This window comes from Homarus americanus, unplaced genomic scaffold (assembly GCF_018991925.1).
Source record: "Homarus americanus isolate GMGI-L3 unplaced genomic scaffold, GMGI_Hamer_2.0 scaffold39647, whole genome shotgun sequence".
In the NCBI taxonomy this organism is placed as follows: domain Eukaryota; kingdom Metazoa; phylum Arthropoda; class Malacostraca; order Decapoda; family Nephropidae; genus Homarus; species Homarus americanus.
Window position 1 is genome coordinate 17,859 of NW_024715917.1, and position 72,089 is coordinate 89,947.

The 72,089-nt window shown below is 39.8% G+C and overlaps 5 protein-coding genes across 8 annotated transcripts in view; 4 read left to right on the forward strand and 1 right to left on the reverse strand.

The window, feature by feature from the left end:
- Nucleotides 1-2,131, forward strand: part of LOC121857982 — a 16,614-nt gene extending 14,483 nt beyond the window's left edge. Inside the window, exon 13 of the mRNA XM_042354220.1 lies at nucleotides 1,571-2,131. The gene's annotated coding sequence lies outside the window, so the exon portion shown is untranslated. The remainder of the gene's footprint in view (nucleotides 1-1,570) is intronic.
- Nucleotides 2,132-6,989: 4,858 nt separating this feature from the next.
- On the forward strand, nucleotides 6,990-12,770 carry LOC121857976 (60S ribosomal protein L9-like). Its single transcript, XM_042354212.1, has 5 exons — nucleotides 6,990-7,105; nucleotides 9,518-9,663; nucleotides 9,905-10,027; nucleotides 10,993-11,206; nucleotides 12,648-12,770. The coding sequence occupies exons 2-5, from the start codon at nucleotides 9,526-9,528 to the stop codon at nucleotides 12,749-12,751; spliced, it is 579 nt and encodes a 192-aa protein (XP_042210146.1). The 5' UTR covers nucleotides 6,990-7,105; nucleotides 9,518-9,525; the 3' UTR covers nucleotides 12,752-12,770.
- A 4,463-nt stretch (nucleotides 12,771-17,233) lies between these two features.
- On the forward strand, nucleotides 17,234-37,106 carry LOC121857977 (zinc finger FYVE domain-containing protein 1-like). Of its 4 annotated transcripts, XR_006087310.1 has the most exons (17): nucleotides 17,234-17,372; nucleotides 21,371-21,504; nucleotides 22,195-22,308; nucleotides 22,853-22,959; nucleotides 23,373-23,521; nucleotides 24,146-24,284; nucleotides 25,089-25,189; nucleotides 25,847-25,959; nucleotides 26,569-26,780; nucleotides 27,107-27,304; nucleotides 28,247-28,359; nucleotides 29,060-29,213; nucleotides 31,089-31,217; nucleotides 31,343-31,526; nucleotides 33,064-33,159; nucleotides 35,131-35,890; nucleotides 35,941-37,106. XR_006087310.1 is itself a non-coding variant. In XM_042354213.1 (16 exons), exons 2-16 carry the CDS (start codon nucleotides 21,408-21,410, stop codon nucleotides 35,346-35,348), a joined length of 2,124 nt encoding a protein of 707 aa, XP_042210147.1. In that variant the 5' UTR covers nucleotides 17,234-17,372; nucleotides 21,371-21,407; the 3' UTR covers nucleotides 35,349-37,106. The 4 variants fall into 4 exon arrangements, 3 of the variants coding, with proteins under 3 accessions (XP_042210147.1, XP_042210150.1, XP_042210148.1); XM_042354213.1 differs by having other exon boundaries at nucleotides 35,131-37,106; XM_042354214.1 differs by lacking the exon at nucleotides 17,234-17,372 and adding an exon at nucleotides 17,497-17,657 and having other exon boundaries at nucleotides 35,131-37,106.
- A 15,698-nt stretch (nucleotides 37,107-52,804) lies between these two features.
- LOC121857978 (RNA-binding motif protein, X-linked 2-like) lies at nucleotides 52,805-63,875 on the reverse strand. The gene is made up of 5 exons (XM_042354217.1): nucleotides 63,726-63,875; nucleotides 62,346-62,514; nucleotides 55,985-56,104; nucleotides 55,616-55,781; nucleotides 52,805-54,471 (listed from the first exon to the last, which is right to left on the reverse strand). The coding sequence occupies exons 1-5, from the start codon at nucleotides 63,737-63,739 to the stop codon at nucleotides 53,687-53,689; spliced, it is 1,254 nt and encodes a 417-aa protein (XP_042210151.1). The 5' UTR covers nucleotides 63,740-63,875; the 3' UTR covers nucleotides 52,805-53,686.
- A 1,170-nt stretch (nucleotides 63,876-65,045) lies between these two features.
- The window catches only part of LOC121857979 (NEDD8), a 7,726-nt gene continuing 682 nt past the window's right edge, over nucleotides 65,046-72,089 (forward strand). Inside the window, exons 1-4 of the mRNA XM_042354218.1 lie at nucleotides 65,046-65,153; nucleotides 68,568-68,585; nucleotides 70,034-70,146; nucleotides 71,812-72,089. The exon at nucleotides 71,812-72,089 is cut by the window's right edge and continues 682 nt beyond it. Coding sequence (XP_042210152.1) covers nucleotides 65,136-65,153; nucleotides 68,568-68,585; nucleotides 70,034-70,146; nucleotides 71,812-71,905 — 243 coding nt within the window. The 5' untranslated portion in view covers nucleotides 65,046-65,135 and the 3' untranslated portion in view covers nucleotides 71,906-72,089. The remainder of the gene's footprint in view (nucleotides 65,154-68,567; nucleotides 68,586-70,033; nucleotides 70,147-71,811) is intronic.

Here is a 72,089-nt window from a genome sequence, read left to right on the forward strand (position 1 = left end):
GAGTAAATATCAAGAAAGTTTTGCTCTTGATTATTTTTGCATTTTTTATTTTAAAATTATCGGTCATTCTGAAATTTAGTTAACATATTGATAATATATACAGTACAGGGAACAGTTTTTGTGGGCCCATCAGCTGCTCAAATCACCCAACAACGCTTCTCACTTTAACTTTGTTTACAGTGGAATGAACATCCAGTTTGTTGGTCTCGTGAATATTTTGGCATTTTTACATTAAAATTATTGGTTATTATGAAATTTAGTTAACATATTGATAATATATAGCGCAGAAATTATTATGAAACATGAAGAAGGCCTTAGAACCAATGCACTCTGTAAAGAATATGGCATGTCATCATCACTGCCTCTTCAATCAGCCGTTTGATATGTACACAAAGCTGCCAGTAATACGACATACACACCTCAGAGTAAGTTAAAATACAGTCTTCTATTGGGGTTTTTTTATTGTACAGTATACTGTATTGTATAGTACAGTACTGTATTTAGTTTATATTTAATGTTTTGTTAATTCTATTACCGGTATACAGTACTTTGTATGTACTGTACTGTCTACTTTTTCTGTGAGTTGGAACCAATTCCCCAATATCCCTTGAAATAATAGATTCAGTTAACAAAAATTTTTGGTTAACAACCGACTCTGGAACCAATTGTGATTCGTTAATAGAGGGACCACTGTATTCAGTAAAACTTTTGCCACAAATATACTGTACAGGGTGTCTCATAGATCATGAACAATACTGTACAGGGTGTCTCATAGATCATGAACAATACTGTACAGGGTGTCTCATAGATCATGAACAATACTGTACAGGGTGTCTCATAGATCATGAACAATACTGTACAGGGTGTCTCATAGATCATGAACAATACTGTACAGGGTGTCTCATAGATCATGAACAATACTGTACAGGGTGTCTCATAGATCATGAACAATACTGTACAGGGTGTCTCATAGATCATGAACAATACTGTACAGGGTGTCTCATAGATCATGAACAATACTGTACAGGGTGTCTCATATATCATGAACAATACAGTGGGTGTCTCACATATAATCAGTTGTCTCATAAGTTGTGGACAATAATCTTGTCAAGTTAAGAAGACATCATTGTGTATGAAATTGTTTTCATGAATATATTTAGTATTTAATGAAGGGATGTGTGTGACAGACCTGTACTGTACTGTACTATTCTGTACTGTACTGTACTGTACTGTATTGTACTATACTGTACTGTACTATACTATGCTGTACTGTACTATACTGTATTATACTGTACTGTACTGTACTGTACTATACTGTAATATACTGTACAGTACTGCAGCATGTCCAAGATCTTGTCGGTTTATACTTGTACACAATGAGTCTCAAGGTTCTGTTTGTTCACAAGGTACAGTACCAGGATGGACACCTGAAGAGATAAATGAACTCCCAGGTCTGTCCCCAACCAGAGGCAGTTAGGGAAAAAAAATCTCGGTTGATTGACACAAGTTTAAGAAAGCACCAAAATGTGGCAATTTGCTGCTATCAACTCGAATATTCTCTTGTTTTTAGTTAGGAACCTGACAAGAGAGACTACAAGAGATCGTGCAACTTGGAGAGTCGTCATTGCGTAACTGCAGCTGACTCGCACAAGTGTGGACAATGGCAGTAAAATGATGATGATAAAACTCTTCCTCTTGATGAGTCGGATCCTTTAGCCTCGAGGGATCAGCTGATAGGCTCCCATCCTCAAGTGATCACAAGGCCAGGGGCACAGTCCTAATGACTCCAGTTATAATGTGTACTATAACCATTCACTTTTGTGTTTATGAAGTCTTTCGTTTCATTAATATTGACAGATTCTTGTGAGAGGCTGACACTTTTTAATTTTAAATTCATAAAATTTAGTTTGTTTATCATTCAGGATAATTCATCATCCTATTACAGTATAACTAAATCAGTTTGAACATCTTAGATAACACTTAAACACCTGTCATTTGGCATCACTTAACAAATGTGCACAGATGTATAGTAACTGAATTGCATAGGAGAGGAAATTGCTGTGTGTACTGACCTGCCCTGAATGTAGGAAATGCCTTACTGTAAATATATTTAAATAAACTGACATGTATGTATCTTTGATTGTTTGCACATGAATGAAGAAAGTAGAATAACATGTCACCTTTCTGCACCTCACACTAGGGTTCCTTATGCTGAAGGTGTCCTGTGTGGTCCATCTATTACTGATTACTGAACTACTGTAGTCTAGGTAATGATATTTTATCTCAAAAAGTTCAGAACATAAGAAAATAAGGAGTCTGCAATAGGCCGGTTGGCCTGTGCATGGCATCTCCTGTCGAGAGTTACTACCACTCTCTATCATCCATGAATCTATCCAGCGTTCCAGCACTTACTACAAAGTTGCTAAGCTTGTTCCACTCGTCCACCACCCTATTTGTGAACCAGTTCCTTCCTATCTCCCTCCTAAACCTAAACTTATCCAACTTAAATCCATTGCTCCGAGTCCTATCCTGCTCGGATATTATAAGAACTTTATCTATATCTCCTTTATTGATTCCTTTCACCCACTTAAATACTTCTATCATATCTCCCCGCACTCTTCGCCTTTCTAGGGAATGTAAGTTTAGTTTCTTTAATCTATCTTCATATGGAAGGTTTCTAAGTCCCGGAATAATTTTCGTCATTCTTCTCTGCACCGACTCCAGTGAATTGATATCCATTCTATAATAAGGGCACCAAAACTGAACCGCATAATGGAGGTTTTCTGCCTGACTAGCGCAAGATATAGTTGCAATAAGACTTCTGCACTCTTATTACTTACACTTCTAGATATAAAACCTTATACTCTATTTGCCTTATTTCGAACATTAACGAACTGTTTTCTAGGCCGTAGGTCTGGGCTTACAAGTGCTCCTAAGTTTCTTTCACAAGTCGACTTCTCTAGGTTGACAGCATTTGTTCTTCCAATATTAAGTATGCTGCACGTGATGAGATTGCAGCAATAATTAGATGGAATAGAGTTGCCACATAGTTACAATACCAGTACAGCATGTGAAGTATAATGTGAGTACAGTATACTTGTGGCAGCCCTCGTTGTAGTTGAGTTGCAAATTCATTAATATAATTTCTTCATTATTTAAGTAAATATACGAACATTTGGAAACTTCTCATGATCATAATAACAATTAATAGTTTATTATTATAAAAATAATACCTTTGAAATGTTTAATATTTACCCTGACAGTGATACAGCCAAAAACAGATCCACCAATCACAATCACCATTACATACAGCCTTGCTTTACGAAGTACTGCCACGTAAAATTGCCAGTATGAGACCAAGGATGGGGTCGGTGCATCTTTGGTTGACTGTACAGTACCTAGACAGTGTAGGTATACAAACAATGTACCTAGACAGTGCATGTATACAATGTACCTAGACAGTGGAGGTATACAAACAATGTACCTAGACAGTGCAGGTACACAACCAATGTACCTAGACAGTGTAGGTATACAATGTACCTAGACAGTGTAGGTATACAATGTACCTAGACAGTGTAGGTATACAATGTACCTAGACAGTGTAGGTATACAATGTACCTAGACAGTGTAGGTATACTGTAGTACATTATACAAACAATGGTAAACAGTAAGGCAATTTTTGACGAAGGATTACCGACAAAGTTTACTGAATAAAAGTCAACTAAAAAGGTGCTCAACACACTGACCCTCTCGGCTCTCACTGACCATCACCACGACCTCATCTGCAAATTTGGTGAGTGGCTTCTGCACCATCCTCGACACCGGTTCCTACTACCACCCGAGATCCCTCGTCCATGAATTGCTGTTTGACACCACAACTGCATCCAGCCCATACGAGCACAAACTGATCGCTATAAGAACAGCCCAGTCCCAACCATTATAAAAATTATCAACAACTCGTAATCAACCAGTATATTCACTCCCAGTCAATCTTACCTTTTTGCACTGTCACTATGTTAAATTGACCTGTACAGTAGTATGACCTTCTCCCCACCTAGTTATCATATATCATATTTGTATCACTTATGTTACTTGTATATTATTTGTTAATCAAGAGAACCATTCACCAATAATGCAACTATATTTTCAGCCTTCTGGCTGCAATGTTTTTCAATAACCCATTCATTTTTTTTATTATTATTATTATTATTATTATTATTATTATTATTATTACACACACACTGTTTATATGAATGGATGTAAGAACACATTGAGGAAAGAATGGAAAATGTTTTGAGAAGATTACAATAAATGGATTTTGACTGTTGTGGGGATGAACTGTAGCTCGAGGTAAATAGTACAGAGGTGAATGATGGAATTTAACCCCTTGAGTATGATCATTTAACCCATTGAGGGGTTTTGTCATGGGTTTTTCTTACAATTGCATTCCACTTGGACTGTAGGGTTATGAGATGTTTGGTTCACACTCAGGATCGGTTGGAGAAAGGAAACTCACAATGTGCTCTCTGTATACATGTTGTATTGGATGTACACTGCAGCTTGGTGCTGGGAAGGCAGCGTGGTTACAAGCGTGATGTAGAGAGAGCTGGTTGGTGAGGGCGCTCAGAGGAGGACCAGCTTGTGGATTGCCATGGTCGCTGGCGGGAGCGAGGGCCGCCAGGCAGGAGCGGAGGAGGAGGTGTAGCTGGTGGCTGTAGGTAGAAAGAGATAGGTCACCACGAGGTCAGGTCTTATATAGCGGAGGTAGGCGTGGCTTAATAGTTGACCTCAGTCATGTAAGGCGGTGCTGGTTGACCTAGACCACAGGCATACATTGGGGAATTCAGGGGTCGGCTAGTCAGTGACAAAGCGTTTGTAGGGGAGGAATCCACTACAGGACAACCGTCTGTTTTATGCTATTTAACATAACCTAATCTAACTTAACTTAACCTGATCATTTAACTAAGATGGTAAAAATTACATAAAACTAACGATCGTCCAAATGGAATGTAATTGTAGGAAAAGCTGTATATTACATTGTAGTGATTGTAGCTTGTAGATAAATTCTCTTTTAGACATACTTTTACGTTTTACTTTTATCCTCTTCGCCACTGATCGGCTTGTTCGCCGCTTGGGCGATCGGTCACGTCTCTGTCACGCACTGTTGGCAAGTACTGGGCATGCACTGGCTCCTGAATGTACCTGAACCCGCTCCAGTGTTGGTCAAGTCTTGTCTTGAAAGAGCTCACACTCGGTGCTGTCACAACACTCTCTGGTAGATTGTTCCAAGAGTTCACAACCCTCACTCCAAAAAAGTTTGCCCTCACAGTTTTCTGGACTTGCGGCTTCTTCAATCTTGAGCTGTGACCCCTTGTGGGGCGAGCGTCCGCCAGCTCCAAGTAAGGACACTCAACTGAGTAGTGCCCCCTGAGATGCTTATACACCTCAACTAGGTCCCCCCTTGCCCGTCTGTAGTATAAGCTAGGCAAGCTCAGGCGCTCCAATCTCTCAGAGTAGCTGAGGTGCCGAAGTGCAGGCACCAGTTTGGTGGCCCTCCTTTGAACATTTTCAACCAACTGACAGTCCCTAGCATATCTCGGGGACCAGATGGGGTGACAGTACTCCAGCTGGGGAAGCACTTCACTCCTGAAGATCGTTACGAGGGATGGACTGTCTAGATATCTGAACGACCTTCTTATAAGACCCAATAATTTATTTGCCTGATTTACCTTCTCGCAATGGCCCGAGAACTTCAGCTCATTGTCAACATACACACCTAGGTCCTTCTCACATACAGTCTCAACTAGTGCAGTTTCTTCATCCCGTTGGGACATATGATACGCCTCCTTACCGTTGGTACGCCGCAGGTGCATCCTCTTACACTTCGTGACATTGAATCTCAGCAGCCATTTCTTCGACCATTCCTGGAGCCCACAGAGGTCCTTCTGCAGCTCTTCACAGTCCGCTTGGTTCTTAATTTCCCGAAATAACTTGGCGTCATCGGCAAACATTTGTGTGGAGGAGTGTACAACGTCAGGCATGTAATTTTTGAAACAAACAAACAACAGCGGGCCCAATACACTGCCCTGTGGTACCCCACTTGTGACAGGTACAGGTGACGATTTTGTGCCATAAATTACCACACAGTGCTTGCGGTCATGTAAAAGTCTTCTATCCATGCTAGGACATTTCCCCGAATTCCGTACCCTTCCAGTTTGATTTTCAGCCTTTCATGGGGTACACTGTCGAAAGCCTTGGCAAAATCTAGGTAAATATAGTCGATAATACCAGCCCTTTCCAGAATATGGGTCCAAATATCCAATACCTTGAGCAATTGTGTTAAGCAGGAGCGCCCCGGCATAAAACCGTGTTGGTAATCTTTTACAAGGTTGTTTCGTATTAGATGTTCCATTGCGGCATCTCTGATAATATTCTCAAGTACTTTACATACTATGCTGGTCAGGCTCACCGGTCTATGGTTGTGGAGTGAAGACATGAATCAATTATCACTTCTAAACACTCACTACCCATGTCAGAACTGTATATGGTGTGATTATATGTCATGCATAAATCATCAAGCCAATAATACCTTTTGGTTGATTCCTTAATGCAAGGTCATACTAACAGCTCCTTAACAATTATGAACTTGACCTGACCTAGTTTGCACTTTAATTGGGGAGGGGGGGGGGTACTGGGGCTTTGGTCAGGACCTTCCTTAACTCAGGCTGTGGATATTATATGTATATTTATATGTATATATATATATTTATTATTATGTTAAAAATTACAATATCTTGGTCAATTTAGCCTAGAGAAGCATTTGGTAAAAGTACAACAATTATTTATACTTTTTTATTTATAAATACTTCTTACAGCATGTTCAGTTTAAAGATATAATAAAATTTTAAATATAATAAAATATCTGTGTTATTTTATTGCCATATATGAGAAATAATGATGAAAAGATAAATGATAACAGTTAGCAAACACTGCAGAGGTCTTTCCCGAGGTGTTGGTCTGCCAGGCGGTGAGGAGCTGTGCTGGCCTGTGAACTATATCCTTGTTTATTAATATCATCCGAGAGCCTTAGTGAGAAATAAACACCGTAAGTTAATCTCGGATGTGTGAGTATTATCTGTAGTATAATATGGCGGCTGTGAAGGAGATAATATAACTAATGGTGGAGTGGTAAACAAAACTCTCTTGAGGGAATGATTCACCAGTGACTTTAAATAAGAATGGAGGAAACTACATCGGGCCTATTACCCCATAATGGCCAGTCCCGTTTACACCCAACCTCTATCACTCATACATCCATCCAACCTTTGTGTGAAGCTAACCAGCGTGTTAGAGTTAATGATGATGTTTGGTAACTTGTTCCACTCATCCACTACTCTATTGCCAAACCAGTGTTTACCTATCTCGTGCCTAAATCTAAATTTGTCTAATTTGAAACCAGTTACCAGTTCGCTCCTGGTTGGATAGTTTGAGTACCTTTGTTATATCACCTTTGTTTTGCCCTGACTTCCATTTATACTCCTAGATCAGGTCGCCCCTCACTCTACGTCTTTCTAGGGAATGCAAGTTAAGTTTCTTTAACCTGTCTCTGTACTCAAGGTTCCTAATGCCCGGGATTAGTCTTGTCATTCTCCTCTGAATTCTTTCCAAGGATTCTATATCCATTCTGTAATACGGTGACCAGAATTGAACTGCATAATCCAGGTGTGGTCTCACAAGCGCAAGATACAGTTTTAGGATGACCTCGCTAGTCTTGTAACTAACACTCCTTTGAATGAACCAAAGTACTTTATTAGCCACATTGAATCTCATCTGCCATTTTTCAGACCATTCGAAAAATTTGTTTAGAGAAGTAATAACTTTTTTAGTTTTTAATTCCGTTTAATAAATCGTCTTGGTCAGATGCTTGCATGATCCAGTGTATTGTTATGCCGAGGCTTAATTTCGTAATATGTACAATTTTGTAAACGAGTTGTTTTGATTATTTTCTATCCCAAGTAACAGTTATTTTTATATTGATGTATTAATTATGTAAGAATTTTCTGGAATGTATTGCCCTTGAAATGATGATGGGAATGAACAAGGTGACGAAATGGGTAAAAACAAGTGGTGACGAAATGGGCAAAAAAGTGGTGACGAAATTGGTAAAAAGTGGTGATGAAACGGGTGAAAATAGTTGACGAAATGTGTTGGTGGTGAAATGGGTACACCCCATATTGGATGGGTTTAGGCAAGAGAGACGAGAGTTGACCCCTTGTATACAGGGTCTTTCGCTGTTGACCAAATGAAGTGAAGGTTAGGTTAGGTTAGGTTAGGTTAGGTTAGGTTAGGTTAGGTTAGGTTAGGTTAGGTTTTGACCCGCCCCTATCACCAAGTTTCTCTGTAGAAGATAACAATCTCCATCCCAGCTTTATTTTTCCCACAAGATTAACCAACCTAACCTAACCACAAAACCCAGGAACTATATCTGTCTCTTCAAGAAACTGGTGTTGCGGCTCTCTTGGTGGTGTACATCTATAGTCTTTTACTCTTCTTTTTTCACCTTCGATGACCTGTACCAAGGTGTGCTATTCCCCCCCCCTGCCCCCTCACACACACACACACCAGAAAAACTTAATCTAACATTAAGATTCGCTAGATGAACCGGAAACTAAAATAATACTGGTTAATCTTGAGGTACTTTGAGCTGGGGTGGAGGGTCTTGTGGTGATGTTAAGTTTGGTTACTTCTAGAAAATGACAAAATGCACGAGGAATACAAGTTACATAATACAGTATATATTAACAATTATTTGTGTGGTTCCCGCCTCCACCAAGTTGTTTCTCACCTAACTGTTATAAATATTATAGTTTTCATTAGCAAGACACTAAATAACTATCATTTTAGGCTAAGGACATCTTTTATATACAACAAATACTTTCAATCTCATGACACTAGTTGTGTTGTCAGTGTGAGGGAGATGCTTGTGTTAAATACTGGACACAACTTTTGGGCAAGAACTGTGTCTGACTTTAGCAGAAATGAATCATTAAACAATTAAGAAAATTAGGCAAATTAAAGTTGATACTGTACACAGAACATTACAACAGCTGGAAGTACCTGTTATATCCCACCCATGGAAGCACGTCGCCAACAACTGGTTATAATCAGACAACTACCTGTACTGTACAACGTGTCCGCTCTCCCGGTTGTGATCCAATTTCTCCCAAACTTTTCTTAATAGCCAAACCGGTGAGAAAATTTATTTATAACGTTAGCACAAATAATAAGTAATTTTAAAATTTTTGGTGTTGAAGCACTGATAAATTGTAGAGGTATCACACCCTTTACAGTCTGATTATAAGAATGGTTTTAATTGTACACATACTGTAGCTCTGTTGTGTACTGTTCTGTAATGTACTGTACTTTACTGTGTGGTACTGTACTGTTCTTTAATATACTATACTGTTGTGTACTGTACTGTCTCATGGATAACTTTATTACATGTGGTTGTTTTCAGAGTCCAAGATGAAGACCATCATCACCTCCCAGACGGTGACCATCCCTAAGACCATAGCAGTGAGCGTCAAGAAGCGTGTAGTGACCATAAGGGGTCCCAGAGGCACCCTGCGTCGCTCCTTCAAGGACATGAAGCTGGACATGAAGGTACAGTAGCTGCTCACATATAGTACTGTGGAGATTTATATTAAACAAATGAACTATATCCAGTGAGTGAAACACCCAAAGTTATACAACTGTAGAGTGTTATGTAAATTCTCTTAACCCATTGTGTCCTCGGTTCCCTCAGAGCAGAATAAAGTCAACTGGCGTTAGCCGATTAAGATATTAAAAATGGCGTCTGGTAGTGAAGGCGTTAATTACCTTTTCTTATTTTGTACATTTACAGACACAAAAGGTGAAGAAGGGCACCGTTGTTTCTGTGGATAAATGGTACGGAAACCGCAAGGAGGTCGCTGCCGTGCGCACCGTCTGCAGCCACATTGCCAACATGGTCACCGGCGTTACTGATGTATGTTGCTTCTTGTTCTACTTCTTGGCTGTCATGGTACTGAGAGGGGGTAGGGGTTGGCTGTCATGGTACTGAGAGGGGGTAGGGATGTCAAATTGTTTTGCACATAATCCGTGCGGTACTGTTTTTTACTGTGTACATAGACCAGACATATAGTTTCCAGTGTAACTAGACAGTGCAGGTGTACAACGGTAAACTATCAGGAAATATGACTGGAGGTAGCCATCAAATCCATCATCTAATTAATGAAAAAATTTATGCTGCTGCTAAAAATCATAATACAGTACTGTACTATAGATAAATACAGTAGTGATTTATTTTGTACCTAATGAGTATCACGTTGCAAAGCTTAACTTGTTGATCTAACAGTCATCTTTGACAGAATAGTAAAATCAAGATGTATACTTCATGATTTGCGGTTAAAGGGATAATCATTTAGTAGCCTTGACAACTAAGACAGTGCATGAGTCCTGGTACTGAGGCATACAGTACTCCATCAGGCTGACCCAAGTGAGCGAGGTGGTGGTGATGTCATGACTTTTTTCATAATGGAACAACAATAATTTATGTTTAGATGTACAGTATTTATTTTTTGTTATTTGTGAGTGAGGAAAAGTGTTCTCCAATAGTTGTCACATAAGGTGTTTGTCTTGATTCAGGGATGTGGTGAGACATAAGAATGCTTTATAAGTGGAGAGGTTGTCACTCACTGTGCTGTAAATTAATCACTCTTCATTTTAGAGAAGTGTTTGTAGTGGCAGGGCAAATGGGTCTTGTATGTGACCTGTGTTTGGATCTAAACTTCACTCTTTATACAGTACACATGAGGTTGACAGCTATACTGAATGTAGAACTTAAAGAATCTTTATTTAGGAGGTACTGTAGTGCTGTATTAGGAGGTACTGTAGTGCTGTTCATTGTTTGGTATCACTGGGGAATTAATGGTGTTGACTGTTCACATGCAGGGTTTCCAGTACAAGATGCGCGCTGTGTACGCCCATTTCCCCATCAACTGCGTCATCTCAAACAACAACCAGACTGTTGAGATCCGTAACTTCTTGGGGGAGAAATTCATCCGCAAAGTAGACATGTTACCCGGAGTCACCATCTCTGCCTCTGCGAAACAAAAGGATGAGTTTGTTATTGAGGGCAACTGCCTGGAGTCTGTGTCACAAACTGGTGAGTTGCTCATGTGTCTTCTCTTATTTCATGGTAGTTTATAAGATGGAAATAACTTAACCTTCCTCCTCACCCTGTCATCCAAATACTGTTTTTGTTTTACTGTATTTTAAGATAAACAGAATCTAGGGAAACATAGCACCCCAACATGTGCTGTCCGTCATTCAGTCTCTAGCTGTCCTTGTGAGGTTTGTTGTGCTGTGTTGCTTCCCTCACAACTACACTCCCAACATATCCATTTGTTATTACCAGCATCACTTAGTCCACCACTACCATATATCCCAGAAGGTCAGTTACACACTTGCACGGCTGCCTTCTAATTATCCATCCTCTTCCCCTCCGGTACCTCCCTCTTGACACCCTTTATCATCCCCCAACTCTCTCTTCCCAATCGTCTACTTGTAAGTTACTGTGTGCACTTCGGACTGGTTTATTCCTTGAAAAAACTCACTAGTGGCTGGCCTTGGCACAGGTAAAGTGAGTCATATTTCTGAGTAGTAATAGTGTACAGCCCCCCCCCCAAGTTCGCGGATATTTACTTTGCAGTTCTTGCTTATTCGCGGATGACACCCTGGATGTACCCAAGAATGTCGAAGTGTAGTTTTAAAGTTGCCGTCATTTTTGCGGCTGGGACAGGGAACCATTTGTTCTAGAGACAGTAATTTCCTTGACCTGTATTGTAAATATGTGTGTGTGTCTACACATTTAAATAAATATAATAGGAAAATCCTCTCACAGGTAATCTGAAACAAATTTATTAAAAATGTGACAGTCTTCCCTCAAGTCCGTGTTCCTACAGCTTGGCCGATGATGGCTGGCATTTAAATGTTAAGCCGAATTGGTTTAAAAAAAATCCCACAGTATATGATATTACTTAAAAGCATTAAATCTTTTATTTATATAATGTGTAGATTGGTGGGGGGCCCTATATGGGTTGAGAATACGAAAAGGATTACATTCAATGGAATTTATCTATTTCAGTATACCTGTATTGGGATGAGCCAGTTAACAATTGTGGTGTAAATATTCATGTAACATGAGTCACTTTTTCAACTTTTTTTTGCTAACATGTGTGTGACCCTGAATTGCTGTTGGTAGAGTAATACCTAATTTATCAGCTATACTGTAGTGTTGCAACAGGTTACTGCAGATGGTCTAAATGAATTGTGGTGGTGGTGTAAATTAGCTAGACAGATTGAACTAATTTTGTGATTAATAAAAAAAAAACACAATTGTCTAAAGAGAGTATGGAAGGTGAGACAAGGTTCAGATTACACTGTACAGTATCTGGGATTATTGGAGTAGAGGTCAGTACAGTACAGTACTGTATAGATTATGAATAATTTACTTTATACACTTGTTGATTTATGAGAGCAATTTGCTACATTGCGTAATCCTGTTTGGGTCATTATATAATAAAGACGGTTTTGTTTCTTTACAGCTGCACGCATCCAACAAAGTACGACAGTTAAGTGCAAGGATATCCGTAAGTTCTTGGACGGTATCTACGTGTCAGAAAAGGGTCACGTTGTGGAACATGATTAAGTAAAGTTTGACCACAGTTTGTGCTGCTGTTTCTTTCCTTCCTCTTGTACAGTATTGAAACATTACTTCATTCTATTAATGTTGACGGTTTGACAAGTGCTACAACAACTGTACCTTATAGTTATATTTCTCTCCAAAGGATTGGGCTACTGACTTGATTGTCACTTTGCAGTATCAGATGATTTTGTCCATTCTGGTGGTGCTTTAGGTGTTGTAGGCAGCTTGAGGTAAAGCAGTGAGGTGATATAGCTTAATCTGATTACTCTGTTGAGGCAGAGTGGTCCTGACCAGTGTGGGGGTAGCCTGTCTTAATTTGGAGACATGACAGTGTCATGTGCTTGGTGTGGGTTTACATGAGTGTCATGTGCTTGGTGTGGGTCTCACTTTTTAATCAAGAAGGCAGAGCTGTTGAGTGCCACATGACTCATTAATACCCAAGCCTTGGGCTAGGGTCCCGCTGGCTGTGTCCCCCACGCTGGGGTAAATTGAAAAAATCAAAACTTTAAAAAAAATTATTTTATACAAAACAATCAAAAAGAAGTAAGAAAAACTATATTTTGACCCTCTAGAAACTTCTCTGTGGCGAAGGAGATAAAGGGATAGTGTCGTTTTGACAGCCGACGCTCATGGTCACCATGCAGCCATTTTCTGCTAGCCTTTGTGTCTGGGATGGCTATTAATGCATATATTTACTGATAATACTTGCAATAAATAATTAATTTAGAATATTTTATATATTATTTTTAATGAAAAAGTGCTTGGCAACACACTCGCAGTCGGTCACCAGGCTGATTGGCTGCCTTTGTGTTTGGTAGAGCAAGTATTGCATAAAATAATAATTCCACAAATAAATACTGTACATTCATAACATAATCATAGCATTATTTTCCAGTAATACTACACTACAATACTGTACAACTACACTACTTTAAACAATATTACTTTGATACAGCATGATAAAATGGACAAACAATGAAATCAAAACAAATTGGTAATTACGTTAAGGAAGCTTCCCCGTGGCCGAGCGTGACAGGCAAATAGTCACACTGGAACCTGATAACCCACGCTGGGCATTTAAACTGGTGGGGAAAAGATGCGGGCATTCTGGAACGTCATCCGGGGCGTAAAGGTTAATGATGTGTACAAGTGATAACGGTGATTTGTTTTGAGAAGGTAAACTTGCAATGCAAATGAGACAGACAGCTGATGACACGATTTTAACTGTCGACAGTGATGAGAATATAGAGAACAAGATGATTTGCAGCAAGTGGATGAGATCAAATGGTAATGTCAGAACCTTGGACAAATGAGCAGGTGAAACGCCGCACTAGAATCCACCATTACATTTTTATTTTTCAATCTTAATTTTTTTCATAGAAACTATGACCATTGGTGCCTGAACCATGTGTTCCACTCCATTATATGTCGAGGTAACAATGATACTGACATCTCTAGCCTTGTAACTTGTTGTGGGAGTCAAACCTAATGTAACTATTACTATCCATCTTGCATGTGTATAAGGTCTTTTGTACTGAATGAAGTATTAAAAGTGACATCCCTGTAGTGAAGGTGTGAACACATTAAAGTAGCAGTAACATCACTTAATACAGTACTGAATTACTAGGAATATTTGAAAGCAAGTGTATAATTCATGACTGAGGAAGTTAGTGGACATCAAGCTTCTAGTTGGTATCTTGGGGTGAGTTGTCTAACACTGCAGCACCCTTCACCTCCCTGGTTCCTTGTGCAGTACACTCAACTGGCCGACACACAACACAGCTTTGGCTGCTGCCCACAGGAGTTCTTCAAGCAATAAAAAAAGTCGGTTTATAATTTAAGTATTTCTTGATTTGAAGCTGTTAAAGTCTAAGGACACTGCAGTAATTAGGCTAAAGTACAAGTATAGCTAGTGTACATTTCTGGTGTTTTGTCTCTAAAATAGGATACCAGGGGGGGGGGGCAGTGGTAGTGTCATACTGCCACATTTAAACACATTCTTAAGTTGACAACAAGGTTATGGAGTGGGGAATGAGGCGGTAAATGGCTTGGCTGATGCTGGGAGGTGAAGAGATATATATATATATATTTAATAAGTGTGACATGTAGTCGCCCCATGTCTGCAGTGTGATGGTGGCCACTGCCTCCATGTGTACCAAAAAAGGTGGACTCCACGATTACTGTAAACACTGCCCTGGGCGGACCGTCACACTTAAAGAAGCGACTTTCACTGGCCAAATATTGAAATGGTGACAACCAGAGTTATGCTTGTTTTTACTTATGCATCTTCTTACTCGTTTCTTTTTTCATTAATTTATCAACTTGGCTGGAAAATTTTTCTAACTTCTATTCTCAACTACAAAAACCCTTGTATGGCACTGAAGCATGCCCAGCCCTTCAGTGTACTGTATAATTACCTCTCACACTCCATGTACAGTCACCCAAAAAATTCTTGTCGCGAGTCATGAACCCCGAGATTCAGAGTCTTTAATCCGAAGCATTTATGGGCAGAATAATGTATCTGTGTCTACTGCTTCTGGTTCACGAGTCTGAATCTCGGGGTTCGCGACAGGACTTTTTTGGGTGACTGTACAGTATGGTAACCAAGATGGTACAGTTTAATGATTATATTTTAAATACATTTCTAGGGTGCTTTTTCAAGAAAGCTACAGCTGTCAAACTGTTCTATCATGTCATCATTCTTAACATTTTACCTTGCACAGTTGTAAACTTTCTGCGTTCATAAACTTCCAAAACAAGTCAGCGTTGTCTACTAAACGGTACCTGCTGTGGTGTTTGGCAACAGGGCGTGTGAGGTTCAGCTGACCCCACTGTACAGGTCCAGTCTCCTCTGACCCAGTGCATCGTAACTATCTTCCTCCATAAGGATGTGAGTAACACATGTAAATAAGAGCCTCATTATGATGTAATGAACAGTGACGAGTATTAAGGTATTTGCTGTACGACGAAGACAGGCTTCTTGACGTGATAAAGACCTGCCAGAGGATTGAGTCTATGATAGCAACACATTGGAGCTCTGTTGTAGTGTTGTGAACACTAAACAACAAACAGCGATGAAATAACGGTGAGAGGACTTGTGAGAAACAAAACAACTGAGATCTGTCGCACGACAAGAGAAAGTTAGAGTAACGTTATTAAAACAAAGGTGAAGGTGTTGTGTGACGTGGGAGGTGAAGACATACGGAGGGAAGACAGTGTAAATATGCAGGACATCTCCGTGTTATGAGACATGAATGATGAGAAAAACTTATTAACTCCATTAGTAAATGCAACGACATAATGCTGGTCCCTTATATACAGGCAGACATTCTCAATTGTGTTAAATAAAGGTGAGTATTAGCATATGGTACAGTACTCATCTTTCACCTTAAAGAAGTACCCAATTCCTGTAGCTATTATTTCACATAAGTCGGCCTCACCCATCCCTCGATGCCCTGTGATATCCACTCACTCGTGTACTGTACTCTGCTGAGCCCTGGATGTAGTGCACCCTTCACCCCATCCTTGGGCTTGTAGTGGATGCCTCCCTTACAAATGCCGTTTGTCGCCGACCCTCGAATTCCCCAGTGTCTTGGTCAACAACCAGCGCCGCCTTACATGACTGAGGTCAACTATTAAGCCACGCCTACCTCCGCTATATAAGACCTCACCTCGTGGTGACCTAGCTCTTTCTACTCACCGCCACCAGCAAGCAACATCTCTCAACACCTCCTCCACTCCTGCCTGGCGGCGAGCATGGCGACCCACAAGCTGGTCCTCCTCTGAGCACCCTCACCAACCAGCTCTCTCTACTCAACGCTTGTAACCATGCTGTCTTCCCAGCACCAAGCTGCATTGTACATCCAATACAGCGTTTGTAGGGGAGGGATCCACTACAGTGCCTTCCAAGGCCCCCCCGCCCCTCCCTGTGCGGCCCCTTGACAAGGTGCTGTTCCCAATATTAACATTGATCACATTACTCTCTTCATTAATTCATTTATACATCATCAAATTTGAGTAGACTTTCTGGTTGTATAAAACTTATGAAGATATTACGTGTATTGTTTCCTGTAGTGTCTGGTGATGGTATACTGTAGGGGTCCTACAGAAACGTTCATTCAAGGTCTGACTATTAATTTAGTACACACACACACACTGGATCCCTGAAAGTAACTGTTTTGATGTATCTTCTTGTTGTTTATATATTATCTTACTTATAAACACACATTAATTGAAATGAAATATAATGAAAGAGGTCAGGCCAATTATCGTAGTAGGCAATTATCCACTTACCAGTTTGTTAGACACACACAAACTGTTATTACTCAAATTGGGAACTGGTGAACAATAACAGTTTTCCATTATTTATATACTGTACTTATAAACTTAAATGTATACTTCTTTTACTAAATCAATACCAAATAGTGAATAAAACTGATGAAGGAGAAACAAATTTGGCGGGTAATTACGTCACACATCCCAGCTGATGCCAGAAAATGTAAACACAACCTGAGTCAAGATAAGAGAGAGTTTAGCCAAGACTTTCACCATAACCTCTAGGCTCTCTACACCTTTCTCTTTACCTGACTCACACCTGTTGGCTATACTACACACTATGTAAAAGGTTAGTGGACTATATAACTCTATATTAAACACCAGGTTATGATTGTAAAGGGGAATATTTATAAGGTTATATTACACCATGTCATGACAGTCTGATGGAATGACGACAAAAGTTTCAAGGTCGATATTGTTGACTACGTAGGGTAATGGTGTCTAGGTCCTTGTTCCTTATACTACACCTCTAATGGCCTGTCATTTAGCACTAATACACCTCTAATGGCCTGTCATTCACCACTAAACTGTTGATCAAGGCTCTTATATTACCTATTGATGGTTGATATATATGGTAAGTGGTAAGACAATTGTACTATACTTAATGAGAGAAATATTAATGTCATGTGATTCTTTATATTTCTCACTCTCTCTCTGCCTGGGGTTAATCTTTCTCACTACTAACTGGAGTGTGAAGATTAAAATAAGACTTAGTGAGTGGTAAGATAAGTGTCAGTTTTGAAAGTGAAGTTGAGTGTTAAGTGACTGTACCTAATTTGTTGCTGCCTTGTTCTAGATATTTCTTATAGTGGTCAGGTCATCTTCTTGAGTCACACAGAGGGACTTGTTAACTGGACTCAGGTTGTGTACATGATGGTTGAGCCTTGGTACATCAATATATTTTTATTTTTATTTAAATTTTTAACATAAAGAAACTGTGCACATGGTAGATGAATTAAGATTTATCTCTGTGAAATACTGAAAGGCGATTTTGTACTGAGTGAAAATTGAAGACTTTGGTGATGAAGTTAGTGGCAGTGAGAGAGTCTTGCTGTTAAGTTGTCCAAGAATGCAAGTATTTGTTTATCAAGTTGGTGATCAAGTTGAAGTAATAAGAAGAGTGGTACAGTATTAGTGTACAAATTTGTTCATACTTGACAAACATTCCAGCGAAAGGTAAATGTGAGTTATTGTGTGAAGCTGCCATGGTGTTGTTCATATTATTCCTTTTAAGAATAGTTTTGTACTGTATAGTGATGTCTTGTGGTGTTGAAGAAAAGAACTACCCAATATACATTCCCTTTGATGCTCATGTGCTGCACAGTACAATAGATCATAGCATAGTACAGCACAGCATAGCACATTATAGTACAGTATAGCACAGTAGTTCACAGCACAGCACAGTGTCGTACAGCACATCACAGCGCAGTACTCCATCTGAATCACATTTTATTGAAGTTTTGGTGAATTTCATTATGAATAAGATAAACACAGTGTCACCTCTATTTAACGAACTACATAGAGAGGAAAGTACGTTATATCGAGGTTGTGTTAGATGTGACACCTCTATCTAACAGATTATATGAAGAGATAAGTCTTATGGGAAGGTCTCACAGTGTAGTTGTATAGAATATCTGAAACTGTAGCAATTCAGCGTCTTTCTTCAGAAGTTTCACCAAAATATAGAGATTTGTACAGTCTGGGTCAAAAGGAGAGTTTTATCCCATTTTGTGGTTTAGGCATAATATGTGATGACAAGTAGTGTTACTAGTATATCCCAGTCATATACGTATAACTCACTTTTGCCCCCAACGAACACAATTCGTTCCACAGAGTCGTTCGTTAACCGAAAATTTCGTTAACCGAATCCATTGTTTTAATGGGATATTGGGTAATTGGTTCCAGCTCACAGAAAAGTACATACAAAGTGAAAACAAAATGCAGTAAAGTACACTTACTTTGAGGTGTGTATGTAGAAGGTTCCTGGTTGATGATGATGATGGGAATTAAAAGGGGGTGGAGGAGAAGGGAGAAGAGAAATCACCAACCAGGGTAGACCCATGCTTGATGCAGTAATTTCACCAATAAAATTTTAAGTTCACAAGGTGTAATTCAAGATTATTTTATTTAAATCAACACTGCACTATGCTATATATTATCAATATGTAAACTAAATTTCAGAATGACCAAAAATTTTAATGTGAAAATGCAAAAATATTCAAGACACCAACAAAATTGATGTTCACTCCTCTGTAAACAACGCCAAACTGACGCCTGGAGGGTGAGTCAAGCGGCTGATGGTCACACATATATTATCAATATGTTAACTACATTTTAAAATGACTAATAATTTTAATACTGTATAAGAAATGCAAAAATATTAAAGAACACAACTTTCTTGATATTTACTCCACTGGAAACACAGAGAAAAATGGGACTGAACTTACCAACCCAACTGTGTGAACTAATGATGCAGTAAACCTTGAGACCATCAACATAAATTATCAGGTACAAACAATGCTGATATTTGAACCCCCAAGACAAGAAGCCAATAATCACGTAAATGAACCAACAACTCACGGTCTCGCAGTAAACATAAGGACAGTGTTCGAGGTTAGAAGTTTTAATGTAAATAAATACAGTTTACAAAATAATACAGTAAAATTTGTAGCTACTCATTATATTTGGAGCTGGTACAGTACACATATGAATTACAGCACAAAACAGGGTAGATATACTGTATGTACTGTACTGTAATAAGAATGTTAACTGTAACTACTATAGTACAGACTTAAGCTGTAATTCCATTCTTGCATTAATGCCAAAAATAGATAACATTGATATTACAGGTACAGTATACGTTAGAGAACTAAATACTGTAGCTACTGTGCAGTGCCTTATAGAGGTGGTGTCAGTGATTAGTATTATCTTGAAATAATTGGAGTGAATTATTTGTAACTAAACTATAATGTTTTTTGTATACATGGTGAGAGTCGATTTGTATGTGGATATAAGAGTGGAGTGATGAACGGCATATTTGAGAAGCTCTACTGTACCAAAGAATAGCAAGTGTGTTATAAGCCTCAGTGCTGTGGAGAATTGAGAGAGAGAGACATCACTGAACTGTGTCTGATTTTAACAGGAATAAACCTTGGTTAGGTTAGGCTAGCATTATGGAGGTTAATCTTCTGGTAGAGTAAGTTGGGGTGTTTAATCTTCAGGTGATCCATTCTTAATACAATGTACAGTAATATTTATAGTAGTATGGTAATTGTTAAGTACAGTGATAGAGTTACTGGATAAGAATACAGCCATCGCTCTATTTACACCGTAGTTACGTTCTTGAGAATGGCCGTGTAGATCAAACTTAATTATCCCATAAGAAATAAAGGAAATGGCAGGGGTTAGGGGACACTCTCCCTGAGAACTGTAATTTGTTGGTCTATTTCCTTCAATTTTTTTATTTACAATAATATAATAACAATAATAATAATAACACAATAATAGAAGAAAATCTAATACCGTTACTATAATACAGAAGTAAGAAAAAAGATTTTAAATGAAAATTTGTTTTAAGACTTACATTGAATGATGGGTGGGTACTGGGGGAGGGAGTCACCAGGTGATGGGGGAGGAGAAGTGGGAGCTTTTGAGATGACAGCTTCAGGTGATGTCACTTTTTCCTTTTTCATATACAGTAGTCAGAAAACATTGAGGTACTGTACTATGCTGCCTGATGCAATTCTGCTTGTTTCAAAACTGTTCTATTTAAATAACCTTTGTGTTGTTTTAAAAATTGGTAATTATTTAATTCAAGTGTTATTTTAAAAATGTCCAAATTAAATCCATGTAAATCAAGAGGTGACTGTAACTCCTTCAAGACACAGTTTTAATTTTATATATGAGAATCAGTTGTGTGTCTTTTTCAGTTATTCTACAATGACTTACATTATAGTATATCTTTTGGTGGAGATTATTGATTCTCCTTAGGCACAGTATACATAGGCCGACCCAGCCACCAGATACAACAGTACTTATGTCCAGCTGAGTCCTTTAACCCCAACCTGTGAACTTAACCACTACAACAGTACTTATGTCCAGCCTGGTCCTTTAACCCCAACCTGTGAACTTAACCACTACGGTTGTTGGGTTGTGTTTAGTTTGGTTGATTCATGTTGTCTACAGTCTGGTATAAAAAACAATAATTTAAATAATATGTGAGTGTTTGAGGGCAATGTGGTATTAGATGCCAGTTATGTAATTAAGATAATTTGGTTCGTGTTGAAGGTCGGGCAGTTTGGAGTACGCAACATTGTTTGTAGCGATGGAACCCCGCCGGGGTCCATACAGCACCAGCGGTCCCGGAGTTGCTCACAGTCTCAGGATAGAAGGCAGTGGTGGCTTGTCCAGGATTCCTGCAAGTGAGTCAACTGTCCACCACAACAGTGAGACAAAACATCTTTATTTTATCTTATTTGTCTTTCCTTATTTATTTATTCTCCTATACTTTTATTTTTAGGTAAATGAAAAGCTTAATTTCATATGGTAAAGTATAGGTGAAAATAATTGATCTTGCAGTTATAGATAGAAATATGAATACATAAGCTGGTGCCTTATGTAGTATGGAACTACAGTGTATGAGTTAGTAAAGTAGTTCACCCAGACCACAGTGTGTGTGTGTGTGAAGATGGGTGGACACAGTGTGGACGATAGTTGAGTAGCTCAGGTCTCTTACTCACAGTGATGCCGAGATGATGGTGGTAATCACATAACACAGCCTGATGCTCCACACCAACATTATATTATGGATCTGTTAAACCTCTGCAGTATAGATATTATGCTGTAGACAGTCCTTGTAGATCATTATAAGGGATTGTTATGGGATGAGTGGTGTTCCTGTTCTGCCCTCTCATCTTGCTCACACTGCTGGAGCGTCAGTCTCATGTAAGTTCACATTATACACCTATGGGGGTTACAGTATTATAGTGTGAGGTACAGTATGTGTCTGGTTCTATTATATGTATCACAGGTAAATACTTGTGGCCACACTACAGCTGCTACAAACTCCATCTTATTATTATTTACTCATATATTTTGTTATTTTCCGACAGGTTTATCAATACCTTCGTCAGCTCCCACTCCCGGCTCAGCCATCATGAGTTCCTTAGCTTCCTACGCTTCAGATGGCCAGTACGACCATTCCTTCAACTCCCTGGCCTCCCTCCGTAAGTCTTGTGTTCTGTCTCAAGGCTCTTGCCACTGTTTTGATGTTGTCATTGTTGTTGTTGTTTTTGTACTTGGATGGTCTTGTGAGTTAAGTCTTCGTTATGATGTTTAGTCTACACTTGATATTTGTTATTGACTGTTCACACACAACACACACACAACACAACACACACAACACACACAACACAACACACACACACACAATACACCACACACACACACACATGATGATATAAGTTGATATAGTCTACGCTGTAATACAATGGCTAACTTATACATACATAAAATAGTATGAAATACATCAAGTTATCATAATATCAGTGATGGGTGGTGGCAGTGATGGGTGGTGGCAGTGATGGGTGGTGACAGTGATGGGTGGTGGCAGTGATGGGTGGTGACAGTGATGGGTGGTGACTGTAATAGTGATGGGTGTAGTGATGGGTGGTGGCAGTGATGGGTGGTGACAGTGATGGGTGGTGGCAGTGATGGGTGGTGCACTGTAATATAGTGTAGTATTATAACAAGGTATTTGTCACCCCACAGAGAGCAACATCACCCCAGACATACTGAACAATGAGCTGCGTAGTGTTGACCTGGGACCCCCGGAGAAACAATGTTTCAAACTTATAAATGAAAAAGAAGAGTTGCAGGTTTGTGTTCAGTATACTGTATTATGTTACACAGGAGTGGAAGGAAATTGTTTTATGGTATGTCACTTGGTCTCGGAAAATTGTACGCGCTGCCCTACGGTGGAGCTCGTGTGAATATTTGTATTACAACACCAACACTTGTGGTGCACCTCGACACATGAGGACAGTGTTGGTGCTGTAAAACAAGAATTAACTAATGTCCACCAAAATTTGTAATGCAGTGTGTAAACATTTTCTGAGACACCTTAGAGAGTGATTATACCATGACCCAATGTCTGTGTCTGTCTGTAGTTATAAATCTTGTCAGCGTGGTAACACTTTTGTTTTGAATGAGAATTTAATAAAACTTTCTAGACGCCTATTAAACCTCAGATCATTACTCCACCTATTTACCGAGTTATTGTCCTCCGTAGGTGAAGAACGCGGAGGAGCTGCTCAAGAAGATGGGTTGTCCCCGAGATAAGGACCTGCAGGTGAAGGTTGTATCCATATTTGGCAACACTGGGGAGGGCAAGTCTTACACCATGAACCAGATCTTCTTCAAGGGTGCCGAGGTGTTCAAGTAAGTCCACTACCAGTAGCCTTTGAAACATATCTTCAAAGTGCAGGGTTAGGTTAGGGTTGAGTTGGGTTGAGTTAGATTATGTTAGGTTAGATTAGATCAGGTATGGTTAGATTATGTTAGGTGAGATTAGAATTAGTTCGGTTAGATTATGTTGGATGGAGACTTATAAGTTGGTTGACTGTCTGTTGGTCAGCGAGTCAGATAGTTCACCATTTGTGATGGTGCAGTACTGTACACTGTGATGTAAATCATTTATATGTCCTATACTGTACAGTATACTTTAACAAATATAATACTGTGGTATGTTTCTCTTGGAAGCTTTATTATAAATCTTAAGGAATTTTTGTGTTACAAATGGCTTATTTTCCTGAGGTTATTATCATCTTAAGTCACTAACCAACAGTATAAAGATAATTAAAAAGGATTCAACAAATTCTCACTTAATGTTTGATGTAACAACACACATGTCCAGGAGACTGTTGTAGACACTGTACAGTACCTGGAGATTTGGCCTCAATTTTAAATGTCTGTATCATCTTTGGTAAATAATAACCAATTTTATTATATCACAATTGAGATAACACAGTACAATGTTTCTTATTTATTGTTTAACATTTACAGGACCAGTTCAAACCAGTCATCATGTACCCTTGGTGTGTGGGGAGCTTATGATGGTGCTAACAAGGCTCTAGTCCTGGACACAGAGGGCATGTTGGGCATCAGTAACAGCTCCAAACAGCGTAAACGTCTGTTGCTCAAGGTCTGTTGATGTTTAAACTGGTGCCGTGTTTCTCTTCTTTAGTTGGTACAGTACATGAAGGTGATATTTTGGGTCACTTTGTGGTGCATCTCCCCCATGGCCCTCAGTCTGTCTTCTCCTGCACTGCTGTACCTTCCTCTACATTATTACCCCTTCATAATATTCCTCTTCTATTCTACAGGTCATGCACAGGTAAAACAAAATTTCCAGGACGTATCTTTTGATCATATGAGTAATAATTAATACTTAGTTGCCTAGTTTATACTATAGACAGGCAAGGTGTGAGTCAATAAAAGTTTATAAACACCTCAGGACATTACTCAATACCTGGAGCTGGCTGATGCCCGCCCTGCTGGGGGTCACAGCCTCAAATACAGACAGTTGTATGAATAAACCTTTTTGGGGTAAGAAATATGAACTCTTGGAACAATGTGCCAGAGAGTGTTGTGACGGCACCGAGTGTGAACTCTTACAAGACCAGACTTGACCAACACTGAGCAGGTTCAGATACATTCAGGAGCCGGTGTTTGCCCAGTACTTGCCAACAGTGCGTAACAGAGACATTAGTGACTGTCCAAGTGCCTAAAATATGGTCAGTGGTGAAGAGGATACAGTAAAGTATTTATATCTATCTAGAGTTATGTTCCTCAACCTTGCAGACTTCAGGGTAATGACAGGGAATCCAGATTTAAAAAAAAAAAAAAAAATTCTCTATCTGTAGTCATGGTAGCTGGGCATTTTGGTAACATATAATAATAAATCAGTACTCAAACATCAGTAGTTATGATGGTTTATCCTTGACAGGTACTTGCAGTGTCAGATGTCATCATATACCGGACACGCTCAGAGAGACTCAACACTGACATGTACAAGTTCTTGGCTGAGGCGTCAAGAGCTTACACAAAGTAAGTTACTGTAACGAACTATGAGTAAAGTATTAATACCTTCTACTGTTATCACATATTTACATCCTCAGTGTACAAACTCTTTCTCCTCTTCTCAAAAATGTAAAATAAACTCTTGGTCTTGAAATTAATATTGGTAAAATTAAAAAAAAAAATCGAGGTTCAGTTTTAAAGAGTGACCCCAAGTGTTATGTAAGATTTAATATTTATTGTTTTATATGTTTTTAAACCCTAGTAAAGAGGACTGGGTGTGATATGGTGACACACTCAACTTGGCTTCCTGTGTCATGTATGAGTTAAACATCGGTGACTTTTATACTTACAGTTGTATATAATAACTCATTTTTACATACTGTACCAGTAGGAAAAATCTTTTAGGTAGATATTGATTGGTAAATACCTGTGAGGCCTCTGACTCTGGGTTGATGAAGAGGCAGGTGAGACAACAGTCTAGGTACAGTGTAAACTGTATATACCTGCACAGTCTAGGTACAGTGTAAACTGTATATACCTGCACAGTCTAGGTACATTGTAAACTGTATATACCTGCACAGTCTAGGTACATTGTAAACTGTATATACCTGCACAGTCTAGGTACATTGTAAACTGTATATGCCTGCATAATACTGTACTGTACTGTATCTTTTGGTGTTACAGGTATTTCCGTGCTGACTTGGAGGCCGTAGCACGTAAGGCAGAGTGCGACTGTATCTTCGGGCCCCCGGTGTTTATATTCCACGACACCCGCCACACCAGTGTTCTCAAAGAAGGTAGTGTAGTCTTGCTTCTGCCCCGTGTTAGGCCGAACATTGATGAAGAAACACATTTATCAAACAACTTTAATTCACAAATCCATATTTCATTTATGGTGTATGGGGACTTTACTGTAGGTATTGTGTGTGATACTTTACAATACAGTGATGTTAGCTTGAACAGTTGGTGCAGAGCTCTTCCCACAATGAGAGATTTCCACACGACGAGACACTTCTCTCAAAGCCGTAAAAAAAAAATCCCCCATGCCTTGAATTTTCCGAGGAATGGAAAAATTATCTCTGAAATTCCAGAAATTGCGCATTGCAGTACATTATCTCTTGAACCCGTAAAAATATCCCTCGTCCCCGGAATTTTCCGGGTAAAGGAAAATTTTTCTCATAATTTCCAGAAAATGACCTTGATTTTCATCTTTCAAACCCAGAATAAAAATCCCCCATCCCCAAAATTTTCTCTGAATTTTCCAAAAAATGTTCCCTTCAGAAAAATTTTCAAATTTTCCGAGAAAATTTCAATTCCGGCTGTCGGAGACATTACTGTATATTACTGTATATTGACGGTATAATGCTTTACAGTAGATGGTAGTGAGTATAATGTGTTTGTTTCAGAGGCCGGCCACAACCCAGAGGAACAGTTGAAAGAAAACTTTTTAAAACAAAACCTCAAGATAGACGGCTTTAACAGTTTACATTATATTGGTGAACACAACACCGGAAACGACACGGACTTTAAGCGTATGAGACAAGCCATCACCGAGGAACTACAGAATAACGGCGTGCGGTCGCCACGACGACCAAAGATTATCCTCGACATGTTGGAAGTAAGTCTACACATTTAGTGAAGAGAGCACACTAGGTGTTTTGAGTAATGTCTGTCTTCCGTCTTCTATGGAGTCACACGTCCATTTCACCCCTCGTGACTAATGGTAACGTAAACGTGGATAAGGGCGGACTGTGGGGACGTCACCCTCACACAGAGAATGGATGAAATTTTCTGATACCATAGAAGAGAGTGGACAGTTCGCCCTTCTCTCACTGCCTCCTTATTATAATCCTTCATGCTTATGATTTTTTAAAGTTTATATGAAGTATCTCTTCACACATAACTTTTATAACACTAATAATAATACCTCACTTGTTGCTGCAGACAATAAACAGAAAATTTAGTGGGCAGATTCAGAGCAGCGAGCCGGCCTTCCCGGACGAGTACTTCACCTGCACCAGCGTTTGTGTCGCCTGCCAGGCACGATGCTCTCTCTTCATGAACCACGCGACCCACGACGGTGGCTCCATAGATCACGAGGCCGAGCGCCAGTGTAAATATCACCATCAGTTTGAGAATAAGGTGAGATATTGGGATGACTTTATGGCCAATGAAATACTCCTTTACATCATGGCTGACTATTAAGTCTACTGATGGCCACTGTTAAAACTAATAGTATTGTCAAAGAGGCTCCAAAGATTGTATTGTACTCATTGTCTTAAATTATTATACTATATGTACATATTTCTCTTAAATTATTATACTATATGTACATATTTCTTGTGCCGTCTCCTCTTGTTATTATTTTTATTTATTATTCTTCATTTAAATTTTGTACTTCTTCTTTTGTCAACTGTTACATTAATCATTGTCATTATTAAAGGAAGAATATTTGTGAAGAATGAGACAAGTATTGTGGTCATATAACTCTCTCTTGACTTGATTTATATTTCACTGGCTGGTCTGGCTCTCTGGGTCTCCTGCACTCTTAGTATTCCCTCACCTTCCCTGTGACTCAGCATGAAAAGATGAAAGTGTTTGACAATAATACACTTATTGTCACGTCTATGTTTGGAGCTACTACTGTTGATGGTAACTTAGGGAAATTCTGATAAATTCACTGTTTTAAATTCAGTTTAAGTGAAGCTTGGTGGGGGAAGTTCTTCGACATACTGTCTGAAGCTATTGTAGCAGCCAGTGACTATGTATGAGCTCTCTATAGTGACCAAAACATTGAAAATGGATTGGGAGTAACATTGAGTCATAAAGCAATACATTTTTAGCTCTATTTTATCTTGATGTCCAAACTAAAGCCTTAAGCAGATGCAGCAGACCAGACCAGACCAGCTTGTGTGGTCATCATCATCGTTTTATGACCATTTTCCACACTTGTGTAGGTTCGCTAATGGTAGCAGCTGTTCATACAGTACTACACAGTCACTTTAGTCAGGTTCCCGACTCTAATGTCATTTGTTACAACCTCTCCCCATGTCTAATAATAAACCAGTCACTCACTTATTGCAGGTGTTCCTCTGTCGGAAGTGCGACAGTGACGGGGAGAGACGAATTGTGGTCCCCAAGACATCATCGGCCAAGGACAACACGTGGCTGGGCCTCGCTAAATATGCCTGGGCGGGGTAAATAATTCCTTGTGTTGATTAAGTGGGCATGATGACCACGTTTTTTTAGAACATAATAATAGATATCACGTGTTGGAAGACTACAGTAGGTGAAGTAGGAAATAACTGTAGATAATATGTTGAAAAAAGCTCCTGAGAATAATGAAGTAATTGAGGAGGTAGTGAAGGGAGAGCAGTGTGGTGATGTTGATGTTTTCTCCTGTAGAATATGTGAGAGTGAGGCAGGAGAGTGGGACTGTATACTGAAGGACTTCGGGCAGTGTACTTAAGAGCTTGATGGCTAAAAACAAAAACTTCTCACGACAGACAATACTGTAGAGGTGTATGGTGACTGAGTGCAGGTATATAAGGTGACTGAGGGGACATATGCTACAGTGTTGGGAGGTAGAGGGATGGTGGGTCTTGGAATCTCTGGTCTGGGGAAATAAACCTTCCTGAGTAGAAGAAAATGGAGTTGTTAGCAGTTTTGTTTTGGAATAATTTGTATCATTTTATTTTATGATGTTGCAGCAGAGAGCAGGCCAGAGGAAGCTTATCTCTCTCCTGTTTAAATCATTGGCTACATCTCTGGCAATATATTTATCACAGAAAAGTGTTACATGTTGAAGAGTTAACTGTCTTTATTGATGTGTTGACAAGGTATGAGTGATTAAAACCACTAATTAATAAGACATAACAGGGTTGTGTTCCACTACAGTTATGTGCTGGAGTGTGAGAAGTGTGGCATTATCTACCGGAGTCGTCAGTACTGGTACGGTAACGAGTCTCCTGACAGGTGTGTGGTAAAGGAAGAGTTCCAGCATGTATGGCCCGGCACTGTCCTAGGAGGGGCAGCACATGCTGGCAGACAGGTACGTACTGTACAGCAGTCACTCCTCTTAAGAGAGAGATGTAGAGGATAATTATAATATTATCCAATGATTTAATTCTCTCATGCCCGATGACGCGATTTGCATCATATTCATGATAAGACCAACTTCACGGTGGCAAATTAAGTCACCAAACTTTAAAAAATTAGTTGAAAATTAAGTTTTCAACAAAATTGTGTCAAATTTTGATGCATCACAGTAGCAAGTATTATCAAATTAACTAATTAGCAACTCTGGAGGCCCATAGGAAGGGAAGACCAGAACGATAAATGCACAGTATTATCTCAGCAGTCAGACCGTGAGTGTGAGCCGCGTCCATAACTGTGGGCTGTCTCAACTCCTGGATTGCAGTGTTTACCCAACTCCCTGAAATAATTTATTTTTATTGTTTGAGAAGTGAAGTGATGGTTGTGTAATGTAACATTTTTTCATATTTACAGTAAAGCCTCGAATAACGACGGTCATGTGTCCTCCAATATTACAGTTTAAGGTGAATCATCGTATCGTGAATCATTAATTACCATTAAAATAAAGCAATAATAATTAGATGCATTCCCAAGTGTGACCTTTTCATATCTTTTGTGTGGTTTTTTACCCTCTTTTCCCCCAAAAACAATACAATTAATGAAAAATACAAACTACATTCTTTAAATAATGTTTCTGAATGCACCTTATACAATATAAATGAATAATGATATGGTCACTCAAGAGGAGATGGGATTTTTTTCAAACAAATGCCTTTCAAGATTTAATGGAAGCAAAATCATGTATGAGATCACCCAAGTTTCTGGTAATTTAATGTTCAGTAGATAAAATGGCCAGGTCATTCAGGTGCTCTTGCAACATGGTTGAGCTCTGATAGGTCTTTATCAATTTCAGCTTAGAAAAGCTTATTTCACCTGATGCAACTGTCACTGGAATAGTGAGAAGGATCTTGAGAGCAATCCAAAATTTTGGAAAGTTTGCTGATCATGTGTTAACAGAAAAAAATTGCGACATTTTGAGAGGGTCTCCAATGGCCGAAACTGGCAAGACAGACTTCAGAGTGTCTGTCTCTTCTGTGAGCATGTGACCGTCTTTGTCAAATGTGAGCATGACTTCTAGCTTTGAGGCACAACTTTTTATCTCGGACTTTGATAACCGATAAAAATTATATACGTAAATCCAAATATCTTGTGATGTTTTCTTAGTTGCTTTAATCTGCTGTACAGAGATGAAATAGCTACTTCTATTATCTCAAGAAAGCAGTTTACACGGAAAAACTCTTGTACGTCTGTAACAGATTGGTCATCAGCTTCATAGGTGACCATTTTCTTCTATCTCTTGATTCTAACATCCTTTCTCTAGCAGCTATTACAGCGCTTTGAATACCATTCTGTCGATATTCCTTTAACCATCTGCAAGTGTTCTCTCAGCTCTGAACTGCACTAACTAATCCTATGGGTTCACCTTGTAGTTCTTTGTTGACAGCATTTACATGGAACAAAATATCATACCAAAATATGAGAGCAGCAAGGAACTTGAACTTCTTCATTTCTGTACAGAGGGATTCTGCCTCACTGTGAGTCTGAGGAACATTTGTAGTACTGTATATGTGACTGACTTGCACATCACAGTCTGGGATAAATTAATATATAATTGCAAAGTTGTTAAGCCTAAATTTACTGACCATACTACAACACTTTTACTCGTTAACTTTGTTAACATCTTCTGTTTTTTGTAGTTTACACCAAGTGTCCAGACATCATCAAACACAATGACCTCCAGAAACCCTTAAAAACACAATGTTTACCCCAGACGTTGAGCGGCATCCAGTACGAGTAGCTCTCAGGTTATTGACAGTCATAACTTTACAAGGTACTGGAAGGTGTGGCAGCTCTGGGCTCAGCTATCTCAACAATATCAGCTCCTCCTGCAAAAGTTGTGTCCTCATGGCTGACAAACCAGGTCAACCCAGCATACTGGACCCCCAATCACTTATGCACAGTAAGCTTATGTTCTTTATAAGTATTTCTTATTCTCTGTGTAGTAAAGTAATAATCAATATTAGATATACTCAATTTATTAAACCATCCCGATTTTAAGACATTTTAAACTTTCTTCCAACGCAGCATTGTAAGATGTGCCAAGAACCCCTCGACACCATCCACCACTGTCGCAAGTGTGGGGAAGGTTTCTGTGACAACTGTTCTGATGTTAAAATGACTGTGCCCGAAATGGGATGGGGTGACGAACCTGTCAGAGTGTGCAAAAATTGTTACAAAACCAGGAATAACCCGGACACAGGAGCAGAAGGTAAGTCATGGCTGGACCTTCAGTACTGGACAGTCTCAAACAAAAGTCCTGTTGCCTCTTAGTAGACTTGCTAAGGGCTAAAAAAATGGTGATTACTGCATATCATAGTGCAAAGGTCCCACTTGGCATAAGTGTTCCTTGGGGCAAGAGGAATAAATTTATCCAAAGAAACACTTTGTCTCTATGCATAGAACCCAATAATTAGCATAAATTATGCTAATTAGCTCGTAAAAGAAGGCAATTTCTAACTTTCAAACCATTTCACCTAGAAACATGTGATTAATTGAACCTGGCTAATTTTAGGGTCAGGAAACCATTTTGGGGGCTATTTTGACAATTGGCGGCCATTTTTACCCTCAAATCTAAGATGGTCACTGACCACCATCTTGAGTGTCGGCGTACAGTTGTTTACAACTTGTGAACCATTTGATCTACAAACGTGTGATATATCAATTTATTCTAATTTTGGGTTGAGAAAATAATTTCTGGTACATCATGTGTGATAAGAGGTGTTTTAAAGGTGAATTCCAGGATAGTTGCCATTAGCTATATTAAAGAAACACTTGATGCATTAAACATATGATGTTGGCATTTAAACTGTAATGTGCATTTTCTGAGGCCACAGCTGAGACCAAAACACTGCATTAACACGAATTATTGGTAACTTTTATTTGAGAGTGCACACAATTGTTTAAAAATTAGAAATTGCCTTCTTTTAGGAGCTAATTAGCATAATTTATGCTAATTATTAGGTTCTATGCGTAGAGACAAAGTGTTTCTTTGGATAAATTTTTTCCTCTTGCCCCAAGGAACACTTATGCCAAGTGGGACCTTTGCACTATTAAATACAGTGTTCACTCCCCTAGCAAGTCTCCTGACCCATGAACTCATAGCACTAGATGCTGATGCATTATTCTGTCCATAAATGCTTCTGATTCACAAGTCTGAATCTCAGGCTTCATATTCAAATTATTCGCTGTCTTGCAAGGATTCTGGCAATGCAAATTATATTCTCCAAACTTTAGTCTGTGATATTTTATAAGATAAAAACTGTAAGCCTAAAACCACCAAACTCTGGCTGGGAAGAGGGAGGGGGGGTGTGTTTGACAGCTGGTGCCGGAAGGTCTAGTGAAGTATTTATTTATGTCCTTCAGTGTGAGTTTTTGTTTTTGCTTATAAAATGTCACAGAACTGACCTGGGAGAATATAATTTACTTTACTGAGATTCTTATAAGATAGTGATTGATTTGAATATAAACATGCTATAGTTTGCACTTGACATAAAATTTTAGAAAATTTTGAGTTTGAAATTAGAAATTGTAACCTAACCCTCGGGGTAATCCGTGTATACTGTAGTTGAAACCTCATAAAAAAAAATACTTGTAAGTTGAGTTCATTTATTTGTAACACTGAAACTGCGTGCGTGTGTACGTACTTGTGTGCATGCGTGTGTACGTGTGTGAGTGCGTGTGTACTTGCATGTGTTCTTCATTGTGTGCTGCTACTTCTCCACCTCCTTCCTTCCTTCCTTCCGCAGACTATGATAGTAACAATGACGAGCGAACGGTACGCGCTCGACAAGTCAGTGAAGTCATTTCTGGAACATTGGCTTCTGTGGCAAAATATCCAATAGGTAAGTCAACTGATGGGTACGGGGTACGGGGTTGACCAACTTAAACCAATGGTTTAAACTTTGGTTTAATCCTCCCCCAAATAGATTTGTTCTTATCACAGCCATTTTTATTGGTTTTAATTAGTTTTTGTTGGTTTTTATTACTTACAGATGGTTTTAATTATTTATAATGTATTTGGAAAAGGCAAATGATAGGGTGAACAGAAGAGCATTGTGGGGTGGGAGGAAGGCCGTAAAAACCTTGTATAAGAACAGCAGAGCAACAGTAAATGGGGAAGAAAGTGAAACATGTGAAATAAATGTGGGTGTTATTTCTCTGTGGTTGTTCAGTCTATACACGGATGTGAACTATAATAAGCAGTCTTACAGGGCTGCACACATCTTAAATCCTGATTATAAGGGAGCCAAGTTGCCACTGTTTATGGCTGGGCTCTGATTCTAATGTGTTCAGATCATGTACAGTATTATATGGGTCCTGAGGAGCCAAGTTGCCACTGTCCATCTCTCTCTCTCCAACTGAACTTAAAGGAATTCTTTAAAACTTTCAACTTTATTAAGATGAACTTAAGCTAAGTTTTTGCCTTTAAACATGTAGGAGGAGTCTGGGTGATTGATCAAAGTTTGTTTTTCTCAAATTTGTCTTTTTCACAATGACTTTTTTTAGATTCAAAAGAGTATACTGTACTGTACTGTATATAATTGCTGAATCATCCTGAATAATTATGTTTATGATTAATAGCATATTACAAAGTTTTAATAAGAGCTACAAATATATATAACTTATTAAAACCAACATAACAGCATTAAAACCAAAAACAAAACTGTTTTTTCTTTTTAAATCAATGTTTTTTGGGTTTAAAAAACAACAATGATTTTTGCCAACCCTCTTTTTGACGTCAAACAAAATTTTTTGGTAAAGTGAAAACTAGTTTGTTTATATTGTAAAGATAATCTATATATTTAAGATAATGTATATGAAGGTGATTTAAAGCTGATAGGCACAGCATGATTAACTTTTTAAATAATATAAATACAGTATCTTGAATTATTTCATAGGTTCACTAATTAAATCATGCCCTGACAATTTGCGGACCACGATTATTTGCGGATGACACCCTGGATGTGCCCAAGAATGTTTAAGGGTAGTTTTAAAGTTGCCGTCATTTTTGCAGCTGGGACAGGGAACCATTTGTTCTAGAGACAGTAATTTCCTCGACCTGTATTGTAAATATGTGTGAGTGTGTAGACACACACACAAAACACATACAAATAAATAATAATAGGAAAATCCTCTCACAAATAATCTGAAACAAATTTATTAAAAATGTGACGGTCTTGTAGTGCTGGCCACTTACAGTACGCTACAGTCTTCCCTCAAGTCAACTTCGTGTTTTGTTGTTAAAGTTATTACAAAGCACGGAGTTGATTTGAGGGTAAACTCACATTTTTAATACATTTTTGTTAAGTTTCTGATTATTTGTGAGAGGATTTTGCCATTATTATTTATTTGTGTGTGTTTTGTGTGTGTGTGTGTGTCTACACACACACACACGCACACACACACACACACACACACATACGAGGTGTGATCCAAAAGTTCCCGGACTGGCTTCATAGAATCTTTATTTTTCAGATATTACAGTGAAACTTAGTCACCCTTAAAATATTCTTCAGAAGCCTCAATACAGTGCTGAATTTCCTCCTCCCAGTTCTGGAAGTCCTTGTTGGTGAGGCTGAACACCTTCTGTGATGTGTTCTGTCCATGATCTTCTTCCCCTCGAGGTTCAACTTGAACTTCGGAAACAGCCAGAAGTCACAGGGGACCAGATCTGGAGGGTGGGGGGCCACTGGGATGCCCTGCTCTTTCCGAAGTTCATGCTGAACCTGAATATAGGTCATTGGTGGTCGTAATGACCACACACACTTTAAATTTTCTCTGTCTGGTGATCAATATTCTATTTTTTTTTCCAGAGTTTCTTAAGGACAGTACACGACCATCCTATTGGATTCCGGACGAAATTATTAAAAACTGCATAGTGTGCGAGAGAGAATTTGGGACCAGACTAGCGTTACATCACTGCCGGGCGTGTGGCCAGGGCGTGTGTGACGGCTGTTCTCCGAACCTTAAGCCAGTCAAGGAACGGGGCTGGGATCACCCCGTTCGGGTCTGCAACAACTGCCTTAAGTAGTCAGTCGTGACATGTGTTTTCATAATTATGTAAGTAAGGATCTCTGTTTCCAAATTTAAAAAGAAATTGTAGGTTTTAATACTGCTTGTTTAGAAAAGCTGCCCTCAGGAATATACATCACTTTTGGACCTTTAATGTTTTGGCTTGTTATGTTAATAGCAGGGAAGACTCCTCTAATATTAACTGTGAGTTTAAATTTTGATAACTTTTATAAATAGAGTTAAAAGAGGGACACAATAGAGGATTGTGGGGGGAATATTTGCTTAAATGTGGTGGTGCAGATAACCTGAGTCACCAGGTGTGTAGTGAGGTAATAAAGCTCTTACTGGTTAACCATTATACTGCCACAAACAATGGAAGACATTTTGATAACATTTTATTACAAACTGAAGGTATTGTAATGGCAATAAACTGAAGGTATTGTGATAGCAACAAACTGAAGGTATTGTGATGGCAACAAACTGAAGGTATTGTGATGGCAACAAACTAAAGGTATTGTGATGGCAACAAACTGAAGGTATTGTGATGGCAACAAACTGAAGGTATTGTGATGGCAACAAACTGAAGGTATTGTGATGGCAACAAACTGAAGGTATTATGATGGCAACAAACTGTGATGAACCTTAAGAGCCGTTGCGGTGGGCCGTTTCCTCATATGTTGTTGTAGTAAAAGTGGGCGGCAACAACGTGAGTGATTAAGGCTTTCCCCAATCATAGTGATGTTGTGGGAAATTATGACAAGAACAGACCAGGAAGGCTGCAGGGAACTGTACTTATGACCCTTCACAAAACATGGCAGAGAAGCAACTATGGCTTCCTGTACATACACACAGAAAAGTCAAGAATACGACTGACTATACAAACATTAATGTGTTGTATGGATCTTCAACTGTCACTCTACGCTTGTGTTGGTTGTTAGACAAAATGAAGTTGAGAGAATAAGGATACTTTGGATTTTAATTTTGATAATGGTACTAAATTGTGAAATATGTTGTTACATACAGTAATAAGATTTTTTATGAGATGTTTGTGCACAACAATGATGTACTGTATGTGTACAACATATACTGAGAAGTACTTTGTGATTATTTTGTTATTGAATAATGTGTTGTACTATATATTGACTTTACTCTTAGCAACTTTGTGAACACAGTATTATAATTTTAATGCAATATAATACTTTTGTATCATTTACATAACTGCACTACAGTTCTTGGTGACACTTGTAATACAACTTGTCAACTTTAAGTCAAATTATTCTGTACTGTGGTGGTGATGAAGTCTTAATCTCTCACACACACACATGTAAGATGTTGTACCTTGACCTAACCATTGTCAGCTGAACATCAGGTAACAAGTGACACTCTTAAATGTAGCCACATATTTCTTGGAACTATTTAGTGTTTGTTGTACATAAGTCAGTCAATTAGATACTGTATTGTACCATGATTATAAAGAGGATATACGCTAGGATGTGTCATAGTGATCGTCAGACTCGGTTAGATGAAGATTGAGGCTGCATCACTGCCCTCCTTGGACCAATACAGATTTGTTCTCAGCCGCTAACACCAACAAATGTGGCAAATTTCAGTCATGCACCGTTTCTTTCATTATGCTCAAATTTATTAATCGTCGGAGACATAACTATCAGGGGACGTAGGTAGCACATTATATTTCTATTTTATGCTCATTACTATGGTTTGTCGATGTGGGTGATTCCTTCCTCTGTCATTTTCTAAGTAAACTTTAACTTGTGTATTCGTAACTTTACATTTACCTCAAGATTATTTGCCTCCTAGTCAAGAATTTATCCTCCTTTATACAGTATCCCACAATGCCTCTCTAACTGTCGTCATCATTCAGAACCAGAGTAATTTACCTTTCTCCTGTGCTGCACCATTTGTGTTTCTCTTTGTGTCTCAATAATGGTGTTTTACCATTTTCATTCAGATGCAGTATATAAGGTACAGTAATGTAGTGACTTAACACATGTGGGGTAGACTGTGGTGGTGAGGTGTGTTGGGGAGATTGTGGTGGCAGTGGTGAGGTGTGCGGGGGAGACTGTGGTGGCGGTGGTGAGGTGTGTGGGTGAGACTGTGGTGGCGGTGGTGAGGTGTGTGGGGGAGACTGTGGTGGTGAAGAGGTGTGTGGGGGAGACTGTGGTGGTGATGAGGTGTGTGGAGGAGCAGCAGACAGTTTACTTGATGTACACACACCCCAAAAGTATCTTTACAGAGGCGAACGATGAATTTCAGAATGAACACAGTGACTCCTGTTGTCTCAGTAGGGTTGTCAAAATCCTTCATCTGTTGTCATATTGCCTCACACAAAATCGTAAATATACTTTATGGAGTGAGTGTACAGGACAATATAAGACATAAAGGGAGTGATATGGAGTTGATCATTGTTAAATATTGTGTTTATTAAAGCCTGCTGCCATTTATTAAATATGTGAAGCACTAAACACTCATACTTAAAACATTGAAGAATTCTAAAGAGATGAATGACTCGTGTATGTTTATGCCTCTGTTCAGGTTAGGTTTACATGTGTGTGTACTCTTACCATTAACTTTACTGTACTTTGTCAGTTAGATTTAAGACATTCAGATACTGTATCGGGTGAGGCTATTTATGCCGTCTGAACACTTAGCATTATTTTCTTTCTTACCATTTTAATTCCAGATTATATCTCAACATTGCCTCACTACAACTTTGGAAGACACATTGTACAGTTTGTTGTGTTGATGGTCATTATCTTATCCACATATTTTGTGGACAATGTTTTAAAACTCTCCAACCCAATATTATTCCTCTCAATACAGTGTATGTAGGTACAGTGGTCCCTCGGTTAATGAGCGCCTCGGTTAACGAGATTTCGGTTAACGAGTTACCTTCCATAAGATTCTTAACTTTGTTTAACGAGCAATCCCTCGATTAACGAGTTTCTTACGAGCCGACCTCAACATGTTTTCACTTGCATTTGGCGGTCCACCAGCTGTAGTATTAGTCCGCCAGTACAGTAATCGGTTCTAGGGCTTAAATTCCTTATCATTTTAGCAAATATCAAGAAGTTTATACTATTCAATAATTTTAAAAGTTTAATATTAATTTTTTTAGTCATTTTAACAATTATTGAACATAATTGAAGGTAATGAAACTAGTTTTATGTGCACCATCCAGCCTCTCAACACACCAAACAGGCATCAGTCTTTGTGTCTTTTCAGTGGAGGTAACATCTTGCTTGAGACTCTTCAACTAAATGCTTTTTTTCTGTGTTTGCAAGCAAATTATTGGTCATTTTGAAATTTATTTTACATATTGACAATATATAATGCAGTGCAGTGTTGATTTAAAGAAAATAATCTTGAATTACACCAAGAGAACTAAAATTTTATGGGTGAAATGGCGCCATGGGGTGACTTCTCTTCCACCCCAATGCCTTCTCTTCTCCCTTCTCCTCCACCCCCATTCTAATTCCCATCATCATCATCATCATCCAGGAGCCTTCTACATACACACCTCAAAGTAAGTGTATTTTTCTACCTTTTTTGTCGAATTTAGGCAATTTTCGGTGAGCTGGAACCAATTACCCAAAAACCCATTGAAATAATGGTTTCGGTTAACAAGCAACCTTCTAGAACGGATTGTGTTCGTTAACCGAGGGACCACTGTACTGTACTGTAGTGCTCACGCCGCTTTATTTTCCTCGGGGTTTATTTCACAACTTTATATTGTGCTGCATCGTACATGTGCTCGGTGCAGCTGTGTGGCATGAAGATTGTTTAAAAAAATCCAAAATATACCTGTGACCTCTGACCTTGCAGTCAAGGTCATTTCATGAATGGTCTATATCTGCCTTGCATATATATGGCTTCCCATTTGTATTGTGGAAACATGGAAGGTGACAGGCTGCAACATTATCCATCCCTCTGTTTAACCTGTCAGGGTGTTAATGTAGCTGTGCACTGTGTCTCACTTAATAATAATAATAATAATTAACGGTTTATTGAAAGAGCATAGCAGCTGGAAGGGTGAAAATATACAGTTACATAATTGGTGAATGGGTCTCTTGATTGACAAATAATATACAAGTAACATAAGTGATACAAATATGATATATAATAACTAGGTGGGGAAAAGCTCAAACTACAGGGCATTTTAACATAGTGACAGTGCAAAAGGTAGGATTTACTGGGAGTGAATACACTGGTTTATAAAAAGTTATTGATAACTTTTACAATGGTTGGGACTGGGCTGTTCTTATAGTGATCAGTTCGTGTTCGTATGGGATGAATGCGGTTGTAGTGTCGAACAGCAATTCTCGGGCGAGGGATCTTAGGTGGTAGTAGGAGCCGGTGTCGAGGATGGTGCAGAAGCTTCTCACCAAATTTGCAGATGAGGTCGTGGTAATGGTCAGTGAGAGCCGAGAGGGTCAGTGTGTTGAGCGCTTCTTGATATGTGGAGTAGGAAGGGGAGAGAATAATCTTGCATGCCCTCTTTTGCACTTTTTCTAGGTGTTTACGTTGTGTGGCATTTAGGGAGGAAGACCAGGTAGGGGAGGCATAGGTGAGCTTGGGAAGTTTGAATGTTGTGTAAACACTGAGGAGCTCGGGTGCAGGAACTCCGAGGGACTTGAGTCGGCGGAGGAGGTGGAGACGGAAACTGGAGGATTTGACAACTTCACTGACGTGTGGTTTCCAATTTAGTTTGTTGTCTATGGTGACGCCGAGGAGCTTCGTGGAATCTACAACCTGGAGTGTGTTCGGACCTAAAGTAATGGAAGGAGGTGGGACAATGTCGGAGGAGAGGTTGATGTGCATAACCATGGTCTTGGTATGGTTGATGGTGACGTGGTTGTTGGTGGCCCAGTTTTGGAGACTGTTCAATAAATCCTGAAGGGCGGTATAGTCGGGAGCAGAATTGTTGACGCTGATCCCAATGGTGGAGTCGTCGACATATTTCCAGCGAGCAGGGGTTTCTCTAAGGGCATCATTGATGAGCATAAGGAAGCAGAGTGGTCCCATCTTGGTGCCTTGGGGGACGCCACAGGTGAGTGACTGAAAGGTGGAGACAGCCCCTCGGAAGCGTACAGCTTGGTGTCGGTCACTGAGGAAGTCTGTAAGCCATGGTATAAGACTTCTCCGAAGCCCGAGGTCAATAGCTTTGTTGATGATTATATTGTGGTTGACTAGGTCGAATGCTTTAGTGAAATCAATGAAGGCGACAGCTACAGACGTTTTTCGTTTCTCGAGATGGCGGTATATGTAATCGAGAAAGCTGACAAGACAGTGAGTGGTGGAGGAAGTTTTCATATTGCCAAATTGCTGAGGGTCTACGACTCCTGCAATATCAGCATAAGCCCAGTCAAACACAAAACTTTCACAGATTAGGCTGGGTATTGGGGTGATTGCAATAGGTCGTAGCTGATTTAAGGATTGTGGGCTGGTTGACTTGGGCACTGGTGATACATAAGAGGTCTTCCATTCAGCTGGGCATCTGGCTTGACTGAGAGAAGCATTGATGATGGAGCAGAGGGGTTTAGCTAGTTCCGGGTAGAACTCCTTGAAGAGTTTCATTGGTAAGTCAATGGAGGTGGTTGAACGTTTTAACTTCAGTTTGTCCAGACCTTTTCCTACTTCAAATTCTTCTACTAAGTCAGTGGGAAGGGGGGCTGGTAGGTAAGCAGGGAGAGTGGTTGTGTCAAGCCGTGGGAGCGTCTGGCATATAGTAGCGAAATGGTTATTTGATTGCTCGGCTGCGTCAACATTAGTGAGATGGCTAAGGAAGGGGAGGGGATGTGTCTTATTGTTTAGTCTGCTGAGTTCTTAAAGCTTACCATACCATTGACTGATGTTGGTCTGCTTCAGGTATTGCAACTTGGTTGAGTAGTGAGACTTCTTTGCAGTGCGTATTTCGCGGATGACGCGGTTGCATAGGGACCTGTAGTGGTTGTGGTCATTGAGATGAAAGGCTCTGTCTCTCTGTTGCATAAGTCTTTTGATCCGAGGTGTGATCCAGGGCAAATCAGCTGGGTGAGATCTGACGGACTTCTCGGGGAAAAAGTGGTGGTGAGCTTCCGTGGTGGTGTTGGTATAATTTATCCATTTGGTTTCCACATCATCCACACTAAGTACTTCAGTCCAGGGATGGTGAACTATCCACTGCCCGAAGAGACGCACTGCAGAGTCAGTAATCGGCCTGTAGGTCTTGATGTAGGGTCTCTGTACTTGAGTGGGAGTGGCAGCTGGGGACCAGAGCACTGATAGGTGTGTGCTACACCCGATAGGAGGCAGTGGTTGAGGTGGTTGGTACTGGTCCGCTAAGTCTGTTAAGATAAGGTCAAGGGTATTTTGACCGTGTGGTGTACTGTAATGTAGTGTAGTGTGGTGTACTGTAGTGTAGTGTGGTGTAGTGTAGTGTAGTGTGGTGTACTGTAGTGTAGCATAGTGTAGTGTAGTGTGGTGTACTGTAGTGTGGTGTAGTGTAGCGTAGTGTGGTGTACTGTAGTGTAAAGTAGTGTAGTGTGGTGTACTGTACTGTATTCTACTGCATTGTACAGTACTGTAGATTACTGTTCTGTACTACACTGTACTGTACAATACTGTGCTCTCCTGTACTAAACTGTAGTGTACTGGACTGTACTGTGCTCTACTGCACTGTACAGTTCTGTAATGTTCTGTACTGTAGTGTACTGTATTATGCTGTGCTGTACTATACTGTACTGTATTATACTGTACTGTACTATAGAGTACTGTACTGTATTATACTGTACTGTAATTTACTGTAGTGTCTATACTGTAGTGTACACCTGCGTCCACCCCTAACATAGTACAGTACACCTGTGTCCACCCCTAACACAGTACAGTACACCTGTGTCCACCCCTAACACAGTACAGTACACCTGTGTCCACCCCTAACACAGTACAGTACACCTGCGTCCACCCCTAACACAGTACAGTACACCTGCGTCCACCCGTAACACAGTACAGTACACCTGCGTCCACCCCTAACACAGTACAGTACACCTGCGTCCACCCCTAACACAGTACAGTACACCTGCATCCACCTGACACAGTACAGCTCACCTGCGTCCACCCCTAACACAGTACAGTACACCTGTGTACTGTACTTTGTATGTATACTTTTTCTGTGAGTTGGAACCAATTCCCCAATATCCATTTGAAATAATATTCAGTTAACGAAATTTTCGGTTGACAACTGACTGTAGAACCAATTGTGATTGTTAATCGAGGGACCACTGTACAGGGTTTTGGTGTTTTAAGTCTTACCTTTGATTGTTGATTTACCTGTGTTCTGTTTAACTCAAAACATTGTCCACATTTTCTTTCTCACACACACACACACACACACACTTTTACGCTTGCCAGTCATTTTAAAGGGAATTACAAACAAAAAAATTTCAGTACACAGCGCAATCACTGACGTCGGGACTCGAAAATACGTTGAAAAATATTTTATACGACCATGGCCGTCGTAAGTCGAGGAGAGACTGTACTGTATATATGAATGCTTAGGTGTTCAGCTTCTGCCAACAATATTGTGTATGGTAAATAAATTGTCTGGTAAAGTTACTTACCAATTTGATGATTGTTTTTTAAATCACAGAGGAAATGTGATACACTGTATTGTACAATGTTACTGAACAAAAAAAATGAATACAGTAGATATCTTTAAAACTATGAGAACCAAGCCAGGCTGTGATACTATCATGTACAGTTGTGTCATGTTGTGGCCTAAAAGAAGTGACACAGGTGTGGTGAACCATGTGGGTGTTGGAGACTACAGTCCTAATACTCTATAACTCTCACAGTGCACAGCTTGTCATATACTACACCACTGTACATAATGGTTGATGAGCTCTGCTTTTTGAGGATTACACAACACAGGAACCTACATGTAGCTTTTGTCAACTCACTGTTTTTGGTTTTTTTCCCCAAGTACAGACAACCCAGCCCAACCCCGGTAACAACTTGCTCTCAGTGTGTGTGGAGAGGATGTAAGTTGTCTCTGCAAAGTCTGCAGAACAAAACAAAGAGTTCAGAAATATGATAAAGAAACAGAATAAGACATTCCCTTTGTACAGTTAGGAGTTGAAGAATTTATAGTAGACCAGCAGGAGGCATTGTAGAGAGGTGAAGAACCATAGGGAGGGACACCTGCCATCACTTAACAAGAAGTTATGGAACTGCCAACATTCTTCTCTTTAATAGTTCAAAAACTTGGGGCACATTCATAAGTTATGAATTACTGATACGGTTACAAAAATTTGGTTTTGACAGATGTCTTTCTTGTATAGATGAGTTGTATGTAAACTCTCTTAAGTGTATTGCTAAATATTGTATTCATTTTGTACTATAAACACCAATATATTTTAAACTTGGTTTTCTTTCTCTTTAGTAAAATAAGAATTCAATAGAAAAATGTGTTTTATCGTATCAAGAGAACTTGACCATTTCAAGATACCATTTGTGTGGTGTTGTGAACACACTCCTCCAAGCACATTATTTATGCACTGTACAGATTATCATAATGTTGTACAGAACTTCAAGTTGTGTGTTTTGCTCAAATGTTTTGGTGCACAAAAATACACAAGTATACTGAAGAGTTTTTACATTTATTAATTGATGTACTTCAGATGTAAATTTATATAAAAGAAGCCCCAGTTATATTTCTTTACTGCTATACTGTACGGTGGCAACTGTCAGAGTACATTATGATAGGTGACTCATTACCCAGGGGTCTTGCCACTATGAGAGACATAAACATATTCTGATGTCATGATCGTGATGACGGCTAACCTGAAAACCTTAAGGATTCATATTATGCTCAAATGTCCACAAAATCTTCCGAGTCCCCCAGTGGAAACGTCCCCCGTTTTCTCTGTTTCCTTGATGACGTCATCGAGAGGCCGTCTTTGTCTAAAGGGAACTTTGAATATAATCCGCGGATTTTGTAGCAAGACTCTGTATGTTGGGACCTGTTGCCATCCAACCCTTTGTAATCAATGTAATTTTTGCTTTTCATAGCTCAGTCAGCATTGTTAGTGAAGATAATAGTAGGGAATGAAACTGAGTTCGTAGTCTCAGTTTCAACGTCAGAGTGCACAGTAAAGTAATTCATCGAAATAGAAGTAGGTGGAATCCCTGACCTAGTTTGAGTGAGGGTGCCGCGGGCATTTCAACCGTTAGTAAGTGCGCGCCCCTTCACCCATACAGGAAGGTCATTCCACTCTGTGTTGTAATTCGCCCTTCTTTAAGTGAGTTGACCCAATTAATAGTTGATTGTGCAAGTGTTACAGTAACGTAGTTGATATGCTCTGAGTGAAATAATGTTTACGTCTTTAACGTCCCCTGAAACGTGATGTCGTTGTCACAGTTAGTAAGTGCTCGCCCCTTCACCCATACAGGTCCCTAACGCAGCCTAGGCCGTGTCTGTAGGGTGGATGTTGTATCCACTATGTCTGGAGAGATGTCCGAGGTCCAGTAGGATCAGTTATCTTCGTGAGACCCGACCGTCAGACACTTCAGACTACCTATGGCCCCATAGCTGGCCAGTCTGACCCTAACGCTCGGCCCGCGAGGTGACCCCGGATCACCAAGCCACACACAACTACCAGCCCCCATCATTGGTGGATGAGTGTCTAACTCAGTAGGGCTATGGTGTGGTGGTGTTATTCCACTGGGATCTTCAGAGTTCGTTGGAAAGTACCACATGGTGGCGGGACCCCATGGCGGTTGCTTGAGTATCACTCCTGACGACTGAGTGTTGTAGTGGTAGTTGCCCCTGGTCTTAATGGTGCTAAGTTACTATAAGAGTTTATGTGTTATTGAGCATGTCCACCCAGTAGTGGTGTGAGTGTTATTGAGCATGTCCACCCAGTAGTGGTGTGAGTGTTATTGAGTATGTCCACCCAGTAGTGGTGTGAGTGTTATTGAGTATGTCCACCCAGTAGTGGTGTGAGTGTTATTGAGTATGTCCACCCAGTAGTGGTGTGAGTGTTATTGAGTATGTCCACCCAGTAGTGGTGTGAGTGTTATTGAGTATGTCCACCCAGTAGTGGTGTGAGTGTTATTGAGTATGTCCACCCAGTAGTGGTGTGAGTGTTATTGAGTATGTCCACCCAGTAGTGGTGTGAGTGTTATTGAGTATGTCCACCCAGTAGTGGTGTGAGAGTATGTTATGGTGAGTGTTATGTCCACCCAGTAGTGGTGTGAGTGTTATTGAGTATGTCCACCCAGTAGTGGTGTGAGTGTTATTGAGTGTCCATGGTGTGGAGTGTTATTGAGTATGTCCACCCAGTAGTGGTGTGAGTGTTATTGTCCAGTAGTGGTCCACCCAGTAGTGGTGTGAGTGTTATTGAGTATGTCCACCCAGTAGTGGTGTGGGTGTTGTACCATCACCCAGTAGTGGTGTGAGTGTTATTGAGTACCTAGTGGTGTGTGTTATCTCCACCCATAGTCCATATTGAGTAATGTCCACCCAGTAGTGGTGTGACCTACCACCCAGTAGTGGTGTGAGTGTTATTGAGTATGTCCACCCAGTAGTGGTGTGAGTGTTATTGAGTATGTCCACCCAGTAGTGGTGTGAGTGTTATTGAGTATGTCCACCCAGTAGTGGTGTGAGTGTTATTGAGTATGTCCACCCAGTACCACCCAGTAGTGGTGTGAGTGTTACTTCCACCCAGTAGTGGTGTGAGTGTGAGTGTCAAGTGATTACACCCAGTAGTGATCGTAGTTGGGAGGAATGACTGTGATACTGTAGTTTTAACCGAGTTATAACCATTTCTCTGTACGGGTATTTAATAACTATTCCACTGTAACTAATGAGTATTTCAGATTGCTAATAATTTTGTTCCATATTTTTCCAAGGTACAGATTTTTGTGGTGGTTTGCAGAGAAAGTGAAATAAGTCAAAGAAATACCTCGGAGTTAGGTTAGGAAAAGAAAGTCTTGTTTAAAGTAAATGATACCTGCAATGATAACTTGAGTGTAGAGTGTGAATAAGGTTCATTTATATTTGAAGAAGTTTGATGTGTAACAATCTGCCCAAATTTTTTTTCCGTTGTTAACTCAGTATTACTTACAGACAGTGAGTACATGTTCGGACCGTGGCACTAGTTTGTGAAATGTTTTCATCATGGGAGTGCCCAGTGTTTTAATTCTGAGTTGCTAACAGAAGCATTGCACTATATGCAAAGGTAAAGTGGATGCTAATTTTGTACTTGTAATATTCTTTAGTTTATGTGTTAGGTAGGATATATATTCCATTTACTTAATATCTCGGGGTGTTTACAGTTCCTTATATTAATATTTCTATGTGTATGCTATAATTGTAAAGTGTATTTTAATCAGGTGCTAACGGTTCATTATTTGGTGAAACGTTGTGTTATGTGAACTCTAATGCCAGTATACTTTCAGAATACAGTATTATATATGTGAGGACCTTATGGTGATACGGTATATGTTAAGTGTTATACAAGTGTATGGACCCGGAATTGTGTGTACAGAAATTCGTGAAGTGTTCACGCAGTGTTGCACCATATAGAGTTTGTGTGAATAGCAAATTGTCTCGGTGTATTTCTCATGCAATAATATTATCTTTTGGGATATTAATAATTTGAACAGTATTTTGAATAGTTGATGCATGGAATGTTAAGTCGTATTGCAGAAAATCAGTTGAGTACCAGTCCTTGGGTCTTGAGTGAGCACTGTGCATGTTATTGTATTTACAGTGGGTTATAGTATTGATTTGTTGTAACACGATGGCAGATGCTAACGCGAATCAGGGGACCATGACGGCCAAAACCGCGGTTGAACTAGCAACAGAAGTCCAGGCTCTTCGGGCTAAACTCGCTGAGTCTATGGATACAGTAAGGAGACAACAAGCGTTGCTTGATGAACGGAGGGAAGAACCGGCTATACCTACTCTCCCTGCCGTGCTTCCACATTTGTCCCCTCCTAACGATATACCCAGCCGATCTCCTGGCCCCCATTACCACCAATACATTCCGAGGCTGTCCATTGACAACCTCGTTGGCCTTAATGCAGACGACATCATAACTAAATTCTGTAAGAAAGTAGAGTATAACGCAGTTAGCTCAAGGGATAGATGGCATGTAGCTACCGACCGCATGGACCAGCAAGTTGAAGCCATGGTCCAAGTAGAACTTGATACTGATGAGGAAGATTGGGATAAACTTAAAGTAGCCTTGCGGAAATTGTTGGTGAAACAAATCCCCCTGGAAGTTGCCTGGGAGGAGTTTGTGCGATTAGAGTACAATTTGGAAGATGATCCCCGTCGTTTCTTGCCTTACCACCCCTGAGGTAACAGTATCATGGAGAGGATGCACCGAACTTTTAAGAACATTTTGTCAATCATGTGCGAAGATAACCCGCGTCGCTGGCCACGATTCTTGGGTCCGACCCAATATGCGTTGAACACTTCTGTTCACACAACGACTGGAGTGCAGCCACACTTCGCATTCTTCTCCCGGCATGCACAGAGACAAGTGGGAATTGAGTGACCAATAATAGAAAACGAGAGTACTGAAGGGTTGAGAGAAGCTCACAGAGTAATTAAAGAAATTTCTGAACGAATGTCTAGAGAATTCCGGAAAGTAGCAGACCGAGATAGAGTCAATCAGACAGTACAGCTTGGGGAAACTGTTTGGGTGAGAGATGAAGCTCCTATCCCAGGTACCAGTAGGAAATTAAATGCTAAGTGGAAGGGCCCATATACAGTAACTGAGGTCATACCCAATGGTGCAGCGTATGAGTTAACCCACCTTTCAGATGAGACAGAAGTAATCCGATGAGCAGCAGAAAAGGTGAAAAGTTGTATCAACAGAGATATGTTTGTCCATGTAAATGACATCCAGGTTCCCCCTAATGATTCTTCCTCAGAATCAGAGCCTGATGAGAGAGATGCTATACGGGATGAGGAGAGAACAGTAGTTGCTCCTGCTCCACGATTTCCCGTAAGGACGAGAAAACCCGTGGTGAGATTGGATCTTTAAAAAGCAGTGGGCTTTTTAAGTGACCCCCATTGGCTGATGATGTGTAGTTGATAGTGAAGTGTGCAGTCAGTTATAAGTAACTTGTGTTAAAGGGAGAGGTAAAGAATTGATGTTTTTGTTTTTTTTATTGAAAATATTTTGCAGAGGAATGGTCAATTTGCAGTAAAAGACATAGAGATTGGAAGATGTATTGGCAGTTATGCAATCATCTGAAGGGTATCTGTTACTAGTTTGAGTAAAGATACCAGTGGTGAATTCTCAAGTTCTGGTTGGTAAGTCCTATGTAGGCTGGGTGTTGTTGGTATATAGGTGTAGAGTTCGTGACTTTCAGGGAGTATTTGGGCATAGAAATATGGCGCTATTAGTTCTACATGGCAAATGAATGCCATAAGTACAGACAGTTTTTGGTTTGGTGGTGTTCTCATGAGGACCGTTTCGTTAGCATTGGATTCTTGGGAATACCCGCTCGTTCGGAGTCCCTTGAATGTTGCTGCCTCTCGCGAGTGCGACATGACTCTAGATTAAGGGCAAACAAATCATTCCTTCGACTTGATGGGGTCCGTTCGTCTATGTCCTAGCTTGAGAAATCTTTGTTAAATCTCAGGGTGTCCTGTAAGCATTTGACCAATCGCGGAAAAGAAACTTTCATGACCTATGAACATTGAAATTTGAGTTCTGTAAGGAAAATTTTGAGTGTGCACTTTATCTACCGATATGAGGGTGTATTTTGTAACATGTAACACCATTTATTATTATTATCTGAGATGATGTATGTAACATCATTTATTATTTTTGGTGCCATTATGTTATGGTATATGTATCCCAATACAGTAGTACCCCGATTTACGCGGTCAATTGAACCCCTGGGGTACCGCGGAAAGTGAAAACCGCGTAAAGTGAACAACAGAACATATAGGATTAATTCCAGTAGAGACTGGCCCGACCCCCAAACTCCACTTTTTCAGACACAGTACCTACGTTGTAGTAAAAATTACATCTTAATTTTATGATGGTATGCACACACATTTAACAATTAAGAGAAATATCAATAATATTAGTTTTTTTTAACACTTACATTAGTAGAAAAGATGGCTGGGCACACGGGGAAGGGGGGTTGGTTCCGAGGCAGAGGGCAGATTATTGGCCCTCACCTGTATCACTATCCACCACAGAGGCTTCCAGGGCCTCTTTGTCAAACCCCTCAAAGTTCATATAAGTCCATATCCTCACTATCACTGACTTATGCCGGTTGTGGTGGGTGGCGGGTGAAGAACTCGGTAATGTTTTGATGACTGGGCGACCTTGTGCGCATCCTGCCTGCGCCGCTTCCCGCGTATATGAGTAGATGTACCGCGGAAAGTGAAAGTTCGGTTCTGGCGAGGCACAGCATAAATGAGAAATCGCGGAAAGTGAATCACCACTGCATCACTATATTTGAAATCAACTCCCTGTACATACAGGTCTGAGGTACATTATACTGTACATCATATACGAGAAATTCATTGTTCATCACTGTTTGGGCAATATCCAGTGTGACACTTTCAGAGTATTTTAAGAAACCTTGCATGTACAGTCAAGGTCAAAAGTTTGCTCCCGCTCATACTGAAGCAGTATCGACCCCTAATGAGATACAACAGTCAGAGTAAGTCAGTTCGAAGACTCATTCCTGTGACTCGGTTTCACCTCGGGGAGCCAACGTTTTTCCCCGACTGTCCAGTCATACCATAAATTACTTTTACCCCTTAGTGTGATGGATTTCAAACTGAAAACTACCTCTCCTGTCCTTTCAATAGGGTTGGTAAGTGTAATTGTGATTCCTTTTTCATTAATTCTTTGTTTTTCAAAATATTTTATAATCATACATTTGCTCCTCTACTTGCGAATGAGTTACGTTCCCGAGGCTTGTTTGTAAGTCCAACTTTACTCCTGTAGATACCAAACATATTGTAAAAAATGAAAAGATTATGGATATTTAGTACAGCTATACCCTTTAATACAGCCTTAAAACCTGGCTCACTCTTCTCTTAGGTAATGTTTGTTCTATCTGGAATTTTCTTAAAAATAATCCAGTCTCATCCACATTAAACACCTGTTCTGACAGGTAACCCCCCTCATTGATGATGTTTGTATCTCTGAAAGTTTGTAAGTTGAACGTTCTTAAGTAGAGGAGCACCTGTACTTGTATTTTGAAACACAAGATTACACAGAAAAGTAAATTTCATTATGAAGAGAGGAATACTGTAGTGACAGCTCCACATATTACCATATAAGGACAGTATGACTAACAATGTGGAGTCAGATGTGTGAACTTTTTAAGGATTTATTTGCTGGTTTGTCATATTGTTTGACACTGAATGGGTAAAGTAATTTACAGTCCGGCTGTACACTTATACTATACAGTACTACATATAACTAGAGAGATTCATAAGGACTTACTGAAGTGGATCCATAAATGATAAAAAAACTTCTAAGTTTGGATGAACTTACTCCACATGGGTGGTTTACTGACTGTTTACATACTACACGCTAATGATGTACAGTACTCTTCTACATTTGACAATCAGTTTTACACTTAACAATCACTTCACTCAAAGCTTACCATTAAGTCTTCAATGGCAAATCAAACCAAAATAAAAAATGGAGTCCAACCACATAACTTTTGGTTGTTTGAGTTCCAATCTGTTTATATAAAGAGATTAAAGTAAATAGAGTAAATATGGATTTACGGGTTTGACTTCTCAATAATAAACACCAAATTAAACCTGTGTATTGAGACCACCCAAGAGCTGAGGCCAGGTCCTCTACAGAGAGGTGCTGGTCTGAGTACAAACACACACACACACACACACACACACTACAGAACTAGCAATCACTCTTCCATTTACAAAAGCTGCTTTGTGAAATAAAAGTGAAATAATACTCAATTCCTGTAATATAGAATTATGAAACTTAAGTTACAAAACAAAATTCCAGAAAACTAATTCTGGAAAATAACTTAAAACTGTTTTTCACATCAACAGAACAGTACTGCTGCACCATGCACACACAGGTTGTAGAGCGATATCCTGACAGTCACCCCTCTCAGTACAGTACAGTATGGCTGGCAGATCCCTGTGTGGGGATTTAACAGAGGAAAAGTTTGTCACAAAAAACATTTGCATTGTTTGTGATGCATATAAGTGAATTATGGGTCCTGCACAACACATGATAATCACCATGAGGTAGCCGACACGCGAGAAATTTTGCGTAAGTGTGAGCATAGGAGACCGTGGACCAACATTACTGGCTAGAATCTTTATTGTATGGTGGGTCACTGTACTTGACTGAGTGCACTATATTAATTAACACGAATTTGGAGGGATTGAATTCTATTGGTCGGATCACGGAGGTGGTCCGAGTACACAGGTGGTGGGATTGGCAGGTGTCACTATCTGGTACTAAAAACTTGGACCTTTTTACCACACAGAAGTAAGCAAAGTGTTCACAAATTAACTTCTCTTTAACTCAATTTAGTATAATAATGTTTTTGTGTATAAATGAACTCATGACTGTATGACCTTCCTTGCATATCTATTTCACATCTGCACAAGTCCATGCCAACACACATACACTTGTCCATGCCAACACACATACACTTGTCCATGCCAACACATACATTTGTCCATGCCAACACACATACACTTGTCCATGCCAACACACACATACACTTGTCCATGCCAACACACATACACTTGTCCATGCCAACACACATACACTTGTCCATGCCAACACACACTATGCCAACACACATACATGTCCATGCCAACACACATACATTTGTCCAACACATACACTTGTCCATGCCAACACACATACATTTGTCCATGCCAACACACATACACTTGTCCATGCCAACACATACACTTGTCCATGCCAACACACATTTGTCCATGCCAACACACATACACTTGTCACATGCCAACACACATACACTTGTCCATGCCAACACATACACTTGTCCATGCACTTGTCCATGCCAACACACATACACTTGTCCATGCCAACACACACATACACTTGTCCATGCCAACACACATACACTTGTCCATGCCAACACACATACACTTGTCCATGCCAACACACATACACTTGTCCATGCCAACACACATACACTTGTCCATGCCAACACACACATACACTTGTCCATGCCAACACACATACACTTGTCCATGCCAACACACATACACTTGTCCATGCCAACACACATACACTTGTCCATGCCAACACACATACTTTTGTCCATGCCAACACACATACACTTGTCCATGCCAACACACATATAAACTAATGCACGTAGTCCCCAGTTTTATCTTATCTGACAGTCAAGATGAATGGAGATGCTGAGTCTTAAACCTTTATGTATAAAGACCAAACATCTGTATGTACTCACAACACTTTATGATGATATCTTACATATAGAAAATGATTATACAGTACTTGTATAATATATGAGAGTATAACATTATGGTTTAACTCAGCACACACCTTCATAAATACAAAAAATCATTATTACAGATTAAGTAACAACCAGATACAAATGATGGAGACCAACATAAACTCCTACTTTATGGATGACAACCACACAGAGAGAGGCACAGCTAAACACACAATATACTGTACAGTGCAGGTGACAGTGAACCCTAAACACAACAAACTTTGCTCTCAATATTACAGGAGTTAGGGCTACTAGTGTAACAACAGGAGGAAACGTCGGTGTGATTATCATTTCCTTCCTAAGCAACGGGTTATATGAGGGACAGACCCCCATGAAGGTGCACAGAGGAATAACTTGGAGGATCCGTGTACAGGGTGTTAAGGTGTATCAGAGACGAGTAATGTAACACAGGAAGAATATTTTGGTTTAATTAAGGGTAAGATAAGGACAACATCAAAGCACTGACCACACAAACATAGTAAGTACAGTAATGAGACACAACGTGAGGCTGAACGTGCAAGAGGACAGGTCGATGTTAAGGCACATAGCTCTAATTGTCAGGGAAGGTTAGACAGAGAACGATAAACATGGTTAGGTTAGGCTAGGCTGGGTTATGGTTTTGTCTATATGGGAAATTCCTACTTGTTTATAGTATATAATTTAGGTTTTTCCAATAAAGTCAGAAAGAGATTAAATGTTTGGCCTATGGTATATAAACAAACAAGTTACTGTCACTTCTTAATCAGCTAAATCATTATTCATCCTACACGTGTGACTGTCTACATTAGGTACACACACACACACACACCCGCTCACGATTCAATCATTCTATCGTCTTCCTCTGAACCTGAATCCACCTCTGCCTCTGCCAAAGTTTCCCCGTCTGTTAAAGTTGGCATTATAGAACCTGCCGCGTCCTCTGTCCCCGTCAAAGTACCTTCCTCTGCCACGTCCTCTGTAGCGACCATCTGAGCCGCCGCCGCCCCAGTGCCCGTGTTCCCTGATTCTGTCGCGGTCGTCCCTGTAGCCGTAACATTCATTATCTCTCTTCGTGTTATCTTTGTATCTGTCATGCCTTCTCTCTCTTTCTCTACTGTCTCTCATAAAATTGTCTCTGTATCTCTCATGTTCTCTGTATCTCTCTTGATCTCTGTGTCTCTCTTGGTCTCTGTATCGGTCTTGTCCTCCTCTATCTCTCTGGAAGTCTCTGCTGTACCTCTCCTGACTCTTATCTCTTTCTCTGCTCTTAAACCTGTACTCCTCGTCCTGGAGTCCGGACTGTTCGTACTTGTCGTAGCCCGGGTCGTGCTTCTCCTCCTTCACTGCCGGCATCCCCTCGTCGGCCTTCTCCCTGTTCTTTGTCCTGCTGCGCTCTTCTTCTCTGGCCGAATCGTCGCTGCTGCTCTGCGAATCCGATTCTTCTTTCGCCTTCTTCCTCTTCTTTTTCTTCTTCTTCTTTTTCTTTTTCTTCTTTTTCTTCTCCTCGTCGTCGGAATCTTCGGACGACGACGGACTGTCCGAAGACGACGAAGACACTTTCCTCTTCTTCTTCTTTTTCTTCTTTTCTTTCTTTACCTTCACTTTCTCTAGTTTTTCTTTCTTAATTGTTTTTTCTAAAAGGAAAAATTAGTCAAGATTAAAAAACAAATGAATAGAGATGTTGTTAGTACAGTACAGACTCCCACTTGTTACTCCACTACATCATCTTCCCAACAAGCTGTATAACTGCTATCATCGTCTTCACCTGATTTACCAACACAGTGCCATCATTGTCTAAAGTCAACTGGCATTTGGTGTCATGAATTTAAAGCTGTGCATCAAAACTCAAAATAATAATGGGAAGATGATGATTGGTAAATACTCTTTGAGCAGTGGTCTCAACCTGTAGTTCCTTGGTGCCCACAGAACCATATTATGGAGCCCACGAGGGTTTATTAGAAAACTGTGCATTATTTGGGATCTTTGTAAGGGTGAAATTAATGAAAATACACACACGTCCTGTCCAAGAGTAAATGTAAAAAGTATGTAACTGATAACAGTTAGACGTGTAAAGCTGTTAATAACTGTAGATCCAAACTTTTGGTTCCAACCAATATATTTACAATGATAAATGTAGCCCAGAGCCTACAACTGGTGGAACCTCACATCAAGTTATTGTTAACATCTTGGAATGATTTAGAATTATTTATGCCTCACTCACCACCACCAGGGCTGAGCAGTTGCCAGTTACCTGACTTCATGGACAAAGTTTTTATTACTTCTAAATTTTATATCCTCAATTTCATGTTTTCTTTTGCATTTATGGGGTGGCTACCTGTTATAGACTTAACCCCGGGAGTGCAATGATATAATCACATTGAGCAGACTACGACGACTTAAGGGTAGCGTCCGGCTGAAGCACGAAATTCGTTAATAATTGATCAATCAATATCAATTTCCTGTCAGCAATTAAGGACACCAGATACATTGTTGCTATACCCCTGTTGCTCTGCTGTTCTTATACAAGGTTTTTACGGCCTTCCTCCCACCCCACAATGCTCTTCTGTTCACCCTATCATTTGCCTTTTCCAAATACACTATAAATCATTAAAACCATCTGTAAGTAATAAAAACCAACAAAACTAATTAAAACCAATAAAAATGGCTGTGATAAGAACAAATCTATTTTTGTTTGGTTTAAATTGGCCAACCCTGAGTTAAGCCATTAAAGATGTGAATATTTCCATCATATAAGTGATTCAGTTTAGTGTAGTTTACCTTCTCTGACTCGTAGATCCTCCTCACAGTTGTCAGGTGTTAGTGAGCGAGGCTGTGGAGCGCACCCCTCCATGGCCAGCTTCTGCTGCTCGGGCATCATGTCCTCCGTCATCTTGGGCACCTTGTACTCCTCCACGTGGTCCACCCTGATGGTGCGGCTCGCTAGCTATCAAAGAGAGAGTTGTTGTGGTCGTTTATAGAGATATGATGAGAGGTTATGGACCACCTGATGATTAGCTCCCCACTAAGACAAGTGACAGTATGGCTTCACATGTGGTTATTATGCCATCATACTTATTTCAAAATTGCTAAACTATCTTTATTTTGTGGTGTTTTTTATGTTCTGATGTTTGTCTAGTAGTAGCTTACCTTGATGCCATTTAAGTTATCCACGGCCAGGATTGTGGACCTCTGATCTTCATAACACAAAAAAGCAAATCCTTTGCTCTTTCCCGTCTTTTTGTCCCGCACCAGGTTGATGTTGACCACCTGTTGACGGCAAGACAACTTCACCCACTGTATTTCTCACATCATGTACTGCATTAGACTTACTGTATACAGTATCTGGTGTTTAAATGGCATCTCAGAAAAATGCATGTGCACCAATTTACAAATTTCATGAATACAGTACTTGTATTACAACAGCAACAGTGTCCTCTCTTGTGGGAGACCTCATACAAGTGAGGACAGTGTTGGTGCTGTAGAACAACAGTACATCTTTCTGAGACACTGTGTACAGTACAGTATGTGATCAACCTAACTTACATCTGTCAGTGAGAGAGAGACTGGGTGATCTCCTGTACCATAGTTATGGTATATATCACACAATACTGTACAGGCAATTACAAGTTCAATGAAATCTCAGATTATTTACCTCGCAGCCTAATATATGACTCATAATAGACGGACACTGTCACACTATGTACAGTATAACGTGTGTTGGGAGAAGAGGCTGATGGTAAGGTCAAAAGTTAACATTACTGTAATGTATTAAGGTAAATGTGAGGAGCATCACAGTGTAGCAGGGAGGGAGTTGTTGTCATTACTTATCCTTGATGTGTCTTCCTCTCCATGTACTTACACAATTCTTTAGACTGATTGTGTTCAAGGCCTGGAAATAATTTATGGTAAAAAGCATCATAAGGAATGTAGCATTTAATTTTTATGTATTTTGACAGAAAAAATGCAGTTCGCATAATGTTTAATTATCAATTTGAACACATTTCTGTCACAGTCACATGTGTCAAGAGATGGTAATTTGCAGCAGCAGTCACTGTCTAGTAACTCTGTACTGCACACCAAATGGTACACACTCCCACAGCCAAGCAAATATCTCAAGTAAGTTATTGATGCCACAGTAATAGCTGTAGTGTATTTAAGTTGTATGTCAGACTCCATAATGCACCAATGTTTACTGTTTAAAGTTACCTGAGCTGAGGAGGTTAATGTTCTACTGTATGATACTGTACTGTACTGTATGGTACTGTACTGTATGGTATTGTACTGTACCTCATTTGACATATACGTTGCTAACAATTATAGGACAATTTACCATTACACGTTGTCCAGTTGTATACAAAGTGTGAGTGTACAGTAGGTGAATAAGAAGCATAAATAGTGTTAAAAGTGTGTAATGTAAAGTAAAAAATAGCCATAAGAAGTAATAAAAGTGGCCTACAAGTGTTCAGTATCTACCACACCAAAACACATGTCACTTTTCACTCAGCTGAGCACTAATGCCATTGGTGTGTGTAACATAACCACAAACGTCATTACAATGAGCTAGTGAACCTAATAAGTAAATAAAATACTGTAAACTGTACAGTTGTATAAACATATAATATATGAGTCTTGGGATAAAGTATATTGTGTGTAGGAGAATATCAAGTCTAGAAATAACTATAACACATGAGCGCTTCTTAGCTGTGACAAGGCTGTGCACGTGCCATTGTTACATAACAAACCATTAAAGATATAGAAGGTTAGGGACCGACATCCAGGTCGTAAGTCGAAATGGTCGAAAGTCGGAAATGCTTAAATAACACATAGAAAATCGAAAATGGGTGTCTCTTTTTCTTGTCAGCACCTCAAAACACTCACTTTTAAGCTTGCCAGCCATTTTAAAGTGAATTACAGATGAAAATTTTGTCTGTGTACTGACTTTGGGACTCAATAATACATAATTTGACCACATTTTGGTACGACTGAGGCAGGTCGTAAGTGCGGGTGGACGTAAGTCGAGTCGGTCGTAAGTCGGGGAGTACCTGTACAGTGTGTAATACAGTATCACCATAACTCTCACATACTAATTTACATTCATTTGGTACCTGGTTAATAAAATATTTTTGTAAAATAATAAATTTTACTGAAAAAAATCCCACACCCAATGTCAGATGAGTCATTGTGTTGTGTTGTATTAGTTTACAAAGTTGAGCAGCTGATGGATGACCTCCAGCAGTGTGTACCTCTCTCACTGCTCAAGATGGTTGCCACAACTGTCTTCAGTTAATAATATTGTAATGTATTTATATATTAATCAGTTATCTAAGTGTAACAAGGAACCATATGGAGCCATCATGTAGGTAACAAATAATGTTGTTAGGAATGTATCTCCATATCAAATAGTATACAGTACAGTAGAGTACATATATTATAATAAACTCCAGTGTAAAAGCTGATTTACTGGCTATGTTGGAATGCATATCCAATACTGTAGTGTAACCCTAATTACTGTACAGTACAGTAATTCTTTGGGGGAAAAATTACTCATTATAAAATGTTTTATTATAAGTTCTCTGGAACACATCCAGAGGCGTTACCAATCACCGGGCCACAAAACATTGGCCATCAAGCCTGGAAAATTATTAGAAAAAAATCTTCCAGATTAGTAATTAAATCAGCTTAGCCTTTCCTGCAACTCTGTCATGGATCCTGAAATGTGTGTGTGAGTGTGTGTGCATATGCTGATAACCACATAGGAAACAAGAAAACATGAAGTTCCCAAGAGCTTTCGTGTAATTCACATCTTCAAGTTTGTGTGTGTGCAAACAAAATTCCTTCACAAATGCATATTACTAATTCCCCAACTTCAGTAGGTACAACATCATCACTCCAGCCTGGACACCAGTTCAAAAACAATGAAAAAAGAACCAAGTCATTTATATCACCAGAGGGACACACTGAGCCTTGTACTGTACAGTGTTTATCTGCCATCAGTGTAACACCTCCTGGCCCACCAGTATGATGACCACTCATAAAAAATCTCACTCCAGTTTTCTGAACAATTCCACCAACTCCGAGTCCTTGAAGAAATTCCTCAATTTAAGAAAAAAAAAATCAAAGCACTTCACCACTGCATCCAAGCATGACATGTGAGCTCCCTAAGTCACGTCACTCATAGAATCTAAAATCATAAATGACAAAGCTTTGATTTTTTTTTTAATTTCTATGCCATAACAAGAACATAAATTATATTTGTGGCAAATTAAAAGTCATTCCAGTGATCATATGACACATACATGACTCCCTTGTGCACAAAAAGATTGACCCTGAAATCTAATTTTCTACTTGAGCCGAGAGCTTTCACAACAGAGGCACCGAGCAGTGTTGTGTGTAGTGATTATATAATATGGCCCTGACAGGTCTCTGGCTCCCACTGGGTCAAGTACAACTTATGGGGAGACTAAAACAACGTCTCAGTCTTACCATAGTGTGGGCAGCACACCAAAAGAACTGTGGATAAAAACAGGAAAAAATCATTTGATTATCTGTAGATTCCATTAACATAATTTCTTTGAAACAATTTAGTGGAGACAGACATCTCTATGGTGTAGTAACTAACAACAGCAACCTTCACTCTGCTCACCTTCCTCTAGTCACATTAATCTCTACTAAAAACCATCAGACACAATTTCTCTTATAAGTAACAGTACTAAATCTTGCCAGGATATAATCATAAGAAAAAGAAGTGTTTTTCTTATTGTTTCCTCCCGGCCGGCCAATACTCACCTCTTGCTACACCCTCACCACCCTTACAAGGCTCCCACATTTGGCTGAAGTTTTCCAACCTTCCTTCACAATATCCAGTGTAGATCAACACATATTATCGTTGGTCTCGATCTCCCATGTGACTCCATCCTCCAAGTGCACAGTTCAGTATCCTCCCTCTCCTCACTCCACCGACGGTTCAACGGTCAATACTCCGATGAAATTCAAATCATCATACCACACATCTCTGAATGAGGTTGTTACTCCACTACTGTCACCAATACCCTGTCAATACATCAAACATTAGAACAACTACAGCTCTACCTAGCCCCCGGCCCTCTGTGTTGCTCCTCATAACAAAAACCCACCTCACAACACACCTCACATCCACATATTAAAATTGTTCTCTTCTTCAGGTAAAACTACTGTACACTCTCAACTCAAGGAATAGTGTTGGCAGGAATACAGTCCAACTCGGCCCATTGCCAACTCGGACCATCTCGGAAAAACAACTCGGACTAAAAAGTAAAAGTAAATGTTTACACATTTATTTTTGCATGAATGATAAAAGGCAGCATAGACGTACAAAGATTACTGATAAACAGCCACAAGATCTGAGGTTGAAGAGTTCCACAACAATGTACTAGATATGAGGTTGACAAGTTCCATAATAATTTAAATACAGTGATCCCTCAGTTAACGAATTACCTTCCATAAGAATATTCACTTCGGTTAACGAATTCCTTACGAATTTTTCCCAACATGTTTTCGCCTGCTCACCAGCTGTAGTATTAGTCCGCCAATACAGTAATCGGTTTTAGGGCTTAAATTCGTTACCATTTGAGTAAATATCAAGAAGGTTGTACTATTCAATAATTTTCCAAGTCTTATATTAAATTTTTTAGTCATTTTAACAATTATTTAACATAATTGAAGTACAGGGAACTAGTTTTTAGCGCGCCAAACAGCCACTTGACTCACCCAGAATGGCGTCAGTTTGTGTCTGCTCAGTGGAGGAAGCTTCTTGCTTGAGACACTCTTGAACATAAACTATTTTTACCTTTTTACAGTACAATTATTGGTCATTCTGAAGTTTATTTTACATATTGACTATATAATGCAGTGCAGTGTTGATTTAAAGAAAATAATCTTGAATTACACCAAGTGAACGTAAAATTTTATGAGTGAAATGGTGCCATGGGGTGACTTCTCTTCCACCCCCACTGCCTTCTCTTCTCCCTTCTCCTCCACCCCCACTTCTAATTCCCATCATCATCATCATCAACCAGGAACCTTCTACATACACACCTCAAAGTAAGTGTACTTTACTGCATTTATTTTTAGTTTGTATGTAATTTTCAGTGAGCTGGAACCAAAATCCCATTGAAACAATGGTTTCGGTTAATGACGACCATCTGGAACGAATCGTGTTCGTTAACTGAGGGACCACTGTGATGAGTTACTTAATGCACAAAGGCAGAACATATCATACAGAAAACTCAGATTAAACAACCATGACCCCAAATGGATAAATAATTATTTGAAGAATATTATTGGCCAAAGGAAGGCTATAGGTAGGAGAATAAATCGTGGTGAAGTTTACCTCCGAGATTATTATAAGGTATTGGCCGGTAGGGTTAACACCGAGATAATAAAATCAAAGAGGAATAATTAACTGAAGGTAGCAAGGGAGACAAAGTCAAACCCCCCAAGGGATTCTTTCAAATGTATCAAACTAAAACACTAGACAAGATTGGACCAGATACTGTAACGGCGAGCTAACTGATGACGACGGAGAAATGAGCAATAATCTGAACAGGTATTTTTCAACAGTTTTCACCACCGAAAATTTAAACATGATACCCGAGGCACCGACTCTATACAGAGATAGTGAAGAAACTAGATTAAGTGAGATAGTAGTGACTAGTAATGACTTAAGTAAGCAAATAGACAAACTAAAGCCTAATAAGTCACCTGGTCCCGATGAGATATTTGCCAGAGTATTAAAGGAATGTAAGGAAGAGCTTAGTATACCCTTAGCAAAGTTGTCATTAAAAACGGGCATAGTGCCAGAATCCTCAGTTTTCACTTATTCACACTTTGTATTTCAGTGAACCAAAAGAAACATAAAACATATCTCAAACTCATTCCTGTTTGAGGTGTGCAAGGTGGGCCGAGTTAGTAATGTGTGGGCCGAGTTGGTTATTTAAGATGGGCCCAGTTGGAGGTAGACCTGTTGGCAGCTTCACTACCGTACAGTACTCTAAGTGACCACCTCCCTTTACTGCCTAAAAACATAAGATACAGTACAGTATATTGATCACAACCAAAATACATGAGTCATACTGTTTGTCATGTGGTACAATACCGTTTCTTATCATCACTTATTCTCACTGTCAGTAGGGGGGAGAAAAATAAGAATGATCTGTAATGGTGAGCCAAAGTTGATAGTGTTTAGGTCATAACATCACTGAACACCAGACAAGGTTATACGCTAGGTACTGTACTGTGATGTGATGTATCATGGGTAAGACCTCTCATCTCTTTGTTAATATGTAAGGAAAGGGAGGGTGACAGCTATCCTCCCTTAGTACTCATAAAGAGAGGATGAGTTATCCCCCCCTCAGTAGTCATAAAGGGAGGTGAGAGCTATCCTCCCTCAGTAGTCATAAAGGGAGGATGAGTTATCCCTCCTCAGGACTCGTAAAGGGAGGTGAGAGCTATTCTCCCTCAGTAGTCATACCTCACCATACTGAGAGAAGACACATATAATATCTCCCTCAGTTAGTTCATAGTTGAGTCCCCCAAGGAAGACCCAGGCACTGTCACGGTACTGCTGATGCCATGAGCTCTTGAGGCTCACCCCAAGCTCTAGTTCTCTCTGGTTCAGTTTCTGGATGTTCTTCACATTCCTGTAACACAAACCTTTAAGTAATCAATATCTGTTATTATTATTGTCATGTTAGTACAGCATTGACCTTAGTAGCTAGACATTCTTATGCTGAAATTAGTGTTGTGGTGTGGTGTGATGTGCTGTGCTGTGGTGTGCTGTGCTGTGGTGTGATTTGGTGTGATGTGTGTGCTGTGCTGTGATGTGATGTGTGTGGTGTGCCGTGCTGAGATTGTGCCATACTCCAAATATTCTGGGTATGTGCAGTTCAATCAACACATCACTGAAAGCTTAAGGTGTGCTAAGATTAACCCTCGAAATAAAAGGTTAGGTTAGGTTAAGTCAGATAGGGTTAGATTAAGTTGGGTCAGGTCAGATTAAGTTAGGTTAGCCTTTGAAAAAACTGCACAACCCCAAGAAAAAATTGTCAGCAAGGTAGACTCTCAGCACATGACAACAGTAATGGCCGACCAAACTGAATTATTGGGTAAAATTAGTCATCTTCTGCCACTTTAAACTCCTATAATGCCAGTGTGTTTATCTGTGTCATGACCCCATTACCATAGTGTCCACCAAGGCCTCATAACAAACACACCATGATACTTCCACAATTTCTCCGTCTCAGAACAGCGACTCGTACATTTCAGGTAAGGAGAAAATTCACATTCTTGTCGTGTTTGGTGAAAAATTTCCTCAGAGTGAAGTAAGAACGAGGCACAAACATTAACATTAACACTAACCTAACCTAACCTAACCTAACCTAACCTAACCTAACCTAACCTAACCTAACCTAACCTAACCTAACCTAACCTAACCCAACCTTCATGACAGGATAAAAACACTCAGTAAATACCAGAGTTATGAAGTATATTATTATATGATTTATAAAATGAACCTAACATACCTTAAACTTGAGCTTCACCCAACCATTTTATTAATTGGTTAGGTTAGTAAAAATAAAACCCAAAACAGTCATACTATATCTAGATTATGTGATGTTTAATAGTGAAGTCAATCAAAGGTAACCTAACATTCACCTACTAAAATAAGTAAAATATAACCAGATTCTTAAAATACCACTAAAAAAACCCAGCCACAATTAACATAAACCCGAATACACATGAAACTATGAATGAAGAATTATGTCTAGGGATGGGATAAGACGCCGCCGCCATTACCACCTCTAAACACCCTCCTCTCCCACCTCACCGCCATTACCAGCCAATAACTCACGTCAGGGGATTCATCTTGTGTTGCCCTTAATACTGTGCAGGTAAAAGTCTCCACAGTTTAGGCTGACAAGAGGAGGAGACTCATGATGGACGGCCTCAAGTTGTTGTTGTTTGGCTCACTCTCCTCTGAACCCTTTAACTGAACCCACTGAACCCTTAACTGAACCCTTAACTGAACCCACCGAACCCACTAGCTGAATAATGGCATCCTGAACCCCTTTTCCTCCTAACTAATTGAGCCACATATATATTTTACAGTAATTATTCACTATTTAATTAATCAGAACAATTCTTTCCCCTAAACAAGAAGGGATCCTGTGATTTAACTTGAGTCCAGAGATGAGTCATATATCTTTCCATAGTACCTTTATTATTCGTATAATATTATATCTGTGTATATTATTAGGTAATTTAGATATCATAGAGTATTATAATTAACAGTTGGAGTGCTTGAGTGACCCGCCGTCTAGGGTAAGGGTTCGGGGTTCAGGGTTCGGGGTTTGGGGTTCAGTGTTGAGAAGGTCGTTTACAACACAAGTACAATATAACTTAACAAGACTAAAAAAATCAGCATTTTCATCTTTTTTACATAAACCACAAGAAATATCTATATCATTAGGCTAATAACTCAATCATTAAAAACATATATACATTTAATAACTATATTTATGTATCTAGAAGCTTTTTATATCAGTATATTTCTTATTTAGGCAGAAAATAATTTTGCTTGTCATGCTAACAATTGATTAAAGTCATTCATATTAAACCTCAGGAGGGAAATATTTTATAGTAATTAGATTAATTTAATAACTAAAAGTAATATATAATCATCTGTAGATAAATAAGACAACCATTATGTGTTGGAAGGTTATATACAAGAACAATTACCTGTAAGATGATATATAGTTTTTATTATGTGATAATTCTCTATTTCTTCACAATATATGAATAAATATAATAAATATGGTAAAGATTTTATTTTGAACTGAGAAAAAAAAACTAATGGGAAATTGTTGTAGAAATTGTTAGTCAAATAATTTTAGGATTTTCGAAATTTTTTATAAATAGAAGAAATAAATTATAGATAACTGTTATTTAAGGGATTAAATATATTAATAATTTTATTTTATTTTACTGATTTATAGGAGGAAAAAACAATAATGACCAAATTTACTTCAGGGTTACGTTATAGAATTAATAATAACCATTAAATAAAACTAACTTTATATTAACCATATCAGATAAATAAATATAAAATCACGTAAAATAATATAGTATAATAAATAAAAAGATTATTAAATATCTAAGAGAATTAAATAAAGAGTTGTAGAAGAATGTAAGTAAGTTGAGGTTGAAACAAGTGAAGGGTTGAGAGACAGACCAGGGGAGAGACTCAGGACAACACGTCAAGATGCTCATCAAAGTTAAGGTAATATTCCTCCTCCTTCAGTCATGGTGAGAGTACCTTATAACGTGTCTTAAACTGATGATAATTTGAGGTTTTATTATTATATCTGGGGCTAGGAAGGAGGACCACTGGGGGCTAGGCAGGAGGACCACTGGGGGCTAGGTAGGGAGACCACTGGGGGGCTAGGCAGGAGGACCACTGGGGGCTAGGTAGGTGGACCACTGGGGGCCAGGCAGAGGACCACTGGGGCTAGGGTAGAAGATCACTGGGGCTAGGTAGAGGACCACTAAAGGCCAGGCAGGAGGACCACTGGGGGCTAGGCAGGAGGACCACTGGGGGCTAGGGAGGAGGACCACTGGGGCTAGGCAGGAGGACCACTGGGGCTAGGCAGGAAGACCACTGGGGCTAGGCAGGAGGACCACTGGGGCCAGGTAGGAAGCTACTGGGCTAGGTAGGGAGACCACTGGGGCTAGGCAGGAGGACCACTGGGGGCCAGGCAGGAGGACCACTGGGGGCTAGGTAGGGAGACCCCACTGGGGCTAGGCAGGAGTGACCACTGGGGTTGTAGGAGACCACCGGGGCTGTGTAGGAGGACCACTGGGGCTAGGTAGGAGGACCACTGGGGCTAGGTAGAGGACCACTGGGGCTAGGGCAGGAAGACCACTGGGGCTAGGTAGGAGGACCACTGGGGCTAGGTAGGAGGACCACTGGGGGCTAGGTAGGAGGACCACTGGGGCTAGGTAGAAGACCACTGGGGGCTAGGTAGAGACACTGGGGCTAGGCAGAAGGCTGGGGGCTAGGTAGGAGGACCACTGGGGCTAGGTAGAAGGCCACTGGGGCCAGGGGTAGGACCACTGGGGCTAGTAGGAAGGCCACTGGGGCTAGGTAGAGGACCACTGGGGCTAGGCAGGAGGACCACTGGGGGCGAAGCAGGAGGACCACTGGGGGCTAGGTAGAAGACTACTGGGGGCTGTGGTAGGAGGACCACTGGGGCTAGGTAGAGGACCATTGGGGGCTAGGTAGGAGGACCACTGCCAGGGGCAGGAGGACCACTGGGGCCAGGGGCAGGAGGACCTGGGGGCTAGGCAGAAGACCACTGGGGCTAGGCAGGAGGACCACTGGGGCTAGCAGGAGGACCACTGGGGGCTAGGCAGGAGGACCACTGGGGGCTAGGCAGGAAGACCACTGGGGGCTAGGCAGGAAGACCACTGGGGGCTAGGCAGGAGGACCACTGGGGGCTAGGGAGGAGGACCACTGGGGGCTAGGCAGGAAGACCACTGGGACATTTTATTCCTTACTGTTGGGAAGGTCTACTATGGTCTTAAAAAACCTTAAATAATATGCTGTTAATTATATAAGATTAACCTACGAGCTAAACTTATTGGAAATGAATATAAAAACGTCTGATTTTATTTTGTTATATTATAGTGGACATTGTTGTAGTTTGTGGAAATATGTTTATAAATGGGTTATATTTTCACTAATGCGACGATTTTTGGATATTATAAATGTTTTACCAATGTTATGAGTTTTGAATGGATTTTATATTAATTTTAGCCGGAAATCAATAGTTTTTGACCCCCCCCCACCCCCCCTCACCCCCCCACCAGTCTTAACAAAAATGTGTTTTTTCTCGACTAAATCACGAATAAATTAATAACAAACCCCACAAAACCAAACCTAACCTAACCTAACCAAACACTATTTTTCTGATGAAACTCTGCAATTGACGTAAAATAATCTCTTTATCACAATGTCGGCACAGCTCTTTCCACCTGTTCAGCCATATCTGGTTAATCTGGTACTGAAAAATCAATTCTCCGCTCCTGATGCACCCACGCATTGTTCATTGACTAAGACAAAAAAAACTCTTCCCCAATTATAAGTCTCCTATCGCTATAGCCAATAAGAAACTCCCCACCCCACCCCCTGCACATAAGGAGAAAATAAGGAGTCTGCAATAGGCCGGTTGGCCTGTGCATGGCAGCTCCTGTCGAGAGTTACTACCACTCTCTATTATCCATGAATCTGTCCAGCCTCCTTTTAAAACTTTCCAGCGTTCCAGCACTTACTACAAAGTTGCTAAGCTTTTTCCACTCGTCCACCACCCTATTTGTGAACCAGTTCCTTCCTATCTCCCTCGTAAACCTAAACTTATCCAACTTCAATCCGTTGCTCCGAGTCCTATCCTGCTCGGATATTATAAGAACTTTATCTATATCTCCTTTATTGATTCCTTTCACCCACTTAAATACTTCTATCACATCTCCCCGCACTCTTCGTCTTTCTAGGGAATGCAAGTTTAGATTCTTTAACCTATCTTGATATGGAAGGTTTCAAAGTCCAGGAAAATTTTTCGTCATTCTTCGCTGCACCGATTCCAGTGAATTGATATCCATTCTATAATAAGGGCACCAGAACTGAACAGCATAATCGAGGTGCAGCCTGACTAGCACAAGATATAGTTGCAATATGACCTCTGCACTCTTATTACTTACTCTTCTAGATATAAAACCTAATACTCTGTTTGCCTTATTTCGAACATTAACGCACTGTTTTCTAGGCCGTAGGTCTGGGCTTACAAGTACCCCTAAGTCTGTTTCACATGTTGACTTCTCTAGGTTGATGTTGTTAAGGCTGTATACATTGTCAGTATTTGTTCTTCCAATATTAAGTACGCTGCACTTGCTGGTGTTGAATTTCATTTGCCATTTTTCTGACCACTCCTGCAGTTTATTTAAATCCTCCTGTAGTGCATTTGCATCCTGCCCTGAATTAATTTGCCGCCCTATTTTGGTGTCATCCGCAAACTTGCTTTTATGTCACTGCTGATCCCAGTATCTAGATCGTTTATGTAGATTATGAACAAGAGTGGGCCCAGTACTGACCCCTGGGGAACCCCACTGGTTACACGGCCCCACTCAGATTTAACACCATCTACGCTGACCCTCTGTGTGCTATCGGTGAGCCATGATTTTATCCAATTTAAAACTTTCCCCTCGATACCATGAGCCTTGACTTTTCTCAGAAGCCTCTGATGCGGTATCTCTGTCAAATGCTTTGCTAAAGTCTAAGTAAATAAGTAACATCGTAATTTTCGTCATTATTTACTACCTCGAAGACTTTCCCAAAAAAGTCAGCAGATTTGTTAGACAAGATTTTCCCTTTGTAAACCCATGTTGAGAGTCGTAGATTAATTTGATTTTCTCTAAATGCGATCGGATGCTATTTGCTATAAGTGATTCAAGAAATTTCCCCACTTGTGACTGACCAAATCTAATATTATTGAAAAATTAATATCTCGGTTATCCTTAATTTCCAGCATAAATATCACAGAAGAAAGATCTTAGAATAAAAGATGTAACTATATTGTTAAAGGTTTATATTTAGGATATAACCACAAATGTATCATCTCGCATATCTTTTGTTTTTCAGACCCTGACTGGCAAGGAGGTGAGTTGACTTCAGTTCTTGTTATATTGTGAATGTGTATTGGTAATTATATACTTAACAATTATCTTCATTCACTAGTAGTATCATGTATCATAATCAACACCATGTATCATCATCAACAATAATGTTTTAGCCATCACTGTGAGGGTCAGCTAAGTGGCAGCTCTCCATACTGCACAATCTCTCTTGTCAGGTTCCCAACTCTGCCATTTCCTACAACCTTTCTCCATATCATTCTTGGCCTGCCCCTGGCTCTCCTCCCCTCAACACACATGCACCTCTTGACCCAGTTAGTCTCCACAATTCTCTTTACATGATCAGATCATCTCAGTCTATCTATACAGTACTCAAAACTTTACCAGTATTGTACACAGGACTCTCAATACTGTACTGTACTCAGGGATTCCTATCATTCTGTATCACCTAACACATGCACCTCACCAGTTCTTTCAAACCTGTGGATGTCATCCTCTTTAGCTGCCCATGTTACACTGTCAGACACCACCACACTTCAGATGTCAGTTTCATACGTACTGTACAGTACAGTACAGTACATCTTTCCTCTCACGCGAAGGGATGGTCCTCTTGCCGTCAATAAAGGCAGCAGTGCCCAAAACTTCCTCTGGCCATTTCTGTTTCTTAGCTACATGTCAGAGAGTAGTCCAGTAGTTCCCAGACTCACGTCCATCTATAGTAATAATCAAGTCGTTATTAAGAAAAGTAAAACCTTAATTTTTGTTGGTTAATGTTTTCATGAGGTACAGCTGTTCTTGTCCACACAACAAAGAAATATTTAAACACATATTCAGATCACCTGAAGATTGGTCCCCCAGCTTATTTCTCCTGACGGTGCTTCCTGAAGGAGGGGTTAGGTTAGCATTAAAAATACTGTATACGTATAAAATCTCTGGCCTTGGTATATTGTCAGTTTGTCTCACAACCTTACTCCCCTGCCATGTGTGTGAGGTGGAAGAGGTGCACAAAGCCAGATAAGAACAAGTAGACCTATACTTTACCTCACTACTTAACATTTGTTTGCTTTTCTAAGTGTTTGGTTCATCACTTACAGACATCTGTCCTCACTTAATTGCACTTCCATACACACACACACTGCCTCTCCACCGTGAATAGCATACTACTGTCTTACCTAGGCTGAGATAATTAATTTATTTAACCATGTGGCTGACCTCTGTTCCTCCTGCTGTCTTCACCAAGCCCTCTTCACTATCTCAGGAGGTGTTCATCCACTAACAATACATTACAGTAGCTCAGTACTGTAGCTCAGTACTGTAGCTCAGTACTGTAGCTCCGTACAGTAGCTCACTCACTACCACCTTACACTCACTACCACCTTACACTCCCTACCACCTTACACTCACTACCACCTTACACTCACTACCACCTTACACTCACTACCACCTTACACTCACTACCTTCTCTTCCCCAAGATTGAGATCGACATTGAGCCAACAGACAAGGTTGAGAGAATCAAGGAGAGAGTAGAAGAGAAGGAAGGGATTCCTCCTCCCCAACAGCGACTTATCTTCTCCGGGAAGCAAATGTAAGTTTGGCTTGGGTTAGGTTAGGTTAGGTTATGATAGATAGTGTGATCGGTAGACATTAATTCAGTAAAATTAACACAGTACTGTACTGTACAGTACAGTCGAGTACAATACAGTACAGTATATCAACAATGTACAGTATAGTATATCAACAAAACAATGTATAGTACAATACAGTACAGTACAGTACAGTACAGGACAGTACAGTACAGTACAGGACAGTACAGGACAGTACAGTACAGTACAGTACAGTACAGTAGAAGTCCAAAAATCCGGACTGCTTAGGGATTGGGTCGGTCCGTATTCTCAAGCAGTACTTTTAAAATTCAAATTTAAGGAGGAATAAAGAAGAGATGAACAGGTACATTTTGATGGTTTATTCATTAGCAAATATAGCGTGCTTCATTTACCAAAACGAGCAGTTTTAATGAAAAAGCTGTGAATTCTAGAATTTTATTCTTTGCCTTTTTTATATCATAAATTGTAGACTTTCCGATGTCGTATGTGTCCATTAGAACAGTATTGCTCACACCACGTTCTATTTTAATTATTTCAAGTTTGTCACTCAATTTCAACGTGTTCTTCTTTCTCTTCACACAACAAAGTTTATCTACTTTAGGAGCCATTATTATGGGCTCTGTAAATGGAAAGAATAGGACTCAAAATTACATACGTTGTCACAGTTTGATTGCTCGTTTTAAAGTGGCGACCACGTGGTCTCTTTTTTGTCGCTGTGCAGCTGTGGCGCTTACGCATGCACACTTACACACAAAAGCCAGCTAAATTAAAAAAAAAAGTTTGAGTTTTCGAAAAGTCCGGATTCTCGGGTGGTCCGGATTTCTGGCATCTGGATTTTTGGACAAATTTATTAAAAATGTGACAGTCTACCCTCAAGTCGGTGCTTTATTAATCAAAGCACGGACTTGGGGGTAGACTCAACATTTTTAATACATTTGTTTCAGATTATTTGTGAGAGGATTTTCCTATTAGTATTTATTTGTATGTGTTTTGTGTGTGTGTGTGTCTACACACTCACACATATTTACAATACAGGTCAAGGAAATTACTGTCTCTAGAACAAATGGTTCCCTGTCCCAGCCGCAAAAATGACGGCAACTTTAAAACTACCCTTAGACATTCTTGGGTACATCCAGGGTGTCATCCGCGAATAATTGAGAACCGCAAAGTAAAAATCTGCGACCTTGGGGGTTCCCTGTAGTGTATATGAACAATATACACAGTACAAGTATACTGTATTGTACAAATAATATACATAAACAGTGCAGGTATACAAACAATGTGAGGACCGTACACCAGTTTGTGGGGGCAATATGTTTACCTCTGTTTCTCTCATTTAATACTCACCTGGGGTGCCTCAACCCCTCTAGCTGAGTTGGTGTGTCTCCTGAGTGTAGTGTAGTGTAGTGTATCATTAGTACTACTCTTACTTCATCTTATCTTTTTCCTTACATCAAAGAGAAGATAATTGTCATGAATTTTCTGGTATTAATATTTCTTTCTTTTGGGAAGGTCTCTAAAGGTTTCATAGAAGATTGTCTGTGGCAGTAAGGTTGTGGGGCACAAGATTGGTTTACTATACATATTTATGTAGGTCAAGTGACACAGGTTAATCTGTACCTAATAATATATTTTCATTGTTACAGGAACGATGAGAAAACTGCAGCAGACTACAAGGTCCAGGGTGGCTCCGTGCTCCATCTTGTCTTGGCTCTACGGGGAGGTCTTGAGGGATGTTAGGATAGTTGTACTGTATTGTGAGAACTGAGACACATCTCTTGGTGGTACAGTTCCCATCCCTCATAGACTGAGAGCATTAACTGCAAAATGGATCACTGGAAAAGGAAGAAAAAAAAAATAGAAGGATGTTGATTAAGAGGTTTTAATAGCCAGAGAAGAATGGCTTTATCCTTCCTTACCCTCA

What these genes read in the sequence shown, in the direction of transcription:
- LOC121857976 (XM_042354212.1), top strand. Translation starts at nt 9,526, where the DNA reads ATGAAGACCATCATCACCTCCCAGACGGTGACCATCCCTAAGACCATA. An exon ending in ACATGAAGCTGGACATGAAG is followed by an intron (nt 9,664 to 9,904) that starts GTACAGTAGCTG and finishes GTACATTTACAG; the next exon opens with ACACAAAAGGTGAAGAAGGG. An exon ending in GGAGTCTGTGTCACAAACTG is followed by an intron (nt 11,207 to 12,647) that starts GTGAGTTGCTCA and finishes GTTTCTTTACAG; the next exon opens with CTGCACGCATCCAACAAAGT.
- LOC121857977 (XM_042354213.1), top strand. Translation starts at nt 21,408, where the DNA reads ATGGAACCCCGCCGGGGTCCATACAGCACCAGCGGTCCCGGAGTTGCT. An exon ending in CAACTCCCTGGCCTCCCTCC is followed by an intron (nt 22,309 to 22,852) that starts GTAAGTCTTGTG and finishes GTCACCCCACAG; the next exon opens with AGAGCAACATCACCCCAGAC. An exon ending in AAGGGTGCCGAGGTGTTCAA is followed by an intron (nt 23,522 to 24,145) that starts GTAAGTCCACTA and finishes TAACATTTACAG; the next exon opens with GACCAGTTCAAACCAGTCAT.
- LOC121857978 (XM_042354217.1), bottom strand. An exon ending in TCTTCTCTCAGTATGGTGAG is followed by an intron (nt 56,105 to 62,345) that starts GTATGACTACTG and finishes TGCCGTCAACAG; the next exon opens with GTGGTCAACATCAACCTGGT. An exon ending in GGATCTACGAGTCAGAGAAG is followed by an intron (nt 54,472 to 55,615) that starts GTAAACTACACT and finishes TTTTCCTTTTAG; the next exon opens with AAAAAACAATTAAGAAAGAA.